Source organism: Ascaphus truei, unplaced genomic scaffold (assembly GCF_040206685.1).
Source record: "Ascaphus truei isolate aAscTru1 unplaced genomic scaffold, aAscTru1.hap1 HAP1_SCAFFOLD_248, whole genome shotgun sequence".
Classification (NCBI taxonomy): domain Eukaryota; kingdom Metazoa; phylum Chordata; class Amphibia; order Anura; family Ascaphidae; genus Ascaphus; species Ascaphus truei.
In genome coordinates this window covers 36,613-108,701 of record NW_027455409.1, presented here as the reverse complement: position 1 = coordinate 108,701, position 72,089 = coordinate 36,613, and positions in this window count along the sequence as shown.

The window sequence follows — 72,089 nt, the reverse complement described above, 5'->3', positions numbered from 1 at the left end:
GCTTATAGGTAAATTTAGTTTAGCTACACCTGTATTAAGCATCTGCACATTTTACAACGGGAGTCCACAGCTGTACATCTCCAGTTTCTGCATTGTCCCTTATGTAGGTGAAGGTGGATATTGCTCTCCATCGCCTATCTCCCAGGAGCTATAATACGCACGTGAAAATGTTGTCATAGAACTCAGTTGGTCATGTCATGAGATGCGCCGTAACATCACGGAATCCAACATTTCCATTCTTGACGCGTATTTCGTGTGCCGACTGAGAATAAACCTGTAAACCTTTTGTGTGGATAGGAAGTCTCAGCTATATTACTAACGTGTTAAGTGGATTTGAAATGCAGATTTGGGGAAATCTGAATTCGCCGCATTTTATCCTTTTTTTACTTCCAATTAGCAAGTAAATTCAGTTGAGTTGAAAAGCATGGTTTTAATGTTAGGATACATTTTTAATCGAGGCAATTGTGTAACTGATAACGGGATATTCCTGTAATGTACATGTTTTTTTTTTATTTTAACTGCCACTTAGTGTGTCTAGTTCAACTGTTTCTTAATTGTAAAAACATTTCTATTTAGATCCGTTTTATCCAAATGTAATACTTATTTTAAATATTGTGGCGATTCTTTTCTTTTTTTTAAATTTTTTTATTATTATTTTAAAACACCGATTGCCCAGTTATACAAATACTATGGAAACCTCAACATTTATGCTGAAAGATGTAAATATTTTCAACAGTATGGTTGTGTTCACTAAACCTGTATATGGTTACTTTTATACAGTATTTGTTCAATGTAATGTTTTTGTGAGTTAATATTGTGGAACTGTCATTAAACTTTGTGGTTTACTATATAAAATACTTCGTCTTGTATAGTTATTGTTTTTGTATGTCCAGATTTTGTGAAAATATTCATGTTCTCAAAAAAAAGCAAGAAAGTTATATTTCCTGAAATTGAAGTTTACTGCACGATCCTAACACACTACACCTGTATAGCAAGTCCTCTACTATATGTTCTCACCATATATAAGGCCAGCATTTAGCAACAAGTCACGTTCATTCAACACTGAATGATGCATAAAATATACCTGGCTGTTAGAGGGCATACTTTTTACAATAACTTGTTCTCCTTGAATTATTCTAAGGATTTTGTATTGGGTGCAAGAATGTAAACTGGTTTGGCATTCCCTTCCGTAGGTGTAAAATGTATTACTTTGCCTCATAATGTATTGTTTTTTTAATCTGTAGCCTGCCTTTACATGCACAATCCTAGTTTACCAAAACATATATACAGCTCAACCCCATTATAAGGCGATCCGTTACAACGCGAATCTGCTTATACCGCGATGCAAGCGTGGCTCCCACTTTTCTTATTTATGAATACTTAACACGATTATTGATATCTTAAATACTTTCTTGTACAATGCATACAATTATACATTATTTCTAACGCGATCTGCTTATAGCGCGATGTGATTCTTTGGACCCCAAGAAAAGCGTTATAAGGGGGTTGAGCGGTATAATGAAAATGTAGCAATGAAATGGTCTTTGTTTAAACAAATGTAATCAGACTTTAAAACATGTCTGCTTTAACTTCTTTTAAGTAAAATTTTATTTTCATCAAGGACCTCTTAATGAGGGGGTGGGAGTCTTCTCAATTACGCATTCAATCTTTAATTGCCAAGACCTTGATTTTTCTTGGACCTCTAACCATAACATTGAAGAAGGTGTAATGAAGGGAGCTTTGCTTGTGCTTATTCATTAAGGCTTGATAAAGATTACTTTGGTACAGTAACTGAAATGTCAAATATTAATGTTTTGAGTGCCTGTTTCTGGTTTTCATATTCTTTTCATAGGCAGAGATACTAGGGTTTAGTTAATCTTGAAATTCCTTTCAGATTTAGCAGGTCAATCAATGTCAGACTGTTCTTGGAACAACCAGTGCTGTGTCGTCATGGTTTTAGTACAGCAGTGTTATTTTGTTGATATGTGAACCTTCAGTTGCTTAGGTACTTGCAAAGAATATTACTATATAAGTGGTAACACAACCATTATTGTACATAGCATCCCCTGGGGTTACAGATGGGACAATGGGGGTTATTAATTCATCTGTAATGGCACCATCGAGTGGAAATTGCCATTGACATCCATGGGAGTTTGTGTGCCATAGTGCCTCTATCGGCTCCATCTCAATTGAATGAATAACACCCAATATGTATTTTGTACACTCCCTAAGCAAAATAAGTGGTTTGACGTAAACTTAATTAGAGAATAAACAAATATATACAGTATAGATATAGGCAGCAACGTTAAAAATTCTAGGGAAATTACCTCTGCGCTGGGCTGTGATCGTGCTTGGCCGCACTTGAGCCGCGGTCCACCACGTGATGCACGGGGAACTTGTATCGCGCCTCATCTGTATATAGATCTAGGTCATACACTTTTCATTGATCACATCATGGGTGAAGGGGATCAGGATAAATATCTAGCTCTGGGTCTTTTCAATATTTGACATTCTTCTGAAGTTTTCCAACTCTTGACAAATATACACAATGTTGGTCAGAGATACGAAGTTTAACTTGGGTGGATATTCTCTTTGTTTTTTATTATAACGGATGCAGTTCTTTAATGCGTGCTAATATCTGTTCCAAATCTACCCGTAATCTTTCAGGAACCCTATACAAAGCAACGTACAGATTCCTTTTTATCTACTTCTAAAACTTGTCACAATTTTTGTATAATCTTGTAACTTTGACCCAGTTAATCGAAAAATCATAAACTCCCTCGACAAAATAATTAAATCAATGCTTCTCATTGATTGTAGGTGGACTGCAAATATTATAAATTTTACTTCAAGTAGCTGTATACCACAGTGCATTTATTTTCTATCACCACTGAAGATCTAATGATTAGATTAGTTTATGCTATATTTACGGGTATTATATATACACCGATTTTTATTGCTAGTGTTTATTTTTATATTTATCACTAATGTATCCACCTTTAATATTTATACTGGTTTGTTTTTGTTAGTTTTGTATAGCACACAGTGCATTTTATGCGATTTTAGTATTGATTATATCATTTTTCTAACAATAATATCATACTATTAGCCGTTTTCGATTGTGTGTTGAATCAGCAGAGCTGATTCCAGTCTTCTTTGAGCTTTTTTCGCCGTGTTTACGTGGACTTTGCCCTATAAAACTGGCTATGACACATCAACCAATCAACTCCTGAGGAAGTCACGCAACGTGACGAAACGCGTAGAGACATGGTGACGTCATCTCAGGCGGGCGTGTGGGAGGAGGTACTGTGTTCTCGTTACGGGCGTGTGGGAGGAGGTACTGTGTTCTCGTTACCTTTCAGCTGCTCTGCCTGTATTTCCAACGGTGCATTACAGAAGGAAGCTCTTTTGAGCACTTGAAACGCTGCAGGGCTCGTGGCAGGAGTCAGATGCAGCTACACCAGATGCACAGTATCACTATGCCCCCCACCCCCCCCCCTGCTCCTGTAGATGACGCCCCATACAGTTTCTCTCCAATGTACATGTTATTTTAACCTTTTGTAAGTGTATCTCCTAAGGACACTCTCCTTAATAAATTTACCCATTTTTGTACACAGTTACGCGCTATGAAGCGTGTGCTTTTTTTTGTGTTATGTATTAAAATATATTGAGAATTAAAAAAAATATATATATATATTATATACATATAACCCCTCTTTATTTTACCTCAGATTATATGGCCTATCACTGAGGTGGGAGCCTGAGTCCTATGGGTTATTGTTTAATTCTTATAGTGTGAGCTACATGTTGTGTGAGACTGTAGTGACAAGATACAACACAGTGGTAATGAATTATAACAATTTTTATATTCTCATAGCTATAATTTGTGGTGTTGCATATCTCATATGAATTAGTACGGTGACTTAATCTCAGAATCACTCCATACACATATTTAAGCAAACTATACCAACAGTGCGAACGCTGTGCAAACAAATAATAACTTTTATTTCTGTCTGGCCTCCCAATCATGGGGTACTGGCCTGTAGATCCTGGTGCGCTAGCACAATCGTTGCAGCTCATAAACTGTGTGTGTGTTGCAGGCCTGGTGCTTCATAAAGATCAAACTGATGGCAATATAACTGCAGTTTAAATCCTTTGTGGGTTAGCTCACCCACTCCAACCTGGTGTAATTCATGCACAGCCGGGCTCCCTAATCTCTCTCTGTAGTAGCCTCACTCCCTCGGCTCCCTTTCCAACTGTCACTCCACTGGCTAAGCACAGTCACATGGTCCAGTGGAATGTAATTCTTAAAGGGGCCATGTCCTGTGCTGATAGCAGATACAGGGGGTTACAGTAGTATCAATCACAAAATCTGAGTGGGAATCAGGTAGTCCATGTGTAATCCCAAATAGTAAAGTGAATCCAAGTTTCCTCCGTGGATTAGTCTGAGTTACTGGTATCCTCTGAGAACATATTGAATGGGTGAAATGACATCACAATACCGTGCAGGTCATAGTACAATGAGTAATGGAATGGAGTGTTGTTCTAAGGTTCTAAGGTTTCTATGTTTCTTTATGAAGTTCAGATGCATCAGACCTTGACTCAACAGTGATTATCCCTGAAGCCTTTCATATTCTCTCCACACAACTTTCTGCTGAGGTCTGTCACTTTTATCTTACTTATTTATGGTACCAACGTCTCCGTCTGCTGATGAAGGCCCCATAGCTGACCAAAACATTGGTATCATTTCTTGACCACAATACAAACTTTTTTGATTCACTCAGTGTGCTGTGTCCTTTATCCAAGTTCCTGCCTGGGTATTGTACGGTATATATGGTTAATCGTAGATACATGCTGGGCTGCCAAGAGAGTGAGTTCGGGCCCCGGTGAAATGTTTTTTTCCGGGACACTTAGCAGCTCTTTTCTCTCCCGCACTTAGATGTGTGGCCGCCTCTTTGCTTACGGCCTCCTTCTCCATCTGAACCACAGCGTAAAATGACGCCGCTGACGTCACCGTGACGGTGTCGCGTTGCCATGATAACACGACGTTCTGATGTCATTTAATACTGCGGTTCAGAAGGAGAAGGAGGGCGGCAGCAAGGAGTGACAAATAATGATACTACCGAGAAAGCGAAAACATGCAATATAGTCGGGTCCCGGGCCCCCTTTCAGACCCTGTTAATTTGTACCAGCTTCTCCCCCCTTTTCCTTTGTAGTGGTGTGTGTGCATTTTAAGTTTTGGTGGGTGAAAAAGGCAACAAAAAACCTCCATCGTTAGCATATAGCCAATAAAGAATATCACTTGTGAGCACAATCACATGTCTTAGACAGGTCTACAAACCTGCCTTTCACCATTATCATCTAGCATACAGTGCTTCCACTGCAGCAAGGGATTCTGGGATATGAATGTGCTCACAAGTGATATTCTTTATTGGCTATATGCTAACGCTGGAGATTTTTTGTTGCCTTTTTCACCCACCATGACTTAAAATGTGTTAGGTAAATCCACCCAGCCTTGAAAATTGCAAAGCCAGTACAACAAACCTCACATTGATGAGACCCATTAAGGTTGAAGCATGTCTGTGCGTGGTTTGACTGGCTTTGCATCTAATCCCATGCTGTGCGTAAAAGCTGTGTGAACAGCAGAGCATTTGCTTATATGGGGTCCATGTAAATGGATTTCAGGCAAAAGGTGACACATTGTGTGCTCATTTGCATGTAATTTCCCAGAATCCCTTGCTGCAGTGGAAGCACTGTATGTTAGGTGATAATGGTTGAAAGGCGGGGTTGCAGACCTGTCTAAGACATGTGAATGTGCTCACAATTTATATTTTCATTTGCTATATACTGTGTGTGTGTGTGTGTGTGTGTGTGTGTGTGTGTGTGTGTGTGTGTGTGTGTGTGTGTGTGTGTGTGTGTGTGTGTGTGTGTATCTTCCAAATGTTTACTAACAATGCAGTTGCCCACAAGATGGGGACATTTGAGAATCTCTGCGCTTTACTGCATATGGACCCCATTATTATCTGTTGCAGCAATGAAAACTTGAAATAGATTAATAAACTATGCATAAGAATTTTTGTTGTAAGTGAAAAATTATAAACTAATCACCGTAAAAAAAAAAAAAAAGAAGAATTGTACTGACTGTTAAGCACCCCTTCCTATAACTTTCATCACTAAGCTATGAGATAAAGAAAAAAGACACAATGGGAACCACAAAAAAAAGTGCACAGACAGGCACCTAATTCAGATGTGTCCCTTAATTTTTTTTTTTAATATATACAAAGGAGAGCACTGGAAAAACAAAATAAATAAACACAGATTTTACCAACAAATTAACATGGAGAACTGGATTCTTCAGGTCCTTAAATATAAAAAAACATATATAGGTTATTTGTAAATTCACACAGTGGTTCTTCCAGCATCTTAATATATTCATATAATCCAGCACATGTATATGTACTTGTTTATATATGAAATCATTTTATACAAAGTTATCTACAACCATTTTTCCGTATACTGCACTGTTCATTTTTAGTAAGTATTACAGTCCTTCCAAACGAAGACCGATACAAAACAGTCTTATTGCAATATATTTACTTCGCTTTGGATGTGTAATCAAGGCTGGCATTATTGAACGCTCTTTTGTGCAGTTGTATTCATGTTTCACACTACTGCAAACATCTTTACCAGTGAGATGAAAGAGCTTTCAGCACACTCATTTTCTACTACTACTGTAAGACCTAAGGAAGGTCCCACAGTCAGTAAATAAGGCTACTAACAATTGGTCATGAGGGATCTGTGCTTGTACCTTTTCTCATCTCAGTACTAAAAGAATCTAGAGGCCGTTGACCTGTTAAAGTGAGCTCCCTATCATGTTTTCTTTCAACATGCTTCCTTTATATTCTTCTTGTTTATTGCTCAGTATATTATTTTCGCAATTACACTTTTTCCGTTCGTGGTATATGCCAAGTACAGATGATGCAAGTACCCCAGATCATATTAAGCACAAAAAAATCCCAGTCAGCAGATCACAAATTCTGCTTCGGGTGGGTCAATCAGTTTGATTTTGGTCCTCTGTAGATATGTTTCTTGTTTTATGTATAGCCTGGCCTTCGGCAGCTATTGCTAATTCTGGGCCTTTCCTCTGTCAGTCCTGTTAGAACGGGCAGTGGAAAGGTTCATTCCTTCAGTTAGCCTGTTTGTGAGTTTCAGCTCTGAAGTATTGTAGCAATATTCAGAGGCGGGCCTAAGCAACCTTTGAGCATGTTAATCCAAAGGGTGGATATGGGTTGGAACACCCCCGGATGTGTGTGTGAGACAATCGTTATCCAGCTTTGAGTTGTAATGATTCAAAGTTAGAGACACTCCCTGAGGATATTCAAATTGAGACATGTCTCCAAAAATATAGTATGTTTGTTAGTGATCAGGAGTTAGTCTTCAGAGAGAGCTGAGAGAGATAGCAAGCCAAGAAGAGTTCTCTCCCTCCTTCCCCACCTGGGTGAGGAGGGAGGGGAATTTAAGCTGCCATGAGCAGAGGGGCAGAGATTACTCCAAGCCTGTGATATCATGCTGTATGCTGTCTGCACATCTATGCTGCTCTGAATAAAGATCCACAGAAAAGAAGCTGCTGTGTGTGTCCCTGTGTATGGAGAATGGAGTGTCAGTGGGGGTCTCTCCTCTGTAGACCCAGGGGATCCCTGCTGGCTGGAGGCACTGTGCACCCTGAGAGAACAAGGTAACCTGTCCCACACCACACCTCCTGTCCCTGTCCTGGGTTCTCCCCACAACACCGCGGAGCACTCAGCCCTCCTGTTTACCAGCAGGTCACAGCACCCAGACCACTCAGTGACCAGAAGGAGTGTACCCCCAATCTCATGTCAGGTGGGGTACCATAGAAGGGTTACATATGTATTAGGTGGTAGAGCCTGATTGGGTCGTCATGGATCATATCCTCTGCGGCATTGCTTTCAGCTTTTAACTGCTCACTGTTGAGGTATATGCTGGATCTAGATACGATATTGCCAGGCTTCAGGGGTTTTCTGTCCTCCACACAATCTTGAGCATCTATATGGCAGGCTTTCTTTTTTTTATTTTTCCTGGGCTTTTTAGGGCTGAGGTCCAGTGCTGCATAACACACTTGTTCCTCAAATTCCACCTGAAGAATATAGTAAACAAATAAAATAAAAGGAAAATGTGATCAACAGTCTTTCTTTCAAAGTTTGTAATAAAATAATAATAAAATATGCCAATTTATGTCTGTAGAACAAAAAAAAATCAAAGTAACATCTCTTCCAAGGTAGAAAAAATGGGGAATCTTTTTCCTTGAAAAAGCACCATAGGTGGCGTGAAATGCGTGGGTGGAGTTTTTTCACTGTCTTTATGTTTTTTATGTAGCCTAATAAATTGTTTTTAATTTTCTATGGCTGGTGGGTTTCCCCATTTTTTTCTACCTTGGAGCAGCTGTTACTTTGATCCTTTTTTGTTCTGTCTACTTTTTTGATCGAGGAAACGCCACCGGGGGCAAACCGGAGGACGCACACAGTTTAGCAGCAGCCATGCTAGCAGCTTCAATCCAAAGGAGTCACAGGGCGGTGCTTAATAGTGAGTAGAGGCTACTCACACCGGCTTAACCGAGGACTCAGGGATTTTTGCTTATAGCTCTATAAAACATCTCCCTTATACATTATGTCTCCTCCTGTTCTCCAGTACAATTCGATTTGATATAGCTGCAGCAGACCTTCCGTTATAACCCGATTTTTCTCCTCACGTGCCACCTGACTTCCTCTTTCTTTCTTCGTCTGCTTTCTGGGTAAACTTTATAGCTATCTGACTCTCCTTATCTGCTACCAACCAGGCTATGTGCATTATGATGGCACGTGCCAGATACAAAGCCTACCAGTTACAGCACATGGAACATAACGTTCCTAGCAGCACCCTCTTTGGAATGTTCGAGAGGATCCAAACCATGACTATGGTTTTTATACATAAAGTAAACCTTCCAAGTTTGGTTGCCCTAGGTCTTATAGTTTGGCGTGCATAATGAGAGAGAGAGAGAGAGAGAGAGAGAGAGAGAGAGAGAGAGAGAGAGAGAGAGAGAGAGAGAAGAGAGAGAATAGATATTGCTTTTAAAACGCTTTTATTCCTTAATCTGACCAGTCAAGACTTTCTACCACATCAGCCTCACCAATGTATACATCTTCCTTTACCTCATCCAGGCTGTGTCAAGCGTATAGTAATGATTACACATTGAAAATGTGAAGCTGTTCAGAGTTCTCTACTGTGATCAGAGTATTCGTGTATGTTTGTGTCTTGCTTGAAAATATAAAATAGAAGACAGCACCTGGAATTCTTCTGTTTCTCTCTTGGGGTGTTGCCATCTGTTCATAACAACATTCATCTATGCGCCCATAAAAAGAAAAAAAAATGATTAAATGCTTTTTTTTTTTTTTTTTTTAAAGGCTAAAGACCTAATAACTTTAATAAAGAAGAAAGCAGATTTAAGCTGATACCACCATAAATCTCTTTAAATCACAGAATAGTAATCTACTGCAGTTTTAACTTGTGTTAATAAGAACGGCATAGAATTGGCATTATCTGGTGATGTAACCTCAATGTTGATGACATCAGTCAACATTTGTATTAGGTTCTTTTGTACGTGCACACACAGGGTCCCTGTGATCTGCTGCAGCTGACATAATTAGAAATGGCTATATGTCAAAGTTATTGGTTTATATATAAAAAAATAAATAAGGGGTGGGTACATTTACAAATGTTATCTCTAAGTACTGTCTGTGTAAAAATGGTACCAAGAAAATGGACTGAATCTGAAAATTGCCGATCCTTGGACGCCTGATGGGAGCTTTGTTACAAGATTAATTACTGATCATTACCCTCTTAGCAATAATGTCCCCCCTGCAGAGGAAATCCAAGCCGTTTGTTTTGTTGTTTTCTTTAATTTTTTTAAATACAGAATTCAAGCAGGGGGTCTCCGGAGTGGAACCCCATTAATTTCACATCTGGGGACCCCCTGCTTCCAGAGGTACTTACCTCCGTGGTGGGTGCCGGAAGCCACTCCAGGGTTCACATTACGACTGCTTTTCAAAGCTCGCGAGCCAATAGGAAGCCGTAATGTCATCAGGTGCAACTTCCTATTGGCCCATGTGATCGGGGGCTTTAAACTGCAGAAAACTGCAGGAGATACAGGCACCCCCTTCGGAGGACAGTATCTTCGGAAGCAGGGGGACCCCAGAGCTGAAATTAACGGGGTTCTGCTCCCGAGACCGTCTGCTTCATTCTTGTATTAAAGAAATGAAGGGGGGGGGGGCGGTTTGGATCTGTCCTCTAAAACCTCATCTGAAAATGATTTAGATCAATGCAGAGAGAAGCTTTACTATTAGCAATTAAAAGGGATATTGAAATACTGTATATATATACATACATACACTGGTTGTGGGGCAATAACCTGTCTGTGATTGAGAATGTGTGCTTGTCCGTTACATCCTCAGTAGATTATTATTCTCTTTGTCTACACTCTGATTTTTCCCTGTAAATAATCTTCTATTCATTTACCTCCTATTTTGAATATACGTCTTAATGTAGTACTGTACTTTTATTGCTGCAATCCTATTATATGTAGCCCTGGTAAGAAATGGTGCTATAGTTCTATCCTTCTCCTGGTATAATCCCTGGTAAGGGCAGGTTGCCTGGAGTTATAATGGGTTCCCCCCACTTCAAGCACTTGCCCTGAGTGGTGGAGGTAGGTCACCTGACCCTGTGTCAAAGCAAGAGACACAGGGGCGGTGCCTGCTGAGATCATAAAAGAGCAGTGCATTTCCTATTTAGTGTGTTCTGTTCTGTCAGTCTGAGAGTAGTGAGTGAGTGAGTTAGTGAGGAGAGGAGTGATCAGCTCATGAGTAGAGCTGAAATAGCTGTAGTTAGTGAGGTGGACCAAATACCTCTCACCCTGCTTAGGGGGTGAGGGAAGAGCTAGCCCCACTCTGGATGCCCTTTGGGTCCAGAGTGACGGCAGGGAACATCATAAGGGAGAACAGTTAGTGGACTGTGCATCAACTGTACCTGTCGGCTGCTGCTGCTGCTGCCCAAGAGAATAAAGAGACTGCTGCTTTTAAAGATAATCCGTGTGTGAGACTGGAATCTCTCATCCCTGTGGGGAATCTCTGTGGTAAGGATTCCTCCCCGCATTCCTGGGGCTTACTATAGATGGAGGCGCTTGTTACGCCGGTGCTGCCCGCAGACCAGACCCGTCCCCTGAGCTGAAGGGGGAAGTGGTAATACACGCACCCGCAGCAAAGGGAGCGTGTCCGTAGTGTGGTATGAAGCGTTGCCAGGCCAGGTGTAGTAAGGTAGACAATACTTGCCGGTACCGGTTGTAGAGATAGAGTGAATGATGCCTTTCCGAAGTCAGGGAGTGGAGAGTGGAGATAGGTCGTAGTCCAAGCCGAGTTCAAGCGGTTACCAGAGTGAGCGTTGTCCAAGGAGTGCCGAGATCGAGAGCCAGAGGCGTAGTCGTACGAGCTGCGTCAGAACCTGTGAAAACACTGAGAGAATCCAGAAGTACTTCCATACAGAGACTATGTCGAGCAAAGACTGAGCAGAGAGGAGCTAGATAAAGCAGGAAGGTCTAATTAGGAACGGAGGCGGGACAGGAAGAGCTACAGGGAGACACTGCAGATTGGTGCAGGCATAACAGGCCAGGTGAGTCTTGTTAGTAACCTGAGTATGCCCGTGCAGTGTGCGGGGGCGGAGCCTGAGGTCCGGGGGACGGGAATAAGAGTGTGCAGACTGAGCTTGCTCCGTAACTCGTGTACGCGTGTGAACAGAGCCAGTGGATGGTGCAGGTGTGCGTGCAGGAGGGCGTGGGCGCGCCCGGCGCTGTGCAGAGGAATCGCCGAGGGGAGTGATTCCGCGACGCGTGTTGAAGGCCATCTTCCATTCATCCCCCTTCCTGATGCGCACCAGGTTATAGGCACCATGTAGATCTAACTTGGAAAAAATCTTGGCCCCCTGTAATTTATCGAACAGTTCGGTAATAAGGGGAAGGGGTAACGATTTTTAATAGTGATGTGGTTTAAACCCCTGTAGTCGATGCAAGGCCTCAACGATCCGTCCTTTTTCTTGACGAAGAAAAACCCAGCCCCTGCTGGGGAATTGGAGTGACGAATAAAGCCTTTCTTGAGATTCTCCTGTATATATTCATCCATAGCGTGAGATTCTGGTAACGACAAGGGGTAGGTCTTGGACTTGGGTAGGGAGTAGAGTTTTGGGAAGCAAGGAGCACAGCTGAAGTAGAAGTCTGCAGGGAGAATCCTGTAGAAAAAATGAATAAAGGGCACAACTCCGTGCTAAAACTGAGGGTGATTTATTGGATAAATGCACAGGGACAGAAACACAGCCCACAACCGACATGTTTCGTCCCACGGGACTTTATCAAGGTGTACCACATCACTATACCTCCTTACCTTTAATACACCCGTTTTGCGCCAAAATCGCCCAACCGAGTACACTGCGCATGCGCGCCGGCGAAGCGTCGCATCTCTGTGACATCGCCTCCCCTCTGGCACTAGTCCTAGAGTCAGAGACCACGTCACTGGGATGCGTCCGTTTCCACCCTGGAACGCATGCCAGCTGTGCTCCTATTGGGCGAAGGCGGAAGAGGGATGAAAGCTACATTTTTTTACACTCAACAACTTTATTAATGTTAAAAAAAGAGACAAACATATTTTGCCCATAGCTAAACTTTGCAAACAGACACAGTGCTACTTTAGTTTAGGATTACATTAAAAACAAACACTAATCACATTGAATAACCTTTGATAAATAAAGAGAAAGAAGATGTTTTAAGCAGTCACAAAGCTACATTTAGACTTCAATCATTTTAGAAGACTATATTCTAATCTAAGTAGATAAGTGTATTTAGGGAAGTGTATATGTTAAGGGGGGTAAGCAGGGTAAACCATATCTGCGGTAGTCGCGCTGACTGACCGCTAGGTCCCATGTTCATGTCCCCCCTTGACCTAGTATTATATACATGCTGGAATTATTTATAGAAGTTCCTATCTACCTATATGCTGTAATACAGCTTGTGAGTCCATACACTTGTATGAGCGTCAATCTCTACGTTTATACATATTGGGTAGGGAGTAACCGGGAACTAGATCGATCGGACAATCGTAAGTCCTGTGTGGCGGCAAGAGGTCTGACTGTACCTTATTGAAAACGTCCCGGAATTGATGGTAAATGGAAGGTAGAATAACTTCGGGAACAGAGGTATTGGCCAGCAGTTGATGAGTCTCGTCTGACCTCGGCCTCCAGGAAATGGGAGCAGAGGAAGTCCAGTCAATGAGAGGATTGTTAAGCTGTAGCCAAGGAAGACCAAGGGTGATGGGTATCCCAGGAGCGTGAGTGGCATCGAGAACTAAGATCTCCTTGTGCAGATGTGAGGACAGAAGCAAGGGAGCCGTCTCTAAGGAGATGTGGGCCGGGGTAAGAGGACGTCCATCGATACAGACGAGTGCGATGGGAACCTTCTTTCTCACGAGTGGTATGCGGTTTAACCTGGCGAATTCAAGATCCACGAAGTTTCCTCCAGCTCCTGAGTCAATGAAAGCGGCGGTAGAAGTCTTGAACTTATCGCCTGAAAGGGAGACTCTAAGTCTGTGGTTCCGAGAGGGGGTAACCAGGCTCACTAATAAAGGTCAAGCCACTTGGCTGCCAGAATGCCCTGCTTCAGCACAGACCAGAAAGGCATTGTGATAAGCGTATCCCCGGTATAGTCAGGGGTTAATGGGAGTCGTCCCCGTCCCCCCAGTATACGGCCAGAACCATGGACCCGGTACTTGTGGTTCGGATTCTCTCCAACCAGCCATAATGTTGTGAGAGTGAAATTATGTCTAAGTCCAGCTTTGGTACATTAGAAGCAACTCTGAAACTTAACCTAAGCGTTTTTCGAAGCTACTTTTTGGCTAACTTCTTATAGGAAGGTCTAGGAGCTCTGAAAATGAACGTGCGCGTCTTTCACTCTTCCCGAGGGACTTAGAAGAATTTTGTGATATTTTTTATTAAAATGGTGTATAAGGGTATATATATAAATATATTTTATGCACTGTATATGAGCTGGCGATTTCTAAGTCTGTGGTTCCGAGAGGGGGTAACCAGGCTCACTAATAAAGGTCAAGCCACTTGGCTGCCAGAATGCCCTGCTTCAGCACAGACCAGAAAGGCATTGTGATAAGCGTATCCCCGGTATAGTCAGGGGTTAATGGGAGTCGTCCCCGTCCCCCCAGTATACGGCCAGAACCATGGACCCGGTACTTGTGGTTCGGACTCTCTCCAACCAGCCATAATGTTGTGAGAGTGAAATTATGTCTAAGTCCAGCTTTGGTACATTAGAAGCAACTCTGAAACTTAACCTAAGCGTTTTTCGAAACTACTTTTTGGCTAACTTCTTATAGGAAGGTCTAGGAGCTCTGAAAATGAACGTGCGCGTCTTTCACTCTTCCCGAGGGACTTAGAAGAATTTTGTGATATTTTTTATTAAATGGTGTATAAGGGTATATATATAAATATATTTTATGCACTGTATATGAGCTGGCGATTTCTAAGTCTGTGGTTCCGAGAGGGGGTAACCAGGCTCACTAATAAAGGTCAAGCCACTTGGCTGCCAGAATGCCGTGCTTCAGCACAGACCAGAAAGGCATTGTGATTAGTGTATCCCCGGTATAGTCAGGGGTTAATGGGAGTCGTCCCCGTCCCCCCCAGTATACGGCCAGAACCATGGACCCGGTACTTGTGGTTCGGACTGTCTCCAACAAGCCATAATGTTGTGAGAGTGAAATTATGTCTAAGTCCAGCTTTGGTACATTAGAAGCAACTCTGAAACTTAACCTAAGCGTTTTTCGAAGCTACTTTTTGGCTAACTTCTTATAGGAAGGTCTAGGAGCTCTGAAAATGAACGTGCGCGTCTTTCACTCTTCCCGAGGGACTTAGAAGAATTTTGTGATATTTTTTATTAAAATGGTGTATAAGGGTATATATATAAATATATTTTATGCACTGTATATGAGCTGGCGATTTCTAAGTCTGTGGTTCCGAGAGGGGGTAACCAGGCTCACTAATAAAGGTCAAGCCACTTGGCTGCCAGAATGCCCTGCTTCAGCACAGACCAGAAAGGCATTGTGATAAGCGTATCCCCGGTATAGTCAGGGGTTAATGGGAGTCGTCCCCGTCCCCCCAGTATACGGCCAGAACCATGGACCCGGTACTTGTGGTTCGGACTGTCTCCAACCAGCCATAATGTTGTGAGAGTGAAATTATGTCTAAGTCCAGCTTTGGTACATTAGAAGCAACTCTGAAACTTAACCTAAGCGTTTTTCGAAGCTACTTTTTGGCTAACTTCTTATAGGAAGGTCTAGGAGCTCTGAAAATGAACGTGCGCGTCTTTCACTCTTCCCGAGGGACTTAGAAGAATTTTGTGATATTTTTTATTAAAATGGTGTATAAGGGTATATATATAAATATATTTTATGCACTGTATATGAGCTGGCGATTTCTAAGTCTGTGGTTCCGAGAGGGGGTAACCAGGCTCACTAATAAAGGTCAAGCCACTTGGCTGCCAGAATGCCCTGCTTCAGCACAGACCAGAAAGGCATTGTGATAAGCGTATCCCCGGTATAGTCAGGGGTTAATGGGAGTCGTCCCCGTCCCCCCAGTATACGGCCAGAACCATGGACCCGGTACTTGTGGTTCGGACTCTCTCCAACCAGCTATAATGTTGTGAGAGTGAAATTATGTCTAAGTCCAGCTTTGGTACATTAGAAGCAACTCTGAAACTTAACCTAAGCGTTTTTCGAAGCTACTTTTTGGCTAACTTCTTATAGGAAGGTCTAGGAGCTCTGAAAATGAACGTGCGCATCTTTCACTCTTCCCGAGGGACTTAGAAGAATTTTGTGATATTTTTTATTAAAATGGTGTATAAGGGTATATATATAAATATATTTTATGCACTGTATATGAGCTGGCGATTTCTAAGTCTGTGGTTCCGAGAGGGGGTAACCAGGCTCACTAATAAAGGTCAAGCCACTTGGCTGCCAGAATGCCCTGCTTCAGCACAGACCAGAAAGGCATTGTGATAAGCGTATCCCCGGTATAGTCAGGGGTTAATGGGAGTCGTCCCCGTCCCCCCAGTATACGGCCAGAACCATGGACCCGGTACTTGTGGTTCGGACTGTCTCCAACCAGCCATAATGTTGTGAGAGTGAAATTATGTCTAAGTCCAGCTTTGGTACATTAGAAGCAACTCTGAAACTAAACCTAAGCGTTTTTCGAAGCTACTTTTTGGCTAACTTCTTATAGGAAGGTCTAGGAGCTCTGAAAATCAACGTGCGCGTCTTTCACTCTTCCCGAGGGACTTAGAAGAATTTTGTGATATTTTTTATTAAATGGTGTATAAGGGTATATATATAAATATATTTTATGCACTGTATATGAGCTGGCGATTTCTAAGTCTGTGGTTCCGAGAGGGGGTAACCAGGCTCACTAATAAAGGTCAAGCCACTTGGCTGCCAGAATGCCCTGCTTCAGCACAGACCAGAAAGGCATTGTGATAAGCGTATCCCCGGTATAGTCAGGGGTTAATGGGAGTCGTCCCCGTCCCCCCAGTATACGGCCAGAACCATGGACCCGGTACTTGTGGTTCGGACTGTCTCCAACCAGCCATAATGTTGTGAGAGTGAAATTATGTCTAAGTCCAGCTTTGGTACATTAGAAGCAACTCTGAAACTTAACCTAAGCGTTTTTCGAAGCTACTTTTTGGCTAACTTCTTATAGGAAGGTCTAGGAGCTCTGAAAATGAACTTGCGCGTCTTTCACTCTTCCCGAGGGACTTAGAAGAATTTTGTGATATTTTTTATTAAATGGTGTATAAGGGTATATATATAAATATATTTTATGCACTGTATATGAGCTGGCGATTTCTAAGTCTGTGGTTCCGAGAGGGGGTAACCAGGCTCACTAATAAAGGTCAAGCCACTTGGCTGCCAGAATGCCGTGCTTCAGCACAGACCAGAAAGGCATTGTGATAAGCGTATCCCCGGTATAGTCAGGGGTTAATGGGAGTCGTCCCCGCCCCCCCAGTATACGGCCAGAACCATGGACCCGGTACTTGTGGTTCGGACTGTCTCCAACCAGCCATAATGTTGTGAGAGTGAAATTATGTCTAAGTCCAGCTTTGGTACATTAGAAGCAACTCTGAAACTTAACCTAAGCGTTTTTCGAAGCTACTTTTTGGCTAACTTCTTATAGGAAGGTCTAGGAGCTCTGAAAATGAACTTGCGCGTCTTTCACTCTTCCCGAGGGACTTAGAAGAATTTTGTGATATTTTTTATTAAAATGGTGTATAAGGGTATATATATAAATATATTTTATGCACTGTATATGAGCTGGCGATTTCTAAGTCTGTGGTTCCGAGAGGGGGTAACCAGGCTCACTAATAAAGGTCAAGCCACTTGGCTGCCAGAATGCCCTGCTTCAGCACAGACCAGAAAGGCATTGTGATAAGCGTATCCCCGGTATAGTCAGGGGTTAATGGGAGTCGTCCCCGTCCCCCCAGTATACGGCCAGAACCATGGACCCGGTACTTGTGGTTCGGACTGTCTCCAACCAGCCATAATGTTGTGAGAGTGAAATTATGTCTAAGTCCAGCTTTGGTACATTAGAAGCAACTCTGAAACTTAACCTAAGCGTTTTTCGAAGCTACTTTTTGGCTAACTTCTTATAGGAAGGTCTAGGAGCTCTGAAAATGAACGTGCGCGTCTTTCACTCTTCCCGAGGGACTTAGAAGAATTTTGTGATATTTTTTATTAAAATGGTGTATAAGGGTATATATATAAATATATTTTATGCACTGTATATGAGCTGGCGATTTCTAAGTCTGTGGTTCCGAGAGGGGGTAACCAGGCTCACTAATAAAGGTCAAGCCACTTGGCTGCCAGAATGCCCTGCTTCAGCACAGACCAGAAAGGCATTGTGATAAGCGTATCCCCGGTATAGTCAGGGGTTAATGGGAGTCGTCCCCGTCCCCCCAGTATACGGCCAGAACCATGGACCCGGTACTTGTGGTTCGGACTCTCTCCAACCAGCCATAATGTTGTGAGAGTGAAATTATGTCTAAGTCCAGCTTTGGTACATTAGAAGCAACTTTGAAACTTAACCTAAGCGTTTTTCGAAGCTACTTTTTGGCTAACTTCTTATAGGAAGGTCTAGGAGCTCTGAAAATGAACGTGCGCGTCTTTCACTCTTCCCGAGGGACTTAGAAGAATTTTGTGATATTTTTTATTAAATGGTGTATAAGGGTATATATATAAATATATTTTATGCACTGTATATGAGCTGGCGATTTCTAAGTCTGTGGTTCCGAGAGGGGGTAACCAGGCTCACTAATAAAGGTCAAGCCACTTGGCTGCCAGAATGCCCTGCTTCAGCACAGACCAGAAAGGCATTGTGATAAGCGTATCCCCGGTATAGTCAGGGGTTAATGGGAGTCGTCCCCGTCCCCCCAGTATAAGGCCAGAACCATGGACCCGGTACTTGTGGTTCGGACTGTCTCCAACCAGCCATAATGTTGTGAGAGTGAAATTATGTCTAAGTCCAGCTTTGGTACATTAGAAGCAACTCTGAAACTTAACCTAAGCGTTTTTCGAAGCTACTTTTTGGCTAACTTCTTATAGGAAGGTCTAGGAGCTCTGAAAATGTACGTGCGCGTCTTTCACTCTTCCCGAGGGACTTAGAAGAATTTTGTGATATTTTTTATTAAATGGTGTATAAGGGTATATATATAAATATATTTTATGCACTGTATATGAGCTGGCGATTTCTAAGTCTGTGGTTCCGAGAGGGGGTAACCAGGCTCACTAATAAAGGTCAAGCCACTTGGCTGCCAGAATGCCCTGCTTCAGCACAGACCAGAAAGGCATTGTGATAAGCGTATCCCCGGTATAGTCAGGGGTTAATGGGAGTCGTCCCCGTCCCCCCAGTATACGGCCAGAACCATGGACCCGGTACTTGTGGTTCGGACTGTCTCCAACCAGCCATAATGTTGTGAGAGTGAAATTATGTCTAAGTCCAGCTTTGGTACATTAGAAGCAACTCTGAAACTTAACCTAAGCGTTTTTCGAAGCTACTTTTTGGCTAACTTCTTATAGGAAGGTCTAGGAGCTCTGAAAATGAACGTGCGCGTCTTTCACTCTTCCCGAGGGACTTAGAAGAATTTTGTGATATTTTTTATTAAAATGGTGTATAAGGGTATATATATAAATATATTTTATGCACTGTATATGAGCTGGCGATTTCTAAGTCTGTGGTTCCGAGAGGGGGTAACCAGGCTCACTAATAAAGGTCAAGCCACTTGGCTGCCAGAATGCCCTGCTTCAGCACAGACCAGAAAGGCATTGTGATAAGCGTATCCCCGGTATAGTCAGGGGTTAATGGGAGTCGTCCCCGTCCCCCCAGTATACGGCCAGAACCATGGACCCGGTACTTGTGGTTCGGACTCTCTCCAACCAGCCATAATGTTGTGAGAGTGAAATTATGTCTAAGTCCAGCTTTGGTACATTAGAAGCAACTTTGAAACTTAACCTAAGCGTTTTTCGAAGCTACTTTTTGGCTAACTTCTTATAGGAAGGTCTAGGAGCTCTGAAAATGAACGTGCGCGTCTTTCACTCTTCCCGAGGGACTTAGAAGAATTTTGTGATATTTTTTATTAAATGGTGTATAAGGGTATATATATAAATATATTTTATGCACTGTATATGAGCTGGCGATTTCTAAGTCTGTGGTTCCGAGAGGGGGTAACCAGGCTCACTAATAAAGGTCAAGCCACTTGGCTGCCAGAATGCCCTGCTTCAGCACAGACCAGAAAGGCATTGTGATAAGCGTATCCCCGGTATAGTCAGGGGTTAATGGGAGTCGTCCCCGTCCCCCCAGTATAAGGCCAGAACCATGGACCCGGTACTTGTGGTTCGGACTGTCTCCAACCAGCCATAATGTTGTGAGAGTGAAATTATGTCTAAGTCCAGCTTTGGTACATTAGAAGCAACTCTGAAACTTAACCTAAGCGTTTTTCGAAGCTACTTTTTGGCTAACTTCTTATAGGAAGGTCTAGGAGCTCTGAAAATGTACGTGCGCGTCTTTCACTCTTCCCGAGGGACTTAGAAGAATTTTGTGATATTTTTTATTAAATGGTGTATAAGGGTATATATATAAATATATTTTATGCACTGTATATGAGCTGGCGATTTCTAAGTCTGTGGTTCCGAGAGGGGGTAACCAGGCTCACTAATAAAGGTCAAGCCACTTGGCTGCCAGAATGCCCTGCTTCAGCACAGACCAGAAAGGCATTGTGATAAGCGTATCCCCGGTATAGTCAGGGGTTAATGGGAGTCGTCCCCGTCCCCCCAGTATACGGCCAGAACCATGGACCCGGTACTTGTGGTTCGGACTGTCTCCAACCAGCCATAATGTTGTGAGAGTGAAATTATGTCTAAGTCCAGCTTTGGTACATTAGAAGCAACTCTGAAACTTAACCTAAGCGTTTTTCGAAGCTACTTTTTGGCTAACTTCTTATAGGAAGGTCTAGGAGCTCTGAAAATGAACGTGCGCATCTTTCACTCTTCCCGAGGGACTTAGAAGAATTTTGTGATATTTTTTATTAAAATGGTGTACTGTATAAGGGTATATATATAAATATATTTTATGCACTGTATATGAGCTGGCGATTTCTAAGTCTGTGGTTCCGAGAGGGGGTAACCAGGCTCACTAATAAAGGTCAAGCCACTTCAACAGGTCAACAGGAAGGGAGAAAAAGTACTTTCTACCCATTTTTAGGTTCAGCGGTAAAATGGCAAGTTTCTATGGAACTGCATCTCGGCTTGTGACTGTGTTTTTCCCGGTCACACAAAAATGCTGAAATTCGACTTATACAGTGTTTTTGCTTATTAAACTTGATGAATTCTCTCCTCTTGACTGTAGAATAGTGTGTAAAGCAAAGCACAATACATTCCTATGTGTAGAAGAAAAGATATACGCGATTTCACAATGTGTTCCTAGAACAGCTGTGAGCAACTTTTTTATACAAAGTTAACAACACATTTGAAGCTCAATATTTCATGGGCTGAAGCGGGGAAGATAGAAAACGTGTGCCCTGTAAAGGCGAAGTCTGTGGCATTAACAGGAAGGGAGAAAAAGTACTTTCTACCCATTTTTAGGTTCAGCGGTAAAATGGCAAGTTTCTATGGAACTGCATCTCGTCTTGTGACTGTGGTTTTCCCGGTCACACAAAAATGCTGAAATTCGACTTATACAGTGTTTTTGCTTATTAAACTTGATGAATTCTCTCCTCTTGACTGTAGAATAGTGTGTAAAGCAAAGCACAATACATTCCTATGTGTTGAAGCAAAGATATACGCGATTTCACAATGTGTTCCTAGAACAGCTGTGAGCAACTTTTTTACACAATGTTAACAACACATTTGAAGCTCAATATTTCATGGGCTGAAGCGGGGAAGATAGAAAACGTGTGCCCTGTAAAGGCGAAGTCTGTGGCATTAACAGGAAGGGAGTAAAAGTACTTTCTACCCATTTTTAGGTTCAGCGGTAAAATGGCAAGTTTCTATGGAACTGCATCTCGTCTTGTGACTGTGGTTTTCCCGGTCACACAAAAATGCTGAAATTCGACTTATACAGTGTTTTTGCTTATTAAACTTGATGAATTCTCTCCTCTTGACTGTAGAATAGTGTGTAAAGCAAAGCACAATACATTCCTATGTGTAGAAGCAAAGATATACGCGATTTCACAATGTGTTCCCAAAACAGCTGTGAGCAACTTTTTTACACAACGTTAACAACACATTTGAAGCTCAATATTTCATGGGCTGAAGCGGGGAAGATAGAAAACGTGTGCCCTGTAAAGGCGAAGTCTGTGGCATTAACAGGAAGGGAGAAAAAGTACTTTCTACCCATTTTTAGGTTCAGCGGTAAAATGGCAAGTTTCTATGGAACTGCATCTCGTCTTGTGACTGTGGTTTTCCCGGTCACACAAAAATGCTGAAATTCGACTTATACAGTGTTTTTGCTTATTAAACTTTATGAATTCTCTCCTCTTGACTGTAGAATAGTGTGTAAAGCAAAGCACAATACATTGCTATGTGTAGAAGCAAAGATATACGCGATTTCACAATGTGTTCCTAGAACAGCTGTGAGCAACTTTTTTACACCACGTTAACAACACATTTGAAGCTCAATATTTCATGGGCTGAAGCGGGGAAGATAGAAAACGTGTGCCCTGTAAAGGCGAAGTCTGTGGCATTAACAGGAAGGGAGAAAAAGTACTTTCTACCCATTTTTAGGTTCAGCGGTAAAATGGCAAGTTTCTATGGAACTGCATCTCGGCTTGTGACTGTGGTTTTCCCGGTCACACAAAAATGCTGAAATTCGACCTATACAGTGTTTTTGCTTATTAAACTTGATGAATTCTCTCCTCTTGACTGTAGAATAGTGTGTAAAGCAAAGCACAATACATTCCTATGTGTAGAAGCAAAGATATACGCGATTTCACAATGTGTTCCTAGAACAGCTGTGAGCAACTTTTTTACACAATGTTAACAACACATTTGAAGCTCAATATTTCATGGGCTGAAGCGGGCAAGATAGAAAACGTGTGCCCTGTAAAGGCGAAGTCTGTGGCATTAACAGGAAGGGAGTAAAAGTACTTTCTACCCATTTTTAGGTTCAGCGGTAAAATGGCAAGTTTCTATGGAACTGCATCTCGTCTTGTGACTGTGGTTTTCCCGGTCACACAAAAATGCTGAAATTCGACTTATACAGTGTTTTTGCTTATTAAACTTGATGAATTCTCTCCTCTTGACTGTAGAATAGTGTGTAAAGCAAAGCACAATACATTCCTATGTGTTGAAGCAAAGATATACGCGATTTCACAATGTGTTCCTAGAACAGCTGTGAGCAACTTTTTTACACAATGTTAACAACACATTTGAAGCTCAATATTTCATGGGCTGAAGCGGGGAAGATAGAAAACGTGTGCCCTGTAAAGGCGAAGTCTGTGGCATTAACAGGAAGGGAGTAAAAGTACTTTCTACCCATTTTTAGGTTCAGCGGTAAAATGGCAAGTTTCTATGGAACTGCATCTCGTCTTGTGACTGTGGTTTTCATGGTCACACAAAAATGCTGAAATTCGACTTATACAGTGTTTTTGCTTATTAAACTTGATGAATTCTCTCCTCTTGACTGTAGAATAGTGTGTAAAGCAAAGCACAATACATTCCTATGTGTTGAAGCAAAGATATACGCGATTTCACAATGTGTTCCTAGAACAGCTGTGAGCAACTTTTTTACACAATGTTAACAACACATTTGAAGCTCAATATTTCATGGGCTGAAGCGAGGAAGATAGAAAACGTGTGCCCTGTAAAGGCGAAGTCTGTGGCATTAACAGGAAGGGAGAAAAAGTACTTTCTACCCATTTTTAGGTTCAGCGGTAAAATGGCAAGTTTCTATGGAACTGCATCTCGGCTTGTGACTGTGGTTTTCCCGGTCACACAAAAATGCTGAAATTCGACTTATACAGTGTTTTTGCTTATTAAACTTGATGAATTCTCTCCTCTTGACTGTAGAATAGTGTGTAAAGCAAAGCATAATACATTCCTATGTGTAGAAGCAAAGATATACGCGATTTCACAATGTGTTCCCAAAACAGCTGTGAGCAACTTTTTTACACAACGTTAACAACACATTTGAAGCTCAATATTTCATGGGCTGAAGCGGGGAAGATAGAAAACGTGTGCCCTGTAAAGGCGAAGTCTGTGGCATTAACAGGAAGGGAGAAAAAGTACTTTCTACCCATTTTTAGGTTCAGCGGTAAAATGGCAAGTTTCTATGGAACTGCATCTCGTCTTGTGACTGTGGTTTTCCCGGTCACACAAAAATGCTGAAATTCGACTTATACAGTGTTTTTGCTTATTAAACTTTATGAATTCTCTCCTCTTGACTGTAGAATAGTGTGTAAAGCAAAGCACAATACATTGCTATGTGTAGAAGCAAAGATATACGCGATTTCACAATGTGTTCCTAGAACAGCTGTGAGCAACTTTTTTACACCACGTTAACAACACATTTGAAGCTCAATATTTCATGGGCTGAAGCGGGGAAGATAGAAAACGTGTGCCCTGTAAAGGCGAAGTCTGTGGCATTAACAGGAAGGGAGAAAAAGTACTTTCTACCCATTTTTAGGTTCAGCGGTAAAATGGCAAGTTTCTATGGAACTGCATCTCGGCTTGTGACTGTGGTTTTCCCGGTCACACAAAAATGCTGAAATTCGACTTATACAGTGTTTTTGCTTATTAAACTTGATGAATTCTCTCCTCTTGACTGTAGAATAGTGTGTAAAGCAAAGCACAATACATTCCTATGTGTAGAAGCAAAGATATACGCGATTTCACAATGTGTTCCCAAAACAGCTGTGAGCAACTTTTTTACACAACGTTAACAACACATTTGAAGCTCAATATTTCATGGGCTGAAGCGGGGAAGATAGAAAACGTGTGCCCTGTAAAGGCGAAGTCTGTGGCATTAACAGGAAGGGAGAAAAAGTACTTTCTACCCATTTTTAGGTTCAGCGGTAAAATGGCAAGTTTCTATGGAACTGCATCTCGGCTTGTGACTGTGGTTTTCCTGGTCACACAAAAATGCTGAAATTCGACTTATACAGTGTTTTTGCTTATTAAACTTGATGAATTCTCTCCTCTTGACTGTAGAATAGTGTGTAAAGCAAAGCACAATACATTCCTATGTGTAGAAGAAAAGATATACGCGATTTCACAATGTGTTCCTAGAACAGCTGTGAGCAACTTTTTTACACAAAGTTAACAACACATTTGAAGCTCAATATTTCATGGGCTGAAGCGGGGAAGATAGAAAACGTGTGCCCTGTAAAGGCGAAGTCTGTGGCATTAACAGGAAGGGAGTAAAAGTACTTTCTACCCATTTTTAGGTTCAGCGGTAAAATGGCAAGTTTCTATGGAACTGCATCTCATCTTGTGACTGTGGTTTTCCCGGTCACACAAAAATGCTGAAATTCGACTTATACAGTGTTTTTGCTTATTAAACTTGATGAATTCTCTCCTCTTGACTGTAGAATAGTGTGTAAAGCAAAGCACAATACATTCCTATGTGTTGAAGCAAAGATATACGCGATTTCACAATGTGTTCCTAGAACAGCTGTGAGCAACTTTTTTACACAATGTTAACAACACATTTGAAGCTCAATATTTCATGGGCTGAAGCGAGGAAGATAGAAAACGTGTGCCCTGTAAAGGCGAAGTCTGTGGCATTAACAGGAAGGGAGAAAAAGTACTTTCTACCCATTTTTAGGTTCAGCGGTAAAATGGCAAGTTTCTATGGAACTGCATCTCGGCTTGTGACTGTGGTTTTCCCGGTCACACAAAAATGCTGAAATTCGACTTATACAGTGTTTTTGCTTATTAAACTTGATGAATTCTCTCCTCTTGACTGTAGAATAGTGTGTAAAGCAAAGCACAATACATTCCTATGTGTAGAAGCAAAGATATACGCGATTTCACAATGTGTTCCCAAAACAGCTGTGAGCAACTTTTTTACACAACGTTAACAACACATTTGAAGCTCAATATTTCATGGGCTGAAGCGGGGAAGATAGAAAACGTGTGCCCTGTAAAGGCGAAGTCTGTGGCATTAACAGGAAGGGAGAAAAAGTACTTTCTACCCATTTTTAGGTTCAGCGGTAAAATGGCAAGTTTCTATGGAACTGCATCTCGGCTTGTGACTGTGGTTTTCCCGGTCACACAAAAATGCTGAAATTCGACTTATACAGTGTTTTTGCTTATTAAACTTGATGAATTCTCTCCTCTTGACTGTAGAATAGTGTGTAAAGCAAAGCACAATACATTGCTATGTGTAGAAGCAAAGATATACGCGATTTCACAATGTGTTCCTAGAACAGCTGTGAGCAACTTTTTTACACCACGTTAACAACACATTTGAAGCTCAATATTTCATGGGCTGAAGCGGGGAAGATAGAAAACGTGTGCCCTGTAAAGGCGAAGTCTGTGGCATTAACAGGAAGGGAGAAAAAGTACTTTCTACCCATTTTTAGGTTCAGCGGTAAAATGGCAAGTTTCTATGGAACTGCATCTCGGCTTGTGACTGTGGTTTTCCCGGTCACACAAAAATGCTGAAATTCGACTTATACAGTGTTTTTGCTTATTAAACTTGATGAATTCTCTCCTCTTGACTGTAGAATAGTGTGTAAAGCAAAGCACAATACATTGCTATGTGTAGAAGCAAAGATATACGCGATTTCACAATGTGTTCCTAGAACAGCTGTGAGCAACTTTTTTACACCACGTTAACAACACATTTGAAGCTCAATATTTCATGGGCTGAAGCGGGGAAGATAGAAAACGTGTGCCCTGTAAAGGCGAAGTCTGTGGCATTAACAGGAAGGGAGAAAAAGTACTTTCTACCCATTTTTAGGTTCAGCGGTAAAATGGCAAGTTTCTATGGAACTGCATCTCGGCTTGTGACTGTGGTTTTCCCGGTCACACAAAAATGCTGAAATTCGACTTATACAGTGTTTTTGCTTATTAAACTTGATGAATTCTCTCCTCTTGACTGTAGAATAGTGTGTAAAGCAAAGCACAATACATTCCTATGTGTAGAAGAAAAGATATACGCGATTTCACAATGTGTTCCTAGAACAGCTGTGAGCAACTTTTTTACACAAAGTTAACAACACATTTGAAGCTCAATATTTCATGGGCTGAAGCGGGGAAGATAGAAAACGTGTGCCCTGTAAAGGCGAAGTCTGTGGCATTAACAGGAAGGGAGTAAAAGTACTTTCTACCCATTTTTAGGTTCAGCGGTAAAATGGCAAGTTTCTATGGAACTGCATCTCATCTTGTGACTGTGGTTTTCCCGGTCACACAAAAATGCTGAAATTCGACTTATACAGTGTTTTTGCTTATTAAACTTGATGAATTCTCTCCTCTTGACTGTAGAATAGTGTGTAAAGCAAAGCACAATACATTCCTATGTGTTGAAGCAAAGATATACGCGATTTCACAATGTGTTCCTAGAACAGCTGTGAGCAACTTTTTTACACAATGTTAACAACACATTTGAAGCTCAATATTTCATGGGCTGAAGCGAGGAAGATAGAAAACGTGTGCCCTGTAAAGGCGAAGTCTGTGGCATTAACAGGAAGGGAGAAAAAGTACTTTCTACCCATTTTTAGGTTCAGCGGTAAAATGGCAAGTTTCTATGGAACTGCATCTCGGCTTGTGACTGTGGTTTTCCCGGTCACACAAAAATGCTGAAATTCGACTTATACAGTGTTTTTGCTTATTAAACTTGATGAATTCTCTCCTCTTGACTGTAGAATAGTGTGTAAAGCAAAGCACAATACATTCCTATGTGTAGAAGAAAAGATATACGCGATTTCACAATGTGTTCCTAGAACAGCTGTGAGCAACTTTTTTACACAAAGTTAACAACACATTTGAAGCTCAATATTTCATGGGCTGAAGCGGGGAAGATAGAAAACGTGTGCCCTGTAAAGGCGAAGTCTGTGGCATTAACAGGAAGGGAGTAAAAGTACTTTCTACCCATTTTTAGGTTCAGCGGTAAAATGGCAAGTTTCTATGGAACTGCATCTCATCTTGTGACTGTGGTTTTCCCGGTCACACAAAAATGCTGAAATTCGACTTATACAGTGTTTTTGCTTATTAAACTTGATGAATTCTCTCCTCTTGACTGTAGAATAGTGTGTAAAGCAAAGCACAATACATTCCTATGTGTTGAAGCAAAGATATACGCGATTTCACAATGTGTTCCTAGAACAGCTGTGAGCAACTTTTTTACACAATGTTAACAACACATTTGAAGCTCAATATTTCATGGGCTGAAGCGAGGAAGATAGAAAACGTGTGCCCTGTAAAGGCGAAGTCTGTGGCATTAACAGGAAGGGAGAAAAAGTACTTTCTACCCATTTTTAGGTTCAGCGGTAAAATGGCAAGTTTCTATGGAACTGCATCTCGGCTTGTGACTGTGGTTTTCCCGGTCACACAAAAATGCTGAAATTCGACTTATACAGTGTTTTTGCTTATTAAACTTGATGAATTCTCTCCTCTTGACTGTAGAATAGTGTGTAAAGCAAAGCACAATACATTCCTATGTGTAGAAGCAAAGATATACGCGATTTCACAATGTGTTCCCAAAACAGCTGTGAGCAACTTTTTTACACAACGTTAACAACACATTTGAAGCTCAATATTTCATGGGCTGAAGCGGGGAAGATAGAAAACGTGTGCCCTGTAAAGGCGAAGTCTGTGGCATTAACAGGAAGGGAGAAAAAGTACTTTCTACCCATTTTTAGGTTCAGCGGTAAAATGGCAAGTTTCTATGGAACTGCATCTCGGCTTGTGACTGTGGTTTTCCCGGTCACACAAAAATGCTGAAATTCGACTTATACAGTGTTTTTGCTTATTAAACTTGATGAATTCTCTCCTCTTGACTGTAGAATAGTGTGTAAAGCAAAGCACAATACATTGCTATGTGTAGAAGCAAAGATATACGCGATTTCACAATGTGTTCCTAGAACAGCTTGTGAGCAACTTTTTTACACCACGTTAACAACACATTTGAAGCTCAATATTTCATGGGCTGAAGCGGGGAAGATAGAAAACGTGTGCCCTGTAAAGGCGAAGTCTGTGGCATTAACAGGAAGGGAGAAAAAGTACTTTCTACCCATTTTTAGGTTCAGCGGTAAAATGGCAAGTTTCTATGGAACTGCATCTCGGCTTGTGACTGTGGTTTTCCCGGTCACACAAAAATGCTGAAATTCGACTTATACAGTGTTTTTGCTTATTAAACTTGATGAATTCTCTCCTCTTGACTGTAGAATAGTGTGTAAAGCAAAGCACAATACATTCCTATGTGTAGAAGCAAAGATATACGCGATTTCACAATGTGTTCCCAAAACAGCTGTGAGCAACTTTTTTACACAACGTTAACAACACATTTGAAGCTCAATATTTCATGGGCTGAAGCGGGGAAGATAGAAAACGTGTGCCCTGTAAAGGCGAAGTCTGTGGCATTAACAGGAAGGGAGAAAAAGTACTTTCTACCCATTTTTAGGTTCAGCGGTAAAATGGCAAGTTTCTATGGAACTGCATCTCGGCTTGTGACTGTGGTTTTCCCGGTCACACAAAAATGCTGAAATTCGACTTATACAGTGTTTTTGCTTATTAAACTTGATGAATTCTCTCCTCTTGACTGTAGAATAGTGTGTAAAGCAAAGCACAATACATTCCTATGTGTAGAAGCAAAGATATACGCGATTTCACAATGTGTTCCCAAAACAGCTGTGAGCAACTTTTTTACACAACGTTAACAACACATTTGAAGCTCAATATTTCATGGGCTGAAGCGGGGAAGATAGAAAACGTGTGCCCTGTAAAGGCGAAGTCTGTGGCATTAACAGGAAGGGAGAAAAAGTACTTTCTACCCATTTTTAGGTTCAGCGGTAAAATGGCAAGTTTCTATGGAACTGCATCTCGGCTTGTGACTGTGGTTTTCCCGGTCACACAAAAATGCTGAAATTCGACATATACAGTGTTTTTGCTTATTAAACTTGATGAATTCTCTCCTCTTGACTGTAGAATAGTGTGTAAAGCAAAGCACAATACATTGCTATGTGTAGAAGCAAAGATATACGCGATTTCACAATGTGTTCCTAGAACAGCTGTGAGCAACTTTTTTACACCACGTTAACAACACATTTGAAGCTCAATATTTCATGGGCTGAAGCGGGGAAGATAGAAAACGTGTGCCCTGTAAAGGCGAAGTCTGTGGCATTAACAGGAAGGGAGAAAAAGTACTTTCTACCCATTTTTAGGTTCAGCGGTAAAATGGCAAGTTTCTATGGAACTGCATCTCGGCTTGTGACTGTGGTTTTCCCGGTCACACAAAAATGCTGAAATTCGACTTATACAGTGTTTTTGCTTATTAAACTTGATGAATTCTCTCCTCTTGACTGTAGAATAGTGTGTAAAGCAAAGCACAATACATTCCTATGTGTAGAAGCAAAGATATACGCGATTTCACAATGTGTTCCCAAAACAGCTGTGAGCAACTTTTTTACACAACGTTAACAACACATTTGAAGCTCAATATTTCATGGGCTGAAGCGGGGAAGATAGAAAACGTGTGCCCTGTAAAGGCGAAGTCTGTGGCATTAACAGGAAGGGAGAAAAAGTACTTTCTACCCATTTTTAGGTTCAGCGGTAAAATGGCAAGTTTCTATGGAACTGCATCTCGTCTTGTGACTGTGGTTTTCCCGGTCACACAAAAATGCTGAAATTCGACATATACAGTGTTTTTGCTTATTAAACTTGATGAATTCTCTCCTCTTGACTGTAGAATAGTGTGTAAAGCAAAGCACAATACATTGCTATGTGTAGAAGCAAACATATACGCGATTTCACAATGTGTTCCTAGAACAGCTGTGAGCAACTTTTTTACACAATGTTAACAACACATTTGAAGCTCAATATTTCATGGGCTGAAGCGGGGAAGATAGAAAACGTGTGCCCTGTAAAGGCGAAGTCTGTGGCATTAACAGGAAGGGAGAAAAAGTACTTTCTACCCATTTTTAGGTTCCGCGGTAAAATGGCAAGTTTCTATGGAACTGCATCTCGGCTTGTGACTGTGGTTTTCCCGGTCACACAAAAATGCTGAAATTCGACTTATACAGTGTTTTTGCTTATTAAACTTGATGAATTCTCTCCTCTTGACTGTAGAATAGTGTGTAAAGCAAAGCACAATACATTGCTATGTGTAGAAGCAAAGATATACGCGATTTCACAATGTGTTCCTAGAACAGCTGTGAGCAACTTTTTTACACAACGTTAACAACACATTTGAAGCTCAATATTTCATGGGCTGAAGCGGGGAAGATAGAAAACGTGAGCCCTGTAAAGGCGAAGTCTGTGGCATTAACAGGAAGGGAGAAAAAGTACTTTCTACCCATTTTTAGGTTCAGCGGTAAAATGGCAAGTTTCTATGGAACTGCATCTCGGCTTGTGACTGTGTTTTCCCGGTCACACAAAAATGCTGAAATTCGACTTATACAGTGTTTTTGCTTATTAAACTTGATGAATTCTCTCCTCTTGACTGTAGAATAGTGTGTAAAGCAAAGCACAATACATTCCTATGTGTAGAAGCAAAGATATACGCGATTTCACAATGTGTTCCCAAAACAGCTGTGAGCAACTTTTTTACACAACGTTAACAACACATTTGAAGCTCAATATTTCATGGGCTGAAGCGGGGAAGATAGAAAACGTGTGCCCTGTAAAGGCGAAGTCTGTGGCATTAACAGGAAGGGAGAAAAAGTACTTTCTACCCATTTTTAGGTTCAGCGGTAAAATGGCAAGTTTCTATGGAACTGCATCTCGGCTTGTGACTGTGGTTTTCCCGGTCACACAAAAATGCTGAAATTCGACTTATACAGTGTTTTTGCTTATTAAACTTGATGAATTCTCTCCTCTTGACTGTAGAATAGTGTGTAAAGCAAAGCACAATACATTGCTATGTGTAGAAGCAAAGATATACGCGATTTCACAATGTGTTCCTAGAACAGCTGTGAGCAACTTTTTTACACCACGTTAACAACACATTTGAAGCTCAATATTTCATGGGCTGAAGCGGGGAAGATAGAAAACGTGTGCCCTGTAAAGGCGAAGTCTGTGGCATTAACAGGAAGGGAGAAAAAGTACTTTCTACCCATTTTTAGGTTCAGCGGTAAAATGGCAAGTTTCTATGGAACTGCATCTCGGCTTGTGACTGTGGTTTTCCCGGTCACACAAAAATGCTGAAATTCGACTTATACAGTGTTTTTGCTTATTAAACTTGATGAATTCTCTCCTCTTGACTGTAGAATAGTGTGTAAAGCAAAGCACAATACATTGCTATGTGTAGAAGCAAAGATATACGCGATTTCACAATGTGTTCCTAGAACAGCTGTGAGCAACTTTTTTACACAACGTTAACAACACATTTGAAGCTCAATATTTCATGGGCTGAAGCGGGGAAGATAGAAAACGTGAGCCCTGTAAAGGCGAAGTCTGTGGCATTAACAGGAAGGGAGAAAAAGTACTTTCTACCCATTTTTAGGTTCAGCGGTAAAATGGCAAGTTTCTATGGAACTGCATCTCGGCTTGTGACTGTGTTTTCCCGGTCACACAAAAATGCTGAAATTCGACTTATACAGTGTTTTTGCTTATTAAACTTGATGAATTCTCTCCTCTTGACTGTAGAATAGTGTGTAAAGCAAAGCACAATACATTCCTATGTGTAGAAGCAAAGATATACGCGATTTCACAATGTGTTCCCAAAACAGCTGTGAGCAACTTTTTTACACAACGTTAACAACACATTTGAAGCTCAATATTTCATGGGCTGAAGCGGGGAAGATAGAAAACGTGTGCCCTGTAAAGGCGAAGTCTGTGGCATTAACAGGAAGGGAGAAAAAGTACTTTCTACCCATTTTTAGGTTCAGCGGTAAAATGGCAAGTTTCTATGGAACTGCATCTCGGCTTGTGACTGTGGTTTTCCCGGTCACACAAAAATGCTGAAATTCGACTTATACAGTGTTTTTGCTTATTAAACTTGATGAATTCTCTCCTCTTGACTGTAGAATAGTGTGTAAAGCAAAGCACAATACATTGCTATGTGTAGAAGCAAAGATATACGCGATTTCACAATGTGTTCCTAGAACAGCTGTGAGCAACTTTTTTACACCACGTTAACAACACATTTGAAGCTCAATATTTCATGGGCTGAAGCGGGGAAGATAGAAAACGTGTGCCCTGTAAAGGCGAAGTCTGTGGCATTAACAGGAAGGGAGAAAAAGTACTTTCTACCCATTTTTAGGTTCAGCGGTAAAATGGCAAGTTTCTATGGAACTGCATCTCGGCTTGTGACTGTGGTTTTCCCGGTCACACAAAAATGCTGAAATTCGACTTATACAGTGTTTTTGCTTATTAAACTTGATGAATTCTCTCCTCTTGACTGTAGAATAGTGTGTAAAGCAAAGCACAATACATTCCTATGTGTAGAAGCAAAGATATACGCGATTTCACAATGTGTTCCCAAAACAGCTGTGAGCAACTTTTTTACACAACGTTAACAACACATTTGAAGCTCAATATTTCATGGGCTCAAGCGGGGAAGATAGAAAACGTGTGCCCTGTAAAGGCGAAGTCTGTGGCATTAACAGGAAGGGAGAAAAAGTACTTTCTACCCATTTTTAGGTTCAGCGGTAAAATGGCAAGTTTCTATGGAACTGCATCTCGGCTTGTGACTGTGGTTTTCCCGGTCACACAAAAATGCTGAAATTCGACATATACAGTGTTTTTGCTTATTAAACTTGATGAATTCTCTCCTCTTGACTGTAGAATAGTGTGTAAAGCAAAGCACAATACATTGCTATGTGTAGAAGCAAAGATATACGCGATTTCACAATGTGTTCCTAGAACAGCTGTGAGCAACTTTTTTACACCACGTTAACAACACATTTGAAGCTCAATATTTCATGGGCTGAAGCGGGGAAGATAGAAAACGTGTGCCCTGTAAAGGCGAAGTCTGTGGCATTAACAGGAAGGGAGAAAAAGTACTTTCTACCCATTTTTAGGTTCAGCGGTAAAATGGCAAGTTTCTATGGAACTGCATCTCGGCTTGTGACTGTGGTTTTCCCGGTCACACAAAAATGCTGAAATTCGACTTATACAGTGTTTTTGCTTATTAAACTTGATGAATTCTCTCCTCTTGACTGTAGAATAGTGTGTAAAGCAAAGCACAATACATTCCTATGTGTAGAAGCAAAGATATACGCGATTTCACAATGTGTTCCCAAAACAGCTGTGAGCAACTTTTTTACACAACGTTAACAACACATTTGAAGCTCAATATTTCATGGGCTGAAGCGGGGAAGATAGAAAACGTGTGCCCTGTAAAGGCGAAGTCTGTGGCATTAACAGGAAGGGAGAAAAAGTACTTTCTACCCATTTTTAGGTTCAGCGGTAAAATGGCAAGTTTCTATGGAACTGCATCTCGTCTTGTGACTGTGGTTTTCCCGGTCACACAAAAATGCTGAAATTCGACATATACAGTGTTTTTGCTTATTAAACTTGATGAATTCTCTCCTCTTGACTGTAGAATAGTGTGTAAAGCAAAGCACAATACATTGCTATGTGTAGAAGCAAAGATATACGCGATTTCACAATGTGTTCCTAGAACAGCTGTGAGCAACTTTTTTACACAATGTTAACAACACATTTGAAGCTCAATATTTCATGGGCTGAAGCGGGGAAGATAGAAAACGTGTGCCCTGTAAAGGCGAAGTCTGTGGCATTAACAGGAAGGGAGTAAAAGTACTTTCTACCCATTTTTAGGTTCCGCGGTAAAATGGCAAGTTTCTATGGAACTGCATCTCGGCTTGTGACTGTGGTTTTCCCGGTCACACAAAAATGCTGAAATTCGACTTATACAGTGTTTTTGCTTATTAAACTTGATGAATTCTCTCCTCTTGACTGTAGAATAGTGTGTAAAGCAAAGCACAATACATTGCTATGTGTAGAAGCAAAGATATACGCGATTTCACAATGTGTTCCTAGAACAGCTGTGAGCAACTTTTTTACACAACGTTAACAACACATTTGAAGCTCAATATTTCATGGGCTGAAGCGGGGAAGATAGAAAACGTGAGCCCTGTAAAGGCGAAGTCTGTGGCATTAACAGGAAGGGAGAAAAAGTACTTTCTACCCATTTTTAGGTTCAGCGGTAAATGGCAAGTTTCTATGGAACTGCATCTCGGCTTGTGACTGTGGTTTTCCCGGTCACACAAAAATGCTGAAATTCGACTTATACAGTGTTTTTGCTTATTAAACTTGATGAATTCTCTCCTCTTGACTGTAGAATAGTGTGTAAAGCAAAGCACAATACATTCCTATGTGTAGAAGCAAAGATATACGCGATTTCACAATGTGTTCCCAAAACAGCTGTGAGCAACTTTTTTACACAACGTTAACAACACATTTGAAGCTCAATATTTCATGGGCTGAAGCGGGGAAGATAGAAAACGTGTGCCCTGTAAAGGCGAAGTCTGTGGCATTAACAGGAAGGGAGAAAAAGTACTTTCTACCCATTTTTAGGTTCAGCGGTAAAATGGCAAGTTTCTATGGAACTGCATCTCGTCTTGTGACTGTGGTTTTCCCGGTCACACAAAAATGCTGAAATTCGACATATACAGTGTTTTTGCTTATTAAACTTGATGAATTCTCTCCTCTTGACTGTAGAATAGTGTGTAAAGCAAAGCACAATACATTGCTATGTGTAGAAGCAAACATATACGCGATTTCACAATGTGTTCCTAGAACAGCTGTGAGCAACTTTTTTACACAATGTTAACAACACATTTGAAGCTCAATATTTCATGGGCTGAAGCGGGGAAGATAGAAAACGTGTGCCCTGTAAAGGCGAAGTCTGTGGCATTAACAGGAAGGGAGAAAAAGTACTTTCTACCCATTTTTAGGTTCCGCGGTAAAATGGCAAGTTTCTATGGAACTGCATCTCGGCTTGTGACTGTGGTTTTCCCGGTCACACAAAAATGCTGAAATTCGACTTATACAGTGTTTTTGCTTATTAAACTTGATGAATTCTCTCCTCTTGACTGTAGAATAGTGTGTAAAGCAAAGCACAATACATTGCTATGTGTAGAAGCAAAGATATACGCGATTTCACAATGTGTTCCTAGAACAGCTGTGAGCAACTTTTTTACACAACGTTAACAACACATTTGAAGCTCAATATTTCATGGGCTGAAGCGGGGAAGATAGAAAACGTGAGCCCTGTAAAGGCGAAGTCTGTGGCATTAACAGGAAGGGAGAAAAAGTACTTTCTACCCATTTTTAGGTTCAGCGGTAAATGGCAAGTTTCTATGGAACTGCATCTCGGCTTGTGACTGTGGTTTTCCCGGTCACACAAAAATGCTGAAATTCGACTTATACAGTGTTTTTGCTTATTAAACTTGATGAATTCTCTCCTCTTGACTGTAGAATAGTGTGTAAAGCAAAGCACAATACATTCCTATGTGTAGAAGAAAAGATATACGCGATTTCACAATGTGTTCCTAGAACAGCTGTGAGCAACTTTTTTACACAAAGTTAACAACACATTTGAAGCTCAATATTTCATGGGCTGAAGCGGGGAAGATAGAAAACGTGTGCCCTGTAAAGGCGAAGTCTGTGGCATTAACAGGAAGGGAGAAAAAGTACTTTCTACCCATTTTTAGGTTAAGCGGTAAAATGGCAAGTTTCTATGGAACTGCATCTCGGCTTGTGACTGTGGTTTTCCCGGTCACACAAAAATGCTGAAATTCGACTTATACAGTGTTTTTGCTTATTAAACTTGATGAATTCTCTCCTCTTGACTGTAGAATAGTGTGTAAAGCAAAGCACAATACATTCCTATGTGTTGAAGCAAAGATATACGCGATTTCACAATGTGTTCCTAGAACAACTGTGAGCAACTTTTTTACACAATGTTAACAACACATTTGAAGCTCAATATTTCATGGGCTGAAGCGAGGAAGATAGAAAACGTGTGCCCTGTAAAGGCGAAGTCTGTGGCATTAACAGGAAGGGTAAAAAAGTACTTTCTACCCATTTTTAGGTTCAGCGGTAAAATGGCAAGTTTCTATGGAACTGCATCTCGGCTTGTGACTGTGGTTTTCCCGGTCACACAATAATGCTGAAAATCGACTTATACAGTGTTTTTGCTTATTAAACTTGATGAATTCTCTCCTCTTGACTGTAGAATAGTGTGTAAAGCAAAGCACAATACATTGTTATGTGTAGAAGCAAAGATATACGCGATTTCACAATGTGTTCCTAGAACAGCTGTGAGCAACTTTTTTACACAATGTTAACAACACATTTGAAGCTCAATATTTCATGGGCTGAAGCGGGGAAGATAGAAAACGTGTGCCCTGTAAAGGCGAAGTCTGTGGCATTAACAGGAAGGGAGAAAAAGTACTTTCTACCCATTTTTAGGTTCAGCGGTAAAATGGCAAGTTTCTATGGAACTGCATCTCGGATTGTGACTGTGGTTTTCCCGGTCACACAAAAATGCTGAAATTCGACTTATACAGTGTTTTTGCTAATTAAACTTGATGAATTCTCTCCTCTTGACTGTAGAATGGTGTGTAAAGCAAAGCACAATACATTCCTATGTGTAGAAGCAAAGATATACGCGATTTCACAATGTGTTCCTAGAACAGCTGTGAGCAACTTTTTTACACCACGTTAACAACACATTTGAAGCTCAATATTTCATGGGCTGAAGCGGGGAAGATAGAAAACGTGTGCCCTGTAAAGGCGAAGTCTGTGGCATTAACAGGAAGGGAGAAAAAGTACTTTCTACCCATTTTTAGGTTCAGCGGTAAAATGGCAAGTTTCTATGGAACTGCATCTCGGCTTGTGACTGTGGTTTTCCCGGTCACACAAAAATGCTGAAATTCGACTTATACAGTGTTTTTGCTTATTAAACTTGATGAATTCTCTCCTCTTGACTGTAGAATAGTGTGTAAAGCAAAGCACAATACATTCCTATGTGTAGAAGAAAAGATATACGCGATTTCACAATGTGTTCCTAGAACAGCTGTGAGCAACTTTTTTACACAAAGTTAACAACACATTTGAAGCTCAATATTTCATGGGCTGAAGCGGGGAAGATAGAAAACGTGTGCCCTGTAAAGGCGAAGTCTGTGGCATTAACAGGAAGGGAGAAAAAGTACTTTCTACCCATTTTTAGGTTCAGCGGTAAAATGGCAAGTTTCTATGGAACTGCATCTCGGCTTGTGACTGTGGTTTTCCCGGTCACACAAAAATGCTGAAATTCGACTTATACAGTGTTTTTGCTTATTAAACTTGATGAATTCTCTCCTCTTGACTGTAGAATAGTGTGTAAAGCAAAGCACAATACATTCCTATGTGTTGAAGCAAAGATATACGCGATTTCACAATGTGTTCCTAGAACAACTGTGAGCAACTTTTTTACACAATGTTAACAACACATTTGAAGCTCAATATTTCATGGGCTGAAGCGGGGAAGATAGAAAACGTGTGCCCTGTAAAGGCGAAGTCTGTGGCATTAACAGGAAGGGAGAAAAAGTACTTTCTACCCATTTTTAGGTTCAGCGGTAAAATGGCAAGTTTCTATGGAACTGCATCTCGGCTTGTGACTGTGGTTTTCCCGGTCACACAATAATGCTGAAAATCGACTTATACAGTGTTTTTGCTTATTAAACTTGATGAATTCTCTCCTCTTGACTGTAGAATAGTGTGTAAAGCAAAGCACAATACATTGTTATGTGTAGAAGCAAAGATATACGCGATTTCACAATGTGTTCCTAGAACAGCTGTGAGCAACTTTTTTACACAATGTTAACAACACATTTGAAGCTCAATATTTCATGGGCTGAAGCGGGAAAGATAGAAAACGTGTGCCCTGTAAAGGCGAAGTCTGTGGCATTAACAGGAAGGGAGAAAAAGTACTTTCTACCCATTTTTAGGTTCAGCGGTAAAATGGCAAGTTTCTATGGAACTGCATCTCGGCTTGTGACTGTGGTTTTCCCGGTCACACAAAAATGCTGAAATTCGACTTATACAGTGTTTTTGCTAATTAAACTTGATGAATTCTCTCCTCTTGACTGTAGAATGGTGTGTAAAGCAAAGCACAATACATTCCTATGTGTAGAAGCAAAGATATACGCGATTTCACAATGTGTTCCTAGAACAGCTGTGAGCAACTTTTTTACACCACGTTAACAACACATTTGAAGCTCAATATTTCATGGGCTGAAGCGGGGAAGATAGAAAACGTGTGCCCTGTAAAGGCGAAGTCTGTGGCATTAACAGGAAGGGAGAAAAAGTACTTTCTACCCATTTTTAGGTTCAGCGGTAAAATGGCAAGTTTCTATGGAACTGCATCTCGGCTTGTGACTGTGGTTTTCCCGGTCACACAAAAATGCTGAAATTCGACTTATACAGTGTTTTTGCTTATTAAACTTGATGAATTCTCTCCTCTTGACTGTAGAATAGTGTGTAAAGCAAAGCACAATACATTCCTATGTGTAGAAGAAAAGATATACGCGATTTCACAATGTGTTCCTAGAACAGCTGTGAGCAACTTTTTTACACAAAGTTAACAACACATTTGAAGCTCAATATTTCATGGGCTGAAGCGGGGAAGATAGAAAACGTGTGCCCTGTAAAGGCGAAGTCTGTGGCATTAACAGGAAGGGAGAAAAAGTACTTTCTACCCATTTTTAGGTTCAGCGGTAAAATGGCAAGTTTCTATGGAACTGCATCTCGGCTTGTGACTGTGGTTTTCCCGGTCACACAAAAATGCTGAAATTCGACTTATACAGTGTTTTTGCTTATTAAACTTGATGAATTCTCTCCTCTTGACTGTAGAATAGTGTGTAAAGCAAAGCACAATACATTCCTATGTGTTGAAGCAAAGATATACGCGATTTCACAATGTGTTCCTAGAACAACTGTGAGCAACTTTTTTACACAATGTTAACAACACATTTGAAGCTCAATATTTCATGGGCTGAAGCGGGGAAGATAGAAAACGTGTGCCCTGTAAAGGCGAAGTCTGTGGCATTAACAGGAAGGGAGAAAAAGTACTTTCTACCCATTTTTAGGTTCAGCGGTAAAATGGCAAGTTTCTATGGAACTGCATCTCGGCTTGTGACTGTGGTTTTCCCGGTCACACAATAATGCTGAAAATCGACTTATACAGTGTTTTTGCTTATTAAACTTGATGAATTCTCTCCTCTTGACTGTAGAATAGTGTGTAAAGCAAAGCACAATACATTGTTATGTGTAGAAGCAAAGATATACGCGATTTCACAATGTGTTCCTAGAACAGCTGTGAGCAACTTTTTTACACAATGTTAACAACACATTTGAAGCTCAATATTTCATGGGCTGAAGCGGGAAAGATAGAAAACGTGTGCCCTGTAAAGGCGAAGTCTGTGGCATTAACAGGAAGGGAGAAAAAGTACTTTCTACCCATTTTTAGGTTCAGCGGTAAAATGGCAAGTTTCTATGGAACTGCATCTCGGCTTGTGACTGTGGTTTTCCCGGTCACACAAAAATGCTGAAATTCGACTTATACAGTGTTTTTGCTAATTAAACTTGATGAATTCTCTCCTCTTGACTGTAGAATGGTGTGTAAAGCAAAGCACAATACATTCCTATGTGTAGAAGCAAAGATATACGCGATTTCACAATGTGTTCCTAGAACAGCTGTGAGCAACTTTTTTACACCACGTTAACAACACATTTGAAGCTCAATATTTCATGGGCTGAAGCGGGGAAGATAGAAAACGTGTGCCCTGTAAAGGCGAAGTCTGTGGCATTAACAGGAAGGGAGAAAAAGTACTTTCTACCCATTTTTAGGTTCAGCGGTAAAATGGCAAGTTTCTATGGAACTGCATCTCGGCTTGTGACTGTGGTTTTCCCGGTCACACAAAAATGCTGAAATTCGACTTATACAGTGTTTTTGCTTATTAAACTTGATGAATTCTCTCCTCTTGACTGTAGAATAGTGTGTAAAGCAAAGCACAATACATTCCTATGTGTAGAAGAAAAGATATACGCGATTTCACAATGTGTTCCTAGAACAGCTGTGAGCAACTTTTTTACACAAAGTTAACAACACATTTGAAGCTCAATATTTCATGGGCTGAAGCGGGGAAGATAGAAAACGTGTGCCCTGTAAAGGCGAAGTCTGTGGCATTAACAGGAAGGGAGAAAAAGTACTTTCTACCCATTTTTAGGTTCAGCGGTAAAATGGCAAGTTTCTATGGAACTGCATCTCGGCTTGTGACTGTGGTTTTCCCGGTCACACAAAAATGCTGAAATTCGACTTATACAGTGTTTTTGCTTATTAAACTTGATGAATTCTCTCCTCTTGACTGTAGAATAGTGTGTAAAGCAAAGCACAATACATTCCTATGTGTTGAAGCAAAGATATACGCGATTTCACAATGTGTTCCTAGAACAACTGTGAGCAACTTTTTTACACAATGTTAACAACACATTTGAAGCTCAATATTTCATGGGCTGAAGCGAGGAAGATAGAAAACGTGTGCCCTGTAAAGGCGAAGTCTGTGGCATTAACAGGAAGGGTAAAAAAGTACTTTCTACCCATTTTTAGGTTCAGCGGTAAAATGGCAAGTTTCTATGGAACTGCATCTCGGCTTGTGACTGTGGTTTTCCCGGTCACACAATAATGCTGAAAATTGACTTATACAGTGTTTTTGCTTATTAAACTTGATGAATTCTCTCCTCTTGACTGTAGAATAGTGTGTAAAGCAAAGCACAATACATTGTTATGTGTAGAAGCAAAGATATACGCGATTTCACAATGTGTTCCTAGAACAGCTGTGAGCAACTTTTTTACACAATGTTAACAACACATTTGAAGCTCAATATTTCATGGGCTGAAGCGGGGAAGATAGAAAACGTGTGCCCTGTAAAGGCGAAGTCTGTGGCATTAACAGGAAGGGAGAAAAAGTACTTTCTACCCATTTTTAGGTTCAGCGGTAAAATGGCAAGTTTCTATGGAACTGCATCTCGGATTGTGACTGTGGTTTTCCCGGTCACACAAAAATGCTGAAATTCGACTTATACAGTGTTTTTGCTAATTAAACTTGATGAATTCTCTCCTCTTGACTGTAGAATGGTGTGTAAAGCAAAGCACAATACATTCCTATGTGTAGAAGCAAAGATATACGCGATTTCACAATGTGTTCCTAGACCAGCTGTGAGCAACTTTTTTTACACCACGTTAACAACACATTTGAAGCTCAATATTTCATGGGCTGAAGCGGGGAAGATAGAAAACGTGTGCCCTGTAAAGGCGAAGTCTGTGGCATTAACAGGAAGGGAGAAAAAGTACTTTCTACCCATTTTTAGGTTCAGCGGTAAAATGGCAAGTTTCTATGGAACTGCATCTCGGCTTGTGACTGTGGTTTTCCCGGTCACACAAAAATGCTGAAATTCGACTTATACAGTGTTTTTGCTTATTAAACTTGATGAATTCTCTCCTCTTGACTGTAGAATAGTGTGTAAAGCAAAGCACAATACATTGTTATGTGTAGAAGCAAAGATATACGCGATTTCACAATGTGTTCCTAGAACAGCTGTGAGCAACTTTTTTACACAATGTTAACAACACATTTGAAGCTCAATATTTCATGGGCTGAAGCGGGGAAGATAGAAAACGTGTGCCCTGTAAAGGCGAAGTCTGTGGCATTAACAGGAAGGGAGAAAAAGTACTTTCTACCCATTTTTAGGTTCAGCGGTAAAATGGCAAGTTTCTATGGAACTGCATCTCGGATTGTGACTGTGGTTTTCCCGGTCACACAAAAATGCTATAATTCGACTTATACAGTGTTTTTGCTAATTAAACTTCATGAATTCTCTCCTCTTGACTGTAGAATGGTGTGTAAAGCAAAGCACAATACATTCCTATGTGTAGAAGCAAAGATATACGCGATTTCACAATGTGTTCCTAGAACAGCTGTGAGCAACTTTTTTACACAATGTTAACAACACATTTGAAGCTCAATATTTCATGGGCTGAAGCGGGGAAGATAGAAAACGTGTGCCCTGTAAAGGCGAAGTCTGTGGCATTAACAGGAAGGGAGAAAAAGTACTTTCTACCCATTTTTAGGTTCAGCGGTAAAATGGCAAGTTTCTATGGAACTGCATCTCGGATTGTGACTGTGGTTTTCCCGGTCACACAAAAATGCTGAAATTCGACTTATACAGTGTTTTTGCTAATTAAACTTGATGAATTCTCTCCTCTTGACTGTAGAATGGTGTGTAAAGCAAAGCACAATACATTCCTATGTGTAGAAGCAAAGATATACGCGATTTCACAATGTGTTCCTAGACCAGCTGTGAGCAACTTTTTTTACACCACGTTAACAACACATTTGAAGCTCAATATTTCATGGGCTGAAGCGGGGAAGATAGAAAACGTGTGCCCTGTAAAGGCGAAGTCTGTGGCATTAACAGGAAGGGAGAAAAAGTACTTTCTACCCATTTTTAGGTTCAGCGGTAAAATGGCAAGTTTCTATGGAACTGCATCTCGGCTTGTGACTGTGGTTTTCCCGGTCACACAAAAATGCTGAAATTCGACTTATACAGTGTTTTTGCTTATTAAACTTGATGAATTCTCTCCTCTTGACTGTAGAATAGTGTGTAAAGCAAAGCACAATACATTGTTATGTGTAGAAGCAAAGATATACGCGATTTCACAATGTGTTCCTAGAACAGCTGTGAGCAACTTTTTTACACAATGTTAACAACACATTTGAAGCTCAATATTTCATGGGCTGAAGCGGGGAAGATAGAAAACGTGTGCCCTGTAAAGGCGAAGTCTGTGGCATTAACAGGAAGGGAGAAAAAGTACTTTCTACCCATTTTTAGGTTCAGCGGTAAAATGGCAAGTTTCTATGGAACTGCATCTCGGATTGTGACTGTGGTTTTCCCGGTCACACAAAAATGCTGAAATTCGACTTATACAGTGTTTTTGCTAATTAAACTTCATGAATTCTCTCCTCTTGACTGTAGAATGGTGTGTAAAGCAAAGCACAATACATTCCTATGTGTAGAAGCAAAGATATACGCGATTTCACAATGTGTTCCTAGAACAGCTGTGAGCAACTTTTTTACACCACGTTAACAACACATTTGAAGCTCAATATTTCATGGGCTGAAGCGGGGAAGATAGAAAACGTGTGCCCTGTAAAGGCGAAGTCTGTGGCATTAACAGGAAGGGAGAAAAAGTACTTTCTACCCATTTTTAGGTTCAGCGGTAAAATGGCAAGTTTCTATGGAACTGCATCTCGGCTTGTGACTGTGGTTTTCCCGGTCACACAAAAATGCTGAAATTCGACTTATACAGTGTTTTTGCTTATTAAACTTGATGAATTCTCTCCTCTTGACTGTAGAATAGTGTGTAAAGCAAAGCACAATACATTCCTATGTGTAGAAGAAAAGATATACGCGATTTCACAATGTGTTCCTAGAACAGCTGTGAGCAACTTTTTTACACAAAGTTAACAACACATTTGAAGCTCAATATTTCATGGGCTGAAGCGGGGAAGATAGAAAACGTGTGCCCTGTAAAGGCGAAGTCTGTGGCATTAACAGGAAGGGAGAAAAAGTACTTTCTACCCATTTTTAGGTTCAGCGGTAAAATGGCAAGTTTCTATGGAACTGCATCTCGGCTTGTGACTGTGGTTTTCCCGGTCACACAAAAATGCTGAAATTCGACTTATACAGTGTTTTTGCTTATTAAACTTGATGAATTCTCTCCTCTTGACTGTAGAATAGTGTGTAAAGCAAAGCACAATACATTCCTATGTGTTGAAGCAAAGATATACGCGATTTCACAATGTGTTCCTAGAACAGCTGTGAGCAACTTTTTTACACCACGTTAACAACACATTTGAAGCTCAATATTTCATGGGCTGAAGCGGGGAAGATAGAAAACGTGTGCCCTGTAAAGGCGAAGTCTGTGGCATTAACAGGAAGGGAGAAAAAGTACTTTCTACCCATTTTTAGGTTCAGCGGTAAAATGGCAAGTTTCTATGGAACTGCATCTCGGCTTGTGACTGTGGTTTTCCCATCCACACAAAAATGCTGAAATTCGACTTATACAGTGTTTTTGCTTATTAAACTTGATGAATTCTCTCCTCTTGACTGTAGAATAGTGTGTAAAGCAAAGCACAATACATTCCTATGTGTAGAAGAAAAGATATACGCGATTTCACAATGTGTTCCTAGAACAGCTGTGAGCAACTTTTTTACACAAAGTTAACAACACATTTGAAGCTCAATATTTCATGGGCTGAAGCGGGGAAGATAGAAAACGTGTGCCCTGTAAAGGCGAAGTCTGTGGCATTAACAGGAAGGGAGAAAAAGTACTTTCTACCCATTTTTAGGTTCAGCGGTAAAATGGCAAGTTTCTATGGAACTGCATCTCGGCTTGTGACTGTGGTTTTCCCGGTCACACAAAAATGCTGAAATTCGACTTATACAGTGTTTTTGCTTATTAAACTTGATGAATTCTCTCCTCTTGACTGTAGAATAGTGTGTAAAGCAAAGCACAATACATTCCTATGTGTTGAAGCAAAGATATACGCGATTTCACAATGTGTTCCTAGAACAACTGTGAGCAACTTTTTTACACAATGTTAACAACACATTTGAAGCTCAATATTTCATGGGCTGAAGCGAGGAAGATAGAAAACGTGTGCCCTGTAAAGGCGAAGTCTGTGGCATTAACAGGAAGGGTAAAAAAGTACTTTCTACCCATTTTTAGGTTCAGCGGTAAAATGGCAAGTTTCTATGGAACTGCATCTCGGCTTGTGACTGTGGTTTTCCCGGTCACACAATAATGCTGAAAATCGACTTATACAGTGTTTTTGCTTATTAAACTTGATGAATTCTCTCCTCTTGACTGTAGAATAGTGTGTAAAGCAAAGCACAATACATTGTTATGTGTAGAAGCAAAGATATACGCGATTTCACAATGTGTTCCTAGAACAGCTGTGAGCAACTTTTTTACACAATGTTAACAACACATTTGAAGCTCAATATTTCATGGGCTGAAGCGGGGAAGATAGAAAACGTGTGCCCTGTAAAGGCGAAGTCTGTGGCATTAACAGGAAGGGAGAAAAAGTACTTTCTACCCATTTTTAGGTTCAGCGGTAAAATGGCAAGTTTCTATGGAACTGCATCTCGGATTGTGACTGTGGTTTTCCCGGTCACACAAAAATGCTGAAATTCGACTTATACAGTGTTTTTGCTTATTAAACGTGATGAATTCTCTCCTCTTGACTGTAGAATAGTGTGTAAAGCAAAGCACAATACATTCCTATGTGTAGAAGAAAAGATATACGCGATTTCACAATGTGTTCCTAGAACAGCTGTGAGCAACTTTTTTACACAAAGTTAACAACACATTTGAAGCTCAATATTTCATGGGCTGAAGCGGGGAAGATAGAAAACGTGTGCCCTGTAAAGGCGAAGTCTGTGGCATTAACAGGAAGGGAGAAAAAGTACTTTCTACCCATTTTTAGGTTCAGCGGTAAAATGGCAAGTTTCTATGGAACTGCATCTTGGCTTGTGACTGTGGTTTTCCCGGTCACACAAAAATGCTGAAATTCGACTTATACAGTGTTTTTGCTTATTAAACTTGATGAATTCTCTCCTCTTGACTGTAGAATAGTGTGTAAAGCAAAGCACAATACATTCCTATGTGTTGAAGCAAAGATATACGCGATTTCACAATGTGTTCCTAGAACAACTGTGAGCAACTTTTTTACACAATGTTAACAACACATTTGAAGCTCAATATTTCATGGGCTGAAGCGAGGAAGATAGAAAACGTGTGCCCTGTAAAGGCGAAGTCTGTGGCATTAACAGGAAGGGTAAAAAAGTACTTTCTACCCATTTTTAGGTTCAGCGGTAAAATGGCAAGTTTCTATGGAACTGCATCTCGGCTTGTGACTGTGGTTTTCCCGGTCACACAATAATGCTGAAAATCGACTTATACAGTGTTTTTGCTTATTAAACTTGATGAATTCTCTCCTCTTGACTGTAGAATAGTGTGTAAAGCAAAGCACAATACATTGTTATGTGTAGAAGCAAAGATATACGCGATTTCACAATGTGTTCCTAGAACAGCTGTGAGCAACTTTTTTACACAATGTTAACCACACATTTGAAGCTCAATATTTCATGGGCTGAAGCGGGGAAGATAGAAAACGTGTGCCCTGTAAAGGCGAAGTCTGTGGCATTAACAGGAAGGGAGAAAAAGTACTTTCTACCCATTTTTAGGTTCAGCGGTAAAATGGCAAGTTTCTATGGAACTGCATCTCGGATTGTGACTGTGGTTTTCCCGGTCACACAAAAATGCTGAAATTCGACTTATACAGTGTTTTTGCTAATTAAACTTGATGAATTCTCTCCTCTTGACTGTAGAATGGTGTGTAAAGCAAAGCACAATACATTCCTATGTGTAGAAGCAAAGATATACGCGATTTCACAATGTGTTCCTAGAACAGCTGTGAGCAACTTTTTTACACCACGTTAACAACACATTTGAAGCTCAATATTTCATGGGCTGAAGCGGGGAAGATAGAAAACGTGTGCCCTGTAAAGGCGAAGTCTGTGGCATTAACAGGAAGGGAGAAAAAGTACTTTCTACCCATTTTTAGGTTCAGCGGTAAAATGGCAAGTTTCTATGGAACTGCATCTCGGCTTGTGACTGTGGTTTTCCCGGTCACACAAAAATGCTGAAATTCGACTTATACAGTGTTTTTGCTTATTAAACTTGATGAATTCTCTCCTCTTGACTGTAGAATAGTGTGTAAAGCAAAGCACAATACATTGCTATGTGCAGAAGCAAAAATATACGCGATTTCACAATGTGTTCCTAGAACAGCTGTGAGCAACTTTTTTACACCACGTTAACAACACATTTGAAGCTCAATATTTCATGGGCTGAAGCGGGGAAGATAGAAAACGTGTGCCCTGTAAAGGCGAAGTCTGTGGCATTAACAGGAAGGGAGAAAAAGTACTTTCTACCCATTTTTAGGTTCAGCGGTAAAATGGCAAGTTTCTATGGAACTGCATCTCGGATTGTGACTGTGGTTTTCCCGGTCACACAAAAATGCTGAAATTCGACTTATACAGTGTTTTTGCTTATTAAACTTGATGAATTCTCTCCTCTTGACTGTAGAATAGTGTGTAAAGCAAAGCACAATACATTGTTATGTGTAGAAGCAAAGATATACGCGATTTCACAATGTGTTCCTAGAACAGCTGTGAGCAACTTTTTTACACAATGTTAACAACACATTTGAAGCTCAATATTTCATGGGCTGAAGCGGGGAAGATAGAAAACGTGTGCCCTGTAAAGGCGAAGTCTGTGGCATTAACAGGAAGGGAGAAAAAGTACTTTCTACCCATTTTTAGGTTCAGCGGTAAAATGGCAAGTTTCTATGGAACTGCATCTCGGATTGTGACTGTGGTTTTCCCGGTCACACAAAAATGCTGAAATTCGACTTATACAGTGTTTTTGCTAATTAAACTTGATGAATTCTCTCCTCTTGACTGTAGAATGGTGTGTAAAGCAAAGCACAATACATTCCTATGTGTAGAAGCAAAGATATACGCGATTTCACAATGTGTTCCTAGAACAGCTGTGAGCAACTTTTTTACACCACGTTAACAACACATTTGAAGCTCAATATTTCATGGGCTGAAGCGGGGAAGATAGAAAACGTGTGCCCTGTAAAGGCGAAGTCTGTGGCATTAACAGGAAGGGAGAAAAAGTACTTTCTACCCATTTTTAGGTTCAGCGGTAAAATGGCAAGTTTCTATGGAACTGCATCTCGGCTTGTGACTGTGGTTTTCCCGGTCACACAAAAATGCTGAAATTCGACTTATACAGTGTTTTTGCTTATTAAACTTGATGAATTCTCTCCTCTTGACTGTAGAATAGTGTGTAAAGCAAAGCACAATACATTGCTATGTGCAGAAGCAAAAATATACGCGATTTCACAATGTGTTCCTAGAACAGCTGTGAGCAACTTTTTTACACCACGTTAACAACACATTTGAAGCTCAATATTTCATGGGCTGAAGCGGGGAAGATAGAAAACGTGTGCCCTGTAAAGGCGAAGTCTGTGGCATTAACAGGAAGGGAGAAAAAGTACTTTCTACCCATTTTTAGGTTCAGCGGTAAAATGGCAAGTTTCTATGGAACTGCATCTCGGCTTGTGACTGTGGTTTTCCCGGTCACACAAAAATGCTGAAATTCGACTTATACAGTGTTTTTGCTTATTAAACTTGATGAATTCTCTCCTCTTGACTGTAGAATAGTGTGTAAAGCAAAGCACAATACATTGCTATGTGCAGAAGCAAAAATATACGCGATTTCACAATGTGTTCCTAGAACAGCTGTGAGCAACTTTTTTACACCACGTTAACAACACATTTGAAGCTCAATATTTCATGGGCTGAAGCGGGGAAGATAGAAAACGTGTGCCCTGTAAAGGCGAAGTCTGTGGCATTAACAGGAAGGGAGAAAAAATACTTTCTACCCATTTTTAGGTTCAGCGGTAAAACGGCAAGTTTCTATGGAACTGCATCTCGGCTTGTGACTGTGGTTTTCCCGGTCACACAAAAATGCTGAAATTCGACTTATACAGTGTTTTTGCTTATTAAACTTGATGAATTCTCTCCTCTTGACTGTAGAATAGTGTGTAAAGCAAAGCACAATACATTCCTATGTGTAGAAGCAAAGATATACGCGATTTCACAATGTGTTCCCAAAACAGCTGTGAGCAACTTTTTTACACAACGTTAACAACACATTTGAAGCTCAATATTTCATGGGCTGAAGCGGGGAAGATAGAAAACGTGTGCCCTGTAAAGGCGAAGTCTGTGGCATTAACAGGAAGGGAGAAAAAGTACTTTCTACCCATTTTTAGGTTCAGCGGTAAAATGGCAAGTTTCTATGGAACTGCATCTCGGCTTGTGACTGTGGTTTTCCCGGTCACACAAAAATGCTGAAATTCGACTTATACAGTGTTTTTGCTTATTAAACTTGATAAATTCTCTCCTCTTGACTGTAGAATAGTGTGTAAAGCAAAGCACAATACATTCCTATGTGTAGAAGCAAAGATATACGCGATTTCACAATGTGTTCCTAGAACAGCTGTGAGCAACTTTTTTACACCACGTTAACAACACATTTGAAGCTCAATATTTCATGGGCTGAAGCGGGGAAGATAGAAAACGTGTGCCCTGTAAAGGCGAAGTCTGTGGCATTAACAGGAAGGGAGAAAAAGTACTTTCTACCCATTTTTAGGTTCAGCGGTAAAACGGCAAGTTTCTATGGAACTGCATCTCGGCTTGTGACTGTGGTTTTCCCGGTCACACAAAAATGCTGAAATTCGACTTATACAGTGTTTTTGCTTATTAAACTTGATGAATTCTCTCCTCTTGACTGTAGAATAGTGTGTAAAGCAAAGCACAATACATTTCTATGTGTAGAAGCAAAGATATACGCGATTTCACAATGTGTTCCCAAAACATCTGTGAGCAACTTTTTTACACAACGTTAACAACACATTTGAAGCTCAATATTTCATGGGCTGAAGCGGGGAAGATAGAAAACGTGTGCCCTGTAAAGGCGAAGTCTGTGGCATTAACAGGAAGGGAGAAAAAGTACTTTCTACCCATTTTTAGGTTCAGCGGTAAAATGGCAAGTTTCTATGGAACTGCATCTCGGCTTGTGACTGTGGTTTTCCCGGTCACACAAAAATGCTGAAATTCGACTTATACAGTGTTTTTGCTTATTAAACTTGATGAATTCTCTCCTCTTGACTGTAGAATAGTGTGTAAAGCAAAGCACAATACATTCCTATGTGTAGAAGCAAAGATATACGCGATTTCACAATGTGTTCCTAGAACAGCTGTGAGCAACTTTTTTACACAACGTTAACAACACATTTGAAGCTCAATATTTCATGGGCTGAAGCGGGGAAGATAGAAAACGTGTGCCCTGTAAAGGCGAAGTCTGTGGCATTAACAGGAAGGGAGAAAAAGTACTTTCTACCCATTTTTAGGTTCAGCGGTAAAATGGCAAGTTTCTATGGAACTGCATCTCGGCTTGTGACTGTGGTTTTCCCGGTCACACAATAATGCTGAAAATCGACTTATACAGTGTTTTTGCTTATTAAACTTGATGAATTCTCTCCTCTTGACTGTAGAATAGTGTGTAAAGCAAAGCACAATACATTGCTATGTGTAGAAGCAAAGATATACGCGATTTCACAATGTGTTCCTAGAACAGCTGTGAGCAACTTTTTTACACAATGTTAACAACACATTTGAAGCTCAATATTTCATGGGCTGAAGCGGGGAAGATAGAAAACGTGTGCCCTGTAAAGGCGAAGTCTGTGGCATTAACAGGAAGGGAGAAAAAGTACTTTCTACCCATTTTTAGGTTCAGCGGTAAAATGGCAAGTTTCTATGGAACTGCATCTCGGATTGTGACTGTGGTTTTCCCGGTCACACAAAAATGCTGAAATTCGACTTATACAGTGTTTTTGCTAATTAAACTTCATGAATTCTCTCCTCTTGACTGTAGAATGGTGTGTAAAGCAAAGCACAATACATTCCTATGTGTAGAAGCAAAGATATACGCGATTTCACAATGTGTTCCTAGAACAGCTGTGAGCAACTTTTTTACACCACGTTAACAACACATTTGAAGCTCAATATTTCATGGGCTGAAGCGGGGAAGATAGAAAACGTGTGCCCTGTAAAGGCGAAGTCTGTGGCATTAACAGGAAGGGAGAAAAAGTACTTTCTACCCATTTTTAGGTTCAGCGGTAAAATGGCAAGTTTCTATGGAACTGCATCTCGGCTTGTGACTGTGGTTTTCCCGGTCACACAAAAATGCTGAAATTCGACTTATACAGTGTTTTTGCTTATTAAACTTGATGAATTCTCTCCTCTTGACTGTAGAATAGTGTGTAAAGCAAAGCACAATACATTGCTATGTGCAGAAGCAAAAATATACGCGATTTCACAATGTGTTCCTAGAACAGCTGTGAGCAACTTTTTTACACCACGTTAACAACACATTTGAAGCTCAATATTTCATGGGCTGAAGCGGGGAAGATAGAAAACGTGTGCCCTGTAAAGGCGAAGTCTGTGGCATTAACAGGAAGGGAGAAAAAGTACTTTCTACCCATTTTTAGGTTCAGCGGTAAAACGGCAAGTTTCTATGGAACTGCATCTCGTCTTGTGACTGTGGTTTTCCCGGTCACACAAAAATGCTGAAATTCGACTTATACAGTGTTTTTGCTTATTAAACTTGATGAATTCTCTCCTCTTGACTGTAGAATAGTGTGTAAAGCAAAGCACAATACATTCCTATGTGTAGAAGCAAAGATATACGCGATTTCACAATGTGTTCCCAAAACAGCTGTGAGCAACTTTTTTACACAACGTTAACAACACATTTGAAGCTCAATATTTCATGGGCTGAAGCGGGGAAGATAGAAAACGTGTGCCCTGTAAAGGCGAAGTCTGTGGCATTAACAGGAAGGGAGAAAAAGTACTTTCTACCCATTTTTAGGTTCAGCGGTAAAATGGCAAGTTTCTATGGAACTGCATCTCGGCTTGTGACTGTGGTTTTCCCGGTCACACAAAAATGCTGAAATTCGACTTATACAGTGTTTTTGCTTATTAAACTTGATGAATTCTCTCCTCTTGACTGTAGAATAGTGTGTAAAGCAAAGCACAATACATTGCTATGTGTAGAAGCAAAGATATACGCGATTTCACAATGTGTTCCTAGAACAGCTGTGAGCAACTTTTTTACACCACGTTAACAACACATTTGAAGCTCAATATTTCATGGGCTGAAGCGGGGAAGATAGAAAACGTGTGCCCTGTAAAGGCGAAGTCTGTGGCATTAACAGGAAGGGAGAAAAAGTACTTTCTACCCATTTTTAGGTTCAGCGGTAAAATGGCAAGTTTCTATGGAACTGCATCTCGGCTTGTGACTGTGGTTTTCCCGGTCACACAAAAATGCTGAAATTCGACTTATACAGTGTTTTTGCTTATTAAACTTGATGAATTCTCTCCTCTTGACTGTAGAATAGTGTGTAAAGCAAAGCACAATACATTTCTATGTGTAGAAGCAAAGATATACGCGATTTCACAATGTGTTCCAAAAACATCTGTGAGCAACTTTTTTACACAACGTTAACAACACATTTGAAGCTCAATATTTCATGGGCTGAAGCGGGGAAGATAGAAAACGTGTGCCCTGTAAAGGCGAAGTCTGTGGCATTAACAGGAAGGGAGAAAAAGTACTTTCTACCCATTTTTAGGTTCAGCGGTAAAATGGCAAGTTTCTATGGAACTGCATCTCGGCTTGTGACTGTGGTTTTCCCGGTCACACAAAAATGCTGAAATTCGACTTATACAGAGTTTTTGCTTATTAAACTTGATGAATTCTCTCCTCTTGACTGTAGAATAGTGTGTAAAGCAAAGCACAATACATTGCTATGTGTAGAAGCAAAGATATACGCGATTTCACAATGTGTTCCTAGAACAGCTGTGAGCAACTTTTTTACACCACGTTAACAACACATTTGAAGCTCAATATTTCATGGGCTGAAGCGGGGAAGATAGAAAACGTGTGCCCTGTAAAGGCGAAGTCTGTGGCATTAACAGGAAGGGAGAAAAAGTACTTTCTACCCATTTTTAGGTTCCGCGGTAAAATGGCAAGTTCCTATGGAACTGCATCTCGGCTTGTGACTGTGGTTTTCCCGGTCACACAAAAATGCTGAAATTCGACTTATACAGAGTTTTTGCTTATTAAACTTGATGGATTCTCTCCTCTTGACTGCAGAATAATGTGTAAAGCAAAGCACAATACATTGCTATGTGTAGAAGCAAAGATATACGCGATTTCACAATGTGTTCCCAAAACAGCTGTGAGCAACTTTTTTACACAACGTTAACAACACATTTGAAGCTCAATATTTCATGGGCTGAAGCGGGGAAGATAGAAAACGTGTGCCCTGTAAAGGCGATGTCTGTGGCATTAACAGGAAGGGAGAAAAAGTACTTTCTACCCATTTTTAGGTTCAGCGGTAAAATGGCAAGTTTCTATGGAACTGCATCTCGGATTGTGACTGTGGTTTTCCCGGTCACACAAAAATGCTGAAATTCGACTTATACAGTGTTTTTGCTAATTAAACTTGATGAATTCTCTCCTCTTGACTGTAGAATAGTGTGTAAAGCAAAGCACAATACATTCCTATGTGTAGAAGCAAAGATATACGCGATTTCACAATGTGTTCCTAGAACAGCTGTGAGCAACTTTTTTACACAAAGTTAACAACACATTTGAAGCTCAATATTTCATGGGCTGAAGCGGGGAAGATAGAAAACGTGTGCCCTGTAAAGGCGAAGTCTGTGGCATTAACAGGAAGGGAGAAAAAGTACTTTCTACCCATTTTTAGGTTCAGCGGTAAAATGGCAAGTTTCTATGGAACTGCATCTCGGCTTGTGACTGTGGTTTTCCCGGTCACACAAAAATGCTGAAATTCGACATATACAGTGTTTTTGCTTATTAAACTTGATGAATTCTCTCCTCTTGACTGTAGAATAGTGTGTAAAGCAAAGCACAATACATTGCTATGTGTAGAAGCAAACATATACGCGATTTCACAATGTGTTCCTAGAACAGCTGTGAGCAACTTTTTTACACAATGTTAACAACACATTTGAAGCTCAATATTTCATGGGCTGAAGCGGGGAAGATAGAAAACGTGTGCCCTGTAAAGGCGAAGTCTGTGGCATTAACAGGAAGGGAGAAAAAGTGGGGATGAGCGTGTAAACATTGCATGTCATTTCCCAGAATCCCTTGCTGCAGTGGGAGCACTGTATGCTACTGTACTGTAGGTGATAATGGTTGAAATATATATATATATATAGATATATATATATATATCTATATATATATATATATCTATATATATCTATATATATATATATACATACACATCAACCAGTACAATAATTTAAAAGGGGGGAATTAAAATGGTTGAAGTGGATAATGACAAGTATATACCGATCCAAAAAAACAACTGCTTACATGGATGTACTATTAGCATGTACAGTGTTGTTTGTTACTGCAGTTACCAATTTATTTCCATTTTAAATATTTAATTTCTCTGAAATGGTGCAAGCAAATTGTATGAAAAGTTGCAAACGAATACATGAATGTTTTGTATCCAGAGTCAGGGGGATGAGATGAGATGGGGTCATGTTCATACAGTATTTGAACTGTACATTACTAAAAGAAGGCTTTTTTTCTATGCAGATACAGTATAGTGTTTCAAACACATGCTATACACACGTACACACACATACACATACACACACACACACACACACACACACACGAGGTAATGTAAAGATGTGGGTGAACAGAGCGAAAAAGATTGTACTAGAAACGCTTATTAACATCAAAGGAATGGGCCTAAAGCAAAAGTTTGAACAGCAGCAGCAGCTGCAGTACCCCTGATATCTATGGATGGGACAGATACCCCCTGCAGACGCACGCACGCACGCACGCACACACACAGGGAGGGGTCTGTAGTGTGACAGAGCACACCAGCTTCGCCACCAGGCACTCCTTCTTGAATTAAAATAAAACTATCTCCTTACCTCTTTCTGGATGCCCCCTCTTTACCAACAAGAGGGACAGGACCAGCTCTCCTCAGCTTCCATTTTCCTCTTCCTTTCCTCTCTCCCTTGAAAACTTTCTGCACCTGAGACAGTGGGAGGGAGGGAGATAGAGCATGAAACAGCACCCCAAATCCTGTCCCATTACAAGCAGCACAGGCTTCTGTCCCTCTACTCCTCTGCCTCCAGTCATTTGCATGGGAGGGAGGAGCTGCTTGCTCTCTCTCTCCCTCTTTCTCCCTCTCTCTCCTCTCCCTCTCTCCCTCCCTCTCTCTTTTAGAAGCTTTACACCTGCCATCCTGCCTACAGTATGTGATGATATCACAATGTCTCTCTTACATCACAGACAGGCTGACATCATCACACAGGCTGGCGGCCAGCAAGAGACAGAAATGCAGATAGAGACACACTGACAAATACATACACTGTAGGCACAGGCACCATGCGGCTTCTGCACCATAAAAGTTCATTTGAATCAAAAATAATGTCATCTTTTAAGTGAGGCGCTATTGAAATCTTGGGGGTCTAAGTGTCAAGACAATCTTGACATAAAACGGAGGCATCATTTTCAATCATTCAATAATGATGTGGTTTTGGATGACAGTATTCTATGAGATATCATGGGAAAATAATAGGAGACATAATGGAAATACAGTATCGTCCAATTTGTGACCATAATGGGAATATACATAGCGCTTCCTTCACAGGAAATAATACATGTGACATAACGGGAATGTAGTAAGTATGTGGGTTTGGCTGGGATTATCCTACATCCTGCAGGGATATAATAACTGGGAAAACGCTATATTTGATACCGCCACGTTGTGGGATGAGCGAGTAAACATTGCATGTCATTTCCCAGAATCCCTTGCTGCAGTGGGAGCACTGTATGCTACTGTACTGTAGGTGATAATGGTTGAAATATATATATATATATATATAGATATATAGATATATATCTATATATATATATATATATATATATATATATATATATATATATACATACACATCAACCAGTACAATAATTTAAAAGGGGGGAATTAAAATGGTTGAAGTGGATAATGACAAGTATATACCGATCCAAAAAAACAACTCCTGAGCATGTATGTACTGCTTACATGGATGTACTATTAGCATGTACAGTGTTGTTTGTTACTGCAGTTACCAATTTATTTCCATTTTAAATATTTAATTTCTCTGAAATGGTGCAAGCAAATTGTATGAAAAGTTGCAAACGAATACATGAATGTTTTGTATCCAGAGTCAGGGGGATGAGATGAGATGGGGTCATGTTCATACAGTATTTGAACTGTACATTACTAAAAGAAGGCTTTTTTTCTATGCAGATACAGTATAGTGTTTCAAACACATGCTATACACACGTACACACACATACACATACACACACACACACACACACACACGAGGTAATGTAAAGATGTGGGTGAACAGAGCGAAAAAGATTGTACTAGAAACGCTTATTAACATCAAAGGAATGGGCCTAAAGCAAAAGTTTGAACAGCAGCAGCAGCTGCAGTACCCCTGATATCTATGGATGGGACAGATACCCCCTGCAGACGCACGCACGCACGCACGCACACACACAGGGAGGGGTCTGTAGTGTGACAGAGCACACCAGCTTCGCCACCAGGCACTCCTTCTTGAATTAAAATAAAACTATCTCCTTACCTCTTTCTGGATGCCCCCTCTTTACCAACAAGGGGGACAGGACCAGCTCTCCTCAGCTTCCATTTTCCTCTTCCTTTCCTCTCTCCCTTGAAAACTTTCTGCACCTGAGACAGTGGGAGGGAGGGAGATAGAGCATGAAACAGCACCCCAAATCCTGTCCCATTACAAGCAGCACAGGCTTCTGTCCCTCTACTCCTCTGCCTCCAGTCATTTGCATGGGAGGGAGGAGCTGCTTGCTCTCTCTCTCCCTCTTTCTCCCTCTCTCTCCTCTACCTCTCTCCCTCCCTCTCTCTTTTAGAAGCTTTACACCTGCCATCCTGCCTACAGTATGTGATGATATCACAATGTCTCTCTTACATCACAGACAGGCTGACATCATCACACAGGCTGGCGGCCAGCAAGAGACAGAAATGCAGATAGAGACACACTGACAAATACATACACTGTAGGCACAGGCACCATGCGGCTTCTGCACCATAAAAGTTCATTTGAATCAAAAATAATGTCATCTTTTAAGTGAGGCGCTATTGAAATCTTGGGGGTCTAAGTGTCAAGACAATCTTGACATAAAACGGAGGCATCATTTTCAATCATTCAATAATGATGTGGTTTTGGATGACAGTATTCTATGAGATATCATGGGAAAATAATAGGAGACATAATGGAAATACAGTATCGTCCAATTTGTGACCATAATGGGAATATACATAGCGCTTCCTTCACAGGAAATAATACATGTGACATAACGGGAATGTAGTAAGTATGTGGGTTTGGCTGGGATTATCCTACATCCTGCAGGGATATAATAACTGGGAAAACGCTATATTTGATACCGCCACGTTGTGGGATGAGCGAGTAAACATTGCATGTCATTTCCCAGAATCCCTTGCTGCAGTGGGAGCACTGTATGCTACTGTACTGTAGGTGATAATGGTAGAAATATATATATATATATATATAGATATTTATATATATATATATCTATATATATATATATATCTATATATATATAGATATATATATATATACATACACATCAACCAGTACAATAATTTAAAAGGGGGGAATTAAAATGGTTGAAGTGGATAATGACAAGTATATACCGATCCAAAAAAACAACTCCTGAGCATGTATGTACTGCTTACATGGATGTACTATTAGCATGTACAGTGTTGTTTGTTACTGCAGTTACCAATTTATTTCCATTTTAAATATTTAATTTCTCTGAAATGGTGCAAGCAAATTGTATGAAAAGTTGCAAACGAATACATGAATGTTTTGTATCCAGAGTCAGGGGGATGAGATGAGATGGGGTCATGTTTCAAGTACGCTTATCACAATGCCTTTCTGGTCTGTGCTGAAGCACGGCATTCTGGCAGCCAAGTGGCTTGACCTTTATTAGTGAGCCTGGTTACCCCCTCTCGGAACCACAGACTTAGAAATCGCCAGCTCATATACAGTGCATAAAATATATTTATATATATACCCTTATACACCATTTAATAAAAAATATCACAAAATTCTTCTAAGTCCCTCGGGAAGAGTGAAAGACGCGCACGTTCATTTTCAGAGCTCCTAGACCTTCCTATAAGAAGTTAGCCAAAAAGTAGCTTCGAAAAACGCTTAGGTTAAGTTTCAGAGTTGCTTGTAATGTACCAAAGCTGGACTTAGACATAATTTCACTCTCACAACATTATGGCTGGTTGGAGAGAGTCCGAACCACAAGTACCGGGTCCATGGTTCTGGCCGTATACTGGGGGGACGGGGACGACTCCCATTAACCCCTGACTATACCGGGGATACGCTTATCACAATGCCTTTCTGGTCTGTGCTGAAGCAGGGCATTCTGGCAGCCAAGTGGCTTGACCTTTATTAGTGAGCCTGGTTACCCCCAATCGGAACCACAGACTTAGAAATCGCCAGTTCATATACAGTGCATAAAATATATTTATATATATACCTTTATACACCATTTAATAAAAAATATCACAAAATTCTTCTAAGTCCCTCGGGAAGAGTGAAAGACGCGCACGTTCATTTTCAGAGCTCCTAGACCTTCCTATAAGAAGTTAGCCAAAAAGTAGCTTCGAAAAACGCTTAGGTTAAGTTTCAGAGTTGCTTCTAATGTACCAAAGCTGGACTTAGACATAATTTCACTCTCACAACATTATGGCTGGTTGGAGACAGTCCGAACCACAAGTACCGGGTCCATGGTTCTGGCCGTATACTGGGGGGACGGGGACGACTCCCATTAACCCCTGACTATACCGGGGATACGCTTATCACAATGCCTTTCTGGTCTGTGCTGAAGCAGGGCATTCTGGCAGCCAAGTGGCTTGACCTTTATTAGTGAGCCTGGTAACCCCCTCTCGGAACCACAGACTTAGAAATCGCCAGCTCATATACAGTGCATAAAATATATTTATATATATACCCTTATACACCATTTAATAAAAAATATCACAAAATTCTTCTAAGTCCCTCGGGAAGAGTGAAAGACGCGCACGTTCATTTTCAGAGCTCCTAGACCTTCCTATAAGAAGTTAGCCAAAAAGTAGCTTCGAAAAACGCTTAGGTTAAGTTTCAGAGTTGCTTCTAATGTACCAAAGCTGGACTTAGACATAATTTCACTCTCACAACATTATGGCTGGTTGGAGACAGTCCGAACCACAAGTACCGGGTCCATGGTTCTGGCCGTATACTGGGGGGACGGGGACGACTCCCATTAACCCCTGACTATACCGGTGATACGCTTATCACAATGCCTTTCTGGTCTGTGCTGAAGCAGGGCATTCTGGCAGCCAAGTGGCTTGACCTTTATTAGTGAGCCTGGTTACCCCCTCTCGGAACCACAGACTTAGAAATCGCCAGCTCATATACAGTGCATAAAATATATTTATATATATACCCTTATACACCATTTTAATAAAAAATATCACAAAATTCTTCTAAGTCCCTCGGGAAGAGTGAAAGACGCGCACGTTCATTTTCAGAGCTCCTAGACCTTCCTATAAGAAGTTAGCCAAAAAGTAGCTTCGAAAAACGCTTAGGTTAAGTTTCAGAGTTGCTTCTAATGTACCAAAGCTGGACTTAGACATAATTTCACTCTCACAACATTATGGCTGGTTGGAGACAGTCCGAACCACAAGTACCGGGTCCATGGTTCTGGACGTATACTGGGGGGACGGGGACGACTCCCATTAACCCCTGACTATACCGGGGATACGCTTATCACAATGCCTTTCTGGTCTGTGCTGAAGCAGGGCATTCTGGCAGCCAAGTGGCTTGACCTTTATTAGTGAGCCTGGTCACCCCCTCTCGGAACCACAGACTTAGAAATCGCCAGCTCATATACAGTGCATAAAATATATTTATATATATACCCTTATACACCATTTTAATAAAAAATATCACAAAATTCTTCTAAGTCCCTCGGGAAGAGTGGAAGACGCGCACGTTCATTTTCAGAGCTCCTAGACCTTCCTATAAGAAGTTAGCCAAAAAGTAGCTTCGAAAAACGCTTAGGTTAAGTTTCAGAGTTGCTTCTAATGTACCAAAGCTGGACTTAGACATAATTTCACTCTCACAACATTATGGCTGGTTGGAGACAGTCCGAACCACAAGTACCGGGTCCATGGTTCTGGCCGTATACTGGGGGGACGGGGACGACTCCCATTAACCCCTGACTATACCGGGGATACGCTTATCACAATGCCTTTCTGGTCTGTGCTGAAGCAGGGCATTCTGGCAGCCAAGTGGCTTGACCTTTATTAGTGAGCCTGGTAACCCCCTCTCGGAACCACAGACTTAGAAATCGCCAGCTCATATACAGTGCATAAAATATATTTATATATATACCCTTATACACCATTTAATAAAAAATATCACAAAATTCTTCTAAGTCCCTCGGGAAGAGTGAAAGACGCGCACGTTCATTTTCAGAGCTCCTAGACCTTCCTATAAGAAGTTAGCCAAAAAGTAGCTTCGAAAAACGCTTAGGTTAAGTTTCAGAGTTGCTTCTAATGTACCAAAGCTGGACTTAGACATAATTTCACTCTCACAACATTATGGCTGGTTGGAGACAGTCCGAACCACAAGTACCGGGTCCATGGTTCTGGCCGTATACTGGGGGGACGGGGACGACTCCCATTAACCCCTGACTATACCGGTGATACGCTTATCACAATGCCTTTCTGGTCTGTGCTGAAGCAGGGCATTCTGGCAGCCAAGTGGCTTGACCTTTATTAGTGAGCCTGGTTACCCCCTCTCGGAACCACAGACTTAGAAATCGCCAGCTCATATACAGTGCATAAAATATATTTATATATATACCCTTATACACCATTTTAATAAAAAATATCACAAAATTCTTCTAAGTCCCTCGGGAAGAGTGAAAGACGCGCACGTTCATTTTCAGAGCTCCTAGACCTTCCTATAAGAAGTTAGCCAAAAAGTAGCTTCGAAAAACGCTTAGGTTAAGTTTCAGAGTTGCTTCTAATGTACCAAAGCTGGACTTAGACATAATTTCACTCTCACAACATTATGGCTGGTTGGAGACAGTCCGAACCACAAGTACCGGGTCCATGGTTCTGGACGTATACTGGGGGGACGGGGACGACTCCCATTAACCCCTGACTATACCGGGGATACGCTTATCACAATGCCTTTCTGGTCTGTGCTGAAGCAGGGCATTCTGGCAGCCAAGTGGCTTGACCTTTATTAGTGAGCCTGGTCACCCCCTCTCGGAACCACAGACTTAGAAATCGCCAGCTCATATACAGTGCATAAAATATATTTATATATATACCCTTATACACCATTTTAATAAAAAATATCACAAAATTCTTCTAAGTCCCTCGGGAAGAGTGGAAGACGCGCACGTTCATTTTCAGAGCTCCTAGACCTTCCTATAAGAAGTTAGCCAAAAAGTAGCTTCGAAAAACGCTTAGGTTAAGTTTCAGAGTTGCTTCTAATGTACCAAAGCTGGACTTAGACATAATTTCACTCTCACAACATTATGGCTGGTTGGAGAGAGTCCGAACCACAAGTACCGGGTCCATGGTTCTGGCCGTATACTGGGGGGACGGGGACGACTCCCATTAACCCCTGACTATACCGGTGATACGCTTATCACAATGCCTTTCTGGTCTGTGCTGAAGCAGGGCATTCTGGCAGCCAAGTGGCTTGACCTTTATTAGTGAGCCTGGTTACCCCCTCTCGGAACCACAGACTTAGAAATCGCCAGCTCATATACAGTGCATAAAATATATTTATATATATACCCTTATACACCATTTTAATAAAAAATATCACAAAATTCTTCTAAGTCCCTCGGGAAGAGTGAAAGACGCGCACGTTCATTTTCAGAGCTCCTAGACCTTCCTATAAGAAGTTAGCCAAAAAGTAGCTTCGAAAAACGCTTAGGTTAAGTTTCAGAGTTGCTTCTAATGTACCAAAGCTGGACTTAGACATAATTTCACTCTCACAACATTATGGCTGGTTGGAGACAGTCCGAACCACAAGTACCGGGTCCATGGTTCTGGCCGTATACTGGGGGGACGGGGACGACTCCCATTAACCCCTGACTATACCGGGGATATGCTTATCACAATGCCTTTCTGGTCTGTGCTGAAGCACGGCATTCTGGCAGCCAAGTGGCTTGACCTTTATTAGTGAGCCTGGTTACCCCCTCTCGGAACCACAGACTTAGAAATCGCCAGCTCATATACAGTGCATAAAATATATTTATATATATACCCTTATACACCATTTTAATAAAAAATATCACAAAATTCTTCTAAGTCCCTCGGGAAGAGTGAAAGACGCGCACGTTCATTTTCAGATCTCCTAGACCTTCCTATAAGAAGTTAGCCAAAAAGTAGCTTCGAAAAACGCTTAGGTTAAGTTTCAGAGTTGCTTCTAATGTACCAAAGCTGGACTTAGACATAATTTCACTCTCACAACATTATGGCTGGTTGGAGAGAGTCCGAACCACAAGTACCGGGTCCATGGTTCTGGCCGTATACTGGGGGGACGGGGACGACTCCCATTAACCCCTGACTATACCGGGGATACGCTTATCACAATGCCTTTCTGGTCTGTGCTGAAGCACGGCATTCTGGCAGCCAAGTGGCTTGACCTTTATTAGTGAGCCTGGTTACCCCCTCTCGGAACCACAGACTTAGAAATCGCCAGCTCATATACAGTGCATAAAATATATTTATATATATATACCCTTATACACCATTTAATAAAAAATATCACAAAATTCTTCTAAGTCCCTCGGGAAGAGTGAAAGACGCGCACGTTCATTTTCAGAGCTCCTAGAACTTCCTATAAGAAGTTAGCCAAAAAGTAGCTTCGAAAAACGCTTAGGTTAAGTTTCAGAGTTGCTTCTAATGTACCAAAGCTGGACTTAGACATAATTTCACTCTCACAACATTATGGCTGGTTGGAGACAGTCCGAACCACAAGTACCGGGTCCATGGTTCTGGCCGTATACTGGGGGGACGGGGACGACTCCCATTAACCCCTGACTATACCGGGGATACGCTTATCACAATGCCTTTCTGGTCTGTGCTGAAGCAGGGCATTCTGGCAGCCAAGTGGCTTGACCTTTATTAGTGAGCCTGGTTACCCCCTCTCGGAACCACAGACTTAGAAATCGCCAGCTCATATACAGTGCATAAAATATATTTATATATATACCCTTATACACCATTTTAATAAAAAATATCACAAATTTCTTCTAAGTCCCTAGGGAAGAGTGAAAGACGCGCACGTTCATTTTCAGAGCTCCTAGACCTTCCTATAAGAAGTTAGCCAAAAAGTAGCTTCGAAAAACGCTTAGGTTAAGTTTCAGAGTTGCTTCTAATGTACCAAAGCTGGACTTAGACATAATTTCACTCTCACAACATTATGGCTGGTTGGAGAGAGTCCGAACCACAAGTACCGGGTCCATGGTTCTGGCCGTATACTGGGGGGATGGGGACGACTCCCATTAACCCCTGACATTACCGGGGATACGCTTATCACAATGCCTTTCTGGTCTGTGCTGAAGCAGGGCATTCTGGCAGCCAAGTGGCTTGACCTTTATTAGTGAGCCTGGTTACACCCTCTCGGAACCACAGACTTAGAAATCGCCAGCTCATATACAGTGCATAAAATATATTTATATATATACCCTTATACACCATTTAATAAAAAATATCACAAAATTCTTCTAAGTCCCTCGGGAAGAGTGAAAGACGCGCACGTTCATTTTCAGAGCTCCTAGACCTTCCTATAAGAAGTTAGCCAAAAAGTAGCTTCGAAAAACGCTTAGGTTAAGTTTCAGAGTTGCTTCTAATGTACCAAAGCTGGACTTAGACATAATTTCACTCTCACAACATTATGGCTGGTTGGAGAGAGTCCGAACCACAAGTACCGGGTCCATGGTTCTGGCCGTATACTGGGGGGACGGGGACGACTCCCATTAACCCCTGACTATACCGGGGATACGCTTATCACAATGCCTTTCTGGTCTGTGCTGAAGCAGGGCATTCTGGCAGCCAAGTGGCTTGACCTTTATTAGTGAGCCTGGTTACCCCCTCTCGGAACCACAGACTTAGAAATCGCCAGCTCATATACAGTGCATAAAATATATTTATATATATACCCTTATACACCATTTTAATAAAAAATATCACAAATTTCTTCTAAGTCCCTAGGGAAGAGTGAAAGACGCGCACGTTCATTTTCAGAGCTCCTAGACCTTCCTATAAGAAGTTAGCCAAAAAGTAGCTTCGAAAAACGCTTAGGTTAAGTTTCAGAGTTGCTTCTAATGTACCAAAGCTGGACTTAGACATAATTTCACTCTCACAACATTATGGCTGGTTGGAGACAGTCCGAACCACAAGTACCGGGTCCATGGTTCTGGCCGTATACTGGGGGGACGGGGACGACTCCCAATAACCCCTGACTATACCGGGGATACGCTTATCACAATGCCTTTCTGGTCTGTGCTGAAGCAGGGCATTCTGGCAGCCAAGTGGCTTGACCTTTATTAGTGAGCCTGGTTACCCCCTCTCGGAACCACAGACTTAGAAATCGCCAGCTCATATACAGTGCATAAAATATATTTATATATATATACCCTTATACACCATTTAATAAAAAATATCACAAAATTCTTCTAAGTCCCTCGGGAACAGTGAAAGACGCGCACGTTCATTTTCAGAGCTCCTAGAACTTCCTATAAGAAGTTAGCCAAAAAGTAGCTTCGAAAAACGCTTAGGTTAAGTTTCAGAGTTGCTTCTAATGTACCAAAGCTGGACTTAGACATAATTTCACTCTCACAACATTATGGCTGGTTGGAGACAGTCCGAACCACAAGTACCGGGTCCATGGTTCTGGCCGTATACTGGGGGGACGGGGACGACTCCCATTAACCCCTGACTATACCGGGGATACGCTTATCACAATGCCTTTCTGGTCTGTGCTGAAGCAGGGCATTCTGGCAGCCAAGTGGCTTGACCTTTATTAGTGAGCCTGGTTACCCCCTCTCGGAACCACAGACTTAGAAATCGCCAGCTCATATACAGTGCATAAAATATATTTATATATATACCCTTATACACCATTTTAATAAAAAATATCACAAATTTCTTCTAAGTCCCTAGGGAAGAGTGAAAGACGCGCACGTTCATTTTCAGAGCTCCTAGACCTTCCTATAAGAAGTTAGCCAAAAAGTAGCTTCGAAAAACGCTTAGGTTAAGTTTCAGAGTTGCTTCTAATGTACCAAAGCTGGACTTAGACATAATTTCACTCTCACAACATTATGGCTGGTTGGAGAGAGTCCGAACCACAAGTACCGGGTCCATGGTTCTGGCCGTATACTGGGGGGACGGGGACGACTCCCATTAACCCCTGACTATACCGGGGATACGCTTATCACAATGCCTTTCTGGTCTGTGCTGAAGCAGGGCATTCTGGCAGCCAAGTGGCTTGACCTTTATTAGTGAGCCTGGTTACCCCCTCTCGGAACCACAGACTTAGAAATCGCCAGCTCATATACAGTGCATAAAATATATTTATATATATATACCCTTATACACCATTTAATAAAAAATATCACAAAATTCTTCTAAGTCCCTCGGGAAGAGTGAAAGACGCGCACGTTCATTTTCAGAGCTCCTAGAACTTCCTATAAGAAGTTAGCCAAAAAGTAGCTTCGAAAAACGCTTAGGTTAAGTTTCAGAGTTGCTTCTAATGTACCAAAGCTGGACTTAGACATAATTTCACTCTCACAACATTATGGCTGGTTGGAGACAGTCCAAAGCGTTTTCTATCTTCCCCGCTTCAGCCCATGAAATATTGAGCTTCAAATGTGTTGTTAACTTTGTGTAAAAAAGTTGCTCACAGCTGTTCTAGGAACACATTGTGAAATCGCGTATATCTTTGCTTCAACACATAGGAATGTATTGTGCTTTGCTTTACACACTATTCTACAGTCAAGAGGAGAGAATTCATCAAGTTTAATAAGCAAAAACACTGTATAAGTCGAATTTCAGCATTTTTGTGTGACCGGGAAAACCACAGTCACAAGACGAGATGCAGTTCCATAGAAACTTGCCGTTTTACCGCTGAACCTAAAAATGGGTAGAAAGTACTTTTTCTCCCTTCCTGTTAATGCCACAGACTTCGCCTTTACAGGGCACACGTTTTCTATCTTCCCCGCTTCAGCCCATGAAATATTGAGCTTCAAATGTGTTGTTAACATTGTGTAAAAAAGTTGCTCACAGCTGTTCTAGGAACACATTGTGAAATCGCGTATATCTTTGCTTCAACACATAGGAATGTATTGTGCTTTGCTTTACACACTATTCTACAGTCAAGAGGAGAGAATTCATCAAGTTTAATAAGCAAAAACACTGTATAAGTCGAATTTCAGCATTTTTGTGTGACCGGGAAAACCACAGTCACAAGCCGAGATGCAGTTCCATAGAAACTTGCCATTTTACCGCTGAACCTAAAAATGGGTAGAAAGTACTTTTTCTCCCTTCCTGTTAATGCCACAGACTTCGCCTTTACAGGGCACACGTTTTCTATCTTCCCCGCTTCAGCCCATGAAATATTGAGCTTCAAATGTGTTGTTAACGTTGTGTAAAAAAGTTGCTCACAGCTGTTCTAGGAACACATTGTGAAATCGCGTATATCTTTGCTTCTACACATAGCAATGTATTGTGCTTTGCTTTACACATTATTCTGCAGTCAAGAGGAGAGAATCCATCAAGTTTAATAAGCAAAAACTCTGTATAAGTCGAATTTCAGCATTTTTGTGTGACCGGGAAAACCACAGTCACAAGACGAGATTCAGTTCCATAGGAACTTGCCATTTTACCGCGGAACCTAAAAATGGGTAGAAAGTACTTTTTCTCCCTTCCTGTTAATGCCACAGACTTCGCCTTTACAGGGCACACGTTTTATATCTTCCCCGCTTCAGCCCATGAAATATTGAGCTTCAAATGTGTTGTTAACGTGGTGTAAAAAAGTTGCTCACAGCTGTTCTAGGAACACATTGTGAAATCGCGTATATCTTTGCTTCTACACATAGCAATGTATTGTGCTTTGCTTTACACACTATTCTACAGTCAAGAGGAGAGAATTCATCAAGTTTAATAAACAAATACACTGTATAAGTCGAATTTCAGCATTTTTGTGTGACCGGGAAAACCACAGTCACAAGCCGAGATGCAGTTCCATAGAAACTTGCCATTTTACCGCTGAACCTAAAAATGGGTAGAAAGTACTTTTTCTCCCTTCCTGTTAATGCCACAGACTTCGCCTTTACAGGGCACACGTTTTCTATCTTCCCCGCTTCAGCCCATGAAATATTGAGCTTCAAATGTGTTGTTAACGTTGTGTAAAAAAGTTGCTCACAGATGTTTTTGGAACACATTGTGAAATCGCGTATATCTTTGCTTCTACACATAGAAATGTATTGTGCTTTGCTTTACACACTATTCTACAGTCAAGAGGAGAGAATTCATCAAGTTTAATAAGCAAAAACACTGTATAAGTCGAATTTCAGCATTTTTGTGTGACCGGGAAAACCACAGTCACAAGCCGAGATGCAGTTCCATAGAAACTTGCCATTTTACCGCTGAACCTAAAAATGGATAGAAAGTACTTTTTCTCCCTTCCTGTTAATGCCACAGACTTCGCCTTTACAGGGCACACGTTTTCTATCTTCCCCGCTTCAGCCCATGAAATATTGAGCTTCAAATGTGTTGTTAACGTGGTGTAAAAAAGTTGCTCACAGCTGTTCTAGGAACACATTGTGAAATCGCGTATATCTTTGCTTCTACACATAGCAATGTATTGTGCTTTGCTTTACACACTATTCTACAGTCAAGAGGAGAGAATTCATCAAGTTTAATAAGCAAAAACACTGTATAAGTCGAATTTCAGCATTTTTGTGTGACCGGGAAAACCACAGTCACAAGCCGAGATGCAGTTCCATAGAAACTTGCCATTTTACCGCTGAACCTAAAAATGGGTAGAAAGTACTTTTTCTCCCTTCCTGTTAATGCCACAGACTTCGCCTTTACAGGGCACACGTTTTCTATCTTCCCCGCTTTAGCCCATGAAATATTGAGCTTCAAATGTGTTGTTAACGTTGTGTAAAAAAGTTGCTCACAGCTGTTTTGGGAACACATTGTGAAATCGCGTATATCTTTGCTTCTACACATAGGAATGTATTGTGCTTTGCTTTACACACTATTCTACAGTCAAGAGGAGAGAATTCATCAAGTTTAATAAGCAAAAACACTGTATAAGTCGAATTTCAGCATTTTTGTGTGACCGGGAAAACCACAGTCACAAGACGAGATGCAGTTCCATAGAAACTTGCCATTTTACCGCTGATGCTAAAAATGGGTAGAAAGTACTTTTTCTCCCTTCCTGTTAATGCCACAGACTTCGCCTTTACAGGGCACACGTTTTCTATCTTCCCCGCTTCAGCCCATGAAATATTGAGCTTCAAATGTGTTGTTAACGTTGTGTAAAAAAGTTGCTCACAGCTGTTCTAGGAACACATTGTGAAATCGCGTATATCTTTGCTTCTACACATAGGAATGTATTGTGCTTTGCTTTACACACTATTCTACAGTCAAGAGGAGAGAATTCATCAAGTTTAATAAGCAAAAACACTGTATAAGTCGAATTTCAGCATTTTTGTGTGACCGGGAAAACCACAGTCACAAGCCGAGATGCAGTTCCATAGAAACTTGCCATTTTACCGCTGAACCTAAAAATGGGTAGAAAGTACTTTTTCTCCCTTCCTGTTAATGCCACAGACTTCGCCTTTACAGGGCACACGTTTTCTATCTTCCCCGCTTCAGCCCATGAAATATTGAGCTTCAAATGTGTTGTTAACGTTGTGTAAAAAAGTTGCTCACAGATGTTTTGGGAACACATTGTGAAATCGCGTATATCTTTGCTTCTACACATAGAAATGTATTGTGCTTTGCTTTACACACTATTCTACAGTCAAGAGGAGAGAATTCATCAAGTTTAATAAGCAAAAACACTGTATAAGTCGAATTTCAGCATTTTTGTGTGACCGGGAAAACCACAGTCACAAGCCGAGATGCAGTTCCATAGAAACTTGCCGTTTTACCGCTGAACCTAAAAATGGGTAGAAAGTACTTTTTCTCCCTTCCTGTTAATGCCACAGACTTCGCCTTTACAGGGCACACGTTTTCTATCTTCCCCGCTTCAGCCCATGAAATATTGAGCTTCAAATGTGTTGTTAACGTGGTGTAAAAAAGTTGCTCACAGCTGTTCTAGGAACACATTGTGAAATCGCGTATATCTTTGCTTCTACACATAGGAATGTATTGTGCTTTGCTTTACACACTATTCTACAGTCAAGAGGAGAGAATTCATCACGTTTAATAAGCAAAAACACTGTATAAGTCGAATTTCAGCATTTTTGTGTGACCGGGAAAACCACAGTCACAATCCGAGATGCAGTTCCATAGAAACTTGCCATTTTACCGCTGAACCTAAAAATGGGTAGAAAGTACTTTTTCTACCTTCTTGTTAATGCCACAGACTTCGCCTTTACAGGGCACACGTTTTCTATCTTCCCCGCTTCAGCCCATGAAATATTGAGCTTCAAATGTGTTGTTAACATTGTGTAAAAAAGTTGCTCACAGCTGTTCTAGGAACACATTGTGAAATCGCGTATATCTTTGCTTCTACACATAACAATGTATTGTGCTTTGCTTTACACACTATTCTACAGTCAAGAGGAGAGAATTCATCAAGTTTAATTAGCAAAAACACTGTATAAGTCGATTTTCAGCATTATTGTGTGACCCGGAAAACCACAGTCACAAGCCGAGATGCAGTTCCATAGAAACTTGCCATTTTACCGCTGAACCTAAAAATGGGTAGAAAGTACTTTTTTACCCTTCCTGTTAATGCCACAGACTTCGCCTTTACAGGGCACACGTTTTCTATCTTCCTCGCTTCAGCCCATGAAATATTGAGCTTCAAATGTGTTGTTAACATTGTGTAAAAAAGTTGCTCACAGTTGTTCTAGGAACACATTGTGAAATCGCGTATATCTTTGCTTCAACACATATGAATGTATTGTGCTTTGCTTTACACACTATTCTACAGTCAAGAGGAGAGAATTCATCAAGTTTAATAAGCAAAAACACTGTATAAGTCGAATTTCAGCATTTTTGTGTGACCGGGAAAACCACAGTCACAAGCCGAGATGCAGTTCCATAGAAACTTGCCATTTTACCGCTGAACCTAAAAATGGGTAGAAAGTACTTTTTCTCCCTTCCTGTTAATGCCACAGACTTCGCCTTTACAGGGCACACGTTTTCTATCTTCCCCGCTTCAGCCCATGAAATATTGAGCTTCAAATGTGTTGTTAACTTTGTGTAAAAAAGTTGCTCACAGCTGTTCTAGGAACACATTGTGAAATCGCGTATATCTTTGCTTCAACACATAGGAATGTATTGTGCTTTGCTTTACACACTATTCTACAGTCAAGAGGAGAGAATTCATCAAGTTTAATAAGCAAAAACACTGTATAAGTCGAATTTCAGCATTTTTGTGTGACCGGGAAAACCACAGTCACAAGCCGAGATGCAGTTCCATAGAAACTTGCCATTTTACCGCTGAACCTAAAAATGGGTAGAAAGTACTTTTTCTCCCTTCCTGTTAATGCCACAGACTTCGCCTTTACAGGGCACACGTTTTCTATCTTCCCCGCTTCAGCCCATGAAATATTGAGCTTCAAATGTGTTGTTAACGTTGTGTAAAAAAGTTGCTCACAGCTGTTCTAGGAACACATTGTGAAATCGCGTATATCTTTGCTTCTACACATAGCAATGTATTGTGCTTTGCTTTACACATTATTCTGCAGTCAAGAGGAGAGAATCCATCAAGTTTAATAAGCAAAAACTCTGTATAAGTCGAATTTCAGCATTTTTGTGTGACCGGGAAAACCACAGTCACAAGACGAGATTCAGTTCCATAGGAACTTGCCATTTTACCGCGGAACCTAAAAATGGGTAGAAAGTACTTTTTCTCCCTTCCTGTTAATGCCACAGACTTCGCCTTTACAGGGCACACGTTTTATATCTTCCCCGCTTCAGCCCATGAAATATTGAGCTTCAAATGTGTTGTTAACGTGGTGTAAAAAAGTTGCTCACAGCTGTTCTAGGAACACATTGTGAAATCGCGTATATCTTTGCTTCTACACATAGCAATGTATTGTGCTTTGCTTTACACACTATTCTACAGTCAAGAGGAGAGAATTCATCA